Genomic DNA, 72089 nt, shown 5'->3' with positions numbered 1-72089 from the left:
TCTTTTTTCAACACGAGGAGCTACAACGACTACTAGTTTGGATGCAAATCTCAAATCTACCGCTAGAGTATTGGACCATCCGCGGTTTAGCAAACTGGCCTCCAAGATTGGCCAACAATTATACATGAACCAAATGGAAAAACAACGAGGTAATATCATCTTTGCGAGAGTATTGGTGGAGGTTGATATCACCATGGAACCGCCGGCAATTCCTGCTACACTCCCCGACGGCACCAAGGTAGACCTCCCCCTACACTTTGAATCACATTTTAAATTTTGTTTCAGTTGTAGGAGAATGGGTCATTACACTCCTCAATGCAAAGCTTCTGCTGCCCCCAACCTGCCCACTGTGTTGCTCAGCATGTTCAGCAATCACAAATTGATACTGCACCGCATGAGCAAGGAGTGCCCTCCTCTGCTGGCCACCTGCAGCAAACAGCTTCTTCACAGCATATACTAGAGGTGGTGCTCTCTAATGGTCAGCAACAACAAGCAGATCTTGAGCACACCAAGCAGACAATAGCCACAGATCCAATTCCTACACAACCACAAGGGACAGAACAGATTGAACGCCAAACAGAAGCTGAGCCTTGTGAACCTGCCCCTGTGGACACATCTCCAGCATAACCTCATAGTGGCTTGGACACTAGTTTAACACAACAATTGAATGTCTCGAGTGCTCAGATCATTGAGGATGAAGGAGAGGCAGAATGGACGATGTACACAAGAAAGAAAACATCAAAAAAGACAAAGGAGTCACTGCTTTACCTGCACCACCTGGACTCAACAGCCCTATTCAGTAGCTCATCCTTGTGTGGACATCCCCAAAGAATCAGTAACGACATCATGTGTTGGTGGACAACACAAAGCAGGGACTAGCATGCCTCGAGGGCTGGGGAAAACTACTCAGTTCTTAGACATTGTGACTGCAACTAAGGGGAAAAAGAAGATCAACAACACTGGCCGTCTCAGGGGTTATGAAGCTAGGCTCATGGAATATACAAGGCCTCAATAGGGGCCTCAAGCAGAAAGGGGTGGAGACCCTCTTCCACAAGTTTTGGGAGTATTGGAGACGAAACTTACGACTACCGGTTACCATAACTTTCAATCGAAGAATTTCCAGCAACTTCAGCTGGCACAACATAGTATTACGGGGGGCCAGAGTCAGATACTATTGTTATGGGACAACCAAAAGGTTGATCTAGTAATCCAAGAATGGGATGAACAGTTCGTGCACTGCTTGGAGACCTGCAGGATTTCACACAAGCTGTTCGCTATCACTTTTGTCTATGGAAAGTTGTCCTTGATCAGTAGGGAACCGTTATGGGAAAGTTTGTTGCGTCTTACAACTGATATGGTGTTGCCATGATTAGTTTTGGGGGATTTCAACTCTTACTTATCGTCCGAAAACAAGTAAGGAGGGCAACCGGTCACACAATATTGTATTGCAGATTTCTAGAATTTTGTGACCTCCACGGGCATGGAGGATTTAACATATACGGGTTGCCAATTTACTTGGACTAATGATCATATCTGTAGCAAATTGGATTGTGCACTTATCAACAAGGCTTGGTTTGAAGCCGATCTACATAGCTACGCCAAATTCACTCCTCCGGGCTGACTCTCTGACCATTCAACGTGTTTAGTGTCAGTTTTGGATGGTGGCACTCACATTCCCAAACCTTTCAAGTTATTTAATATGTGGGCCAAGCCTACCACATTTGCCGCTCGTTGAAAGCAAATGGTCAGCCTATAAACAGCAATTTCATCTGGCACTGCCCAATACAAGTTCCGGCAAGTTCTCAGCCTCTTAAAACTTGATCTGAAGCAACTCAACACTGCTCATTTCCAGCAGATCTCGGCAAGGGCAGCAGCTGCTCGTCAACAGTTGGAAGACGCACAAGCTGCAGGTTTGGACACCAGTCACATGGCGGATGGCTACAAGCTCTTACAGCAGAATGCAGCCCAGTTAAGCGCAGCAGAACATAGCTTTAACATGCAGCATGCCAAAGTGGGCTATTTCAAACAAGTGGACCGAAACTCAGCCTATTTTCACTCCCTTGTCAAGCGCAACAACCGCCAAAATGAAATCACAGCAGTAGAAAAACTGGATGGGGATCTAACTACATCATTTGAAGAGATGGTGCAGATTTTCAAAATGCATTTCCAAACCCAACTTGGCACAACATCCAGCTGGCAACCTCTCTCACAGCAGCTATTCCAATCTGGCTGGACCATCATTCCAGATCAAATTGAGCAGCTTACCCGCTTACCTACTGCTGAGGAAATCAAGGATGCTTTATTCGACATTGGGGATCAACGGGCACCCGGTTCAGATAGCTATGGGTCATAGTTCTTCAAGCATACATGGAATATAGTAAGCGCAGATTTTATTGCTGCCATCATGGAATTCTTTCACCATGGAAGACTATTTCACCAATGGAATCGTACACTTATAGCCCTCGTCCCCAAGTCCGCCCATGCTAGTAAGGTGATTGATTATTGCCTCATTTCCTATTGTACAGTATTCTATAAAGTTATCTCTAAAATTGGCAGGACGACTTTCTCCCACATCTTAGGCCACCTTCTTCACCCGTCTCAAGCCGCTTTTGTGTAGGTAGACTTATTATTGATAATATTCATTTAGTACAAGAGCTTTTCAGGAAATATGATTGCAAGCGCATCTCACCACACTATATTATGAAGATCGACCTACAAAAAACTTTCAACTCGGTGAATTGGGCATTTCTACATAAGGCTCTCCTTGGATTGAACTTCTCAGTTGGTTTTATTAGATGGATTATGGAGTGTATCACCACTACCTCTTTCTCATTGGCTATCAATGGTGGATCTTTTGGACATTTTGAAAGCTAGGGCGCTATAATAAGGTGACCCACTATCACCCTATCTATCTGGTATATATATTGAGATCTTTGGCAAGCAGCTGCAGCAGCGCACATCCCAGCCGGGTTTTGGCTATCATCCACAGTGTGCTCACCTCAGATTAGCCCACCTGGCGTATATAGATGACCTACTACTTTTTAACAAAGGAGATGCTGCATTCGTTGGGACCCTAACCCCATGCTTGCACTTTGGGGAGAGTGTTAGACTTCAAGTTAATCGCTTGAAGTCAAGCATTTATCTAGCGTAAGTTGATGGCACGACGTGCTAGAGGCTTCTCTCCATCATTGACTTTCTGGACAGCACCATGCCTTTTCGATATCTAGGGATTCCTCTAGTTGCAGCGCGTCTTCGGATATCAAATTTCACCCCTGCTGATCTATCGGATCAACGCCTGGCTACGGAAGACACTGTCTTCGCTGGCAAGGCGCGGACTTATCACATCTGTACTTCAGAGCATTGAGTGTTTTTGGTTATCCATTCTGCCTTTACCTTAGGGTATCATTAATCGCATTTATAATATATGCAAGTCTTTCATGTAGACATCCAAGCATCCTCCTGTATCATAGGCAGATATATGCAGATTGAAAGACAAAGGCAAATTGGGGTTCCGGGACTTGCGAGCCTAAAATCTAGCTCTCTTATCAAAGATCGACATTTGGACATGGCAAGCAGCTAATTTGGATTCCCCTCTAATTAAGAGATTGATACAGATACGAGTTCTCATATTAGCAACTGCCGGATTGCAAAGGTTGCTCGTCGACAACTAGCGGATTGGTTTGTACAAGATGATAGGGTGGCCCAAGCTTACAACTTCTTCAGAGCTTAGTCCTAAGAAAGTGTGGGCTCGGACAGTGTGGAGAGCTTATTTACAACCCAGCCATGCAATCACTTTCTGGATGCTAGCACAAAGTCGGCTCCCCAAGCGATCAACAGGATTATCTGGAGGCAAGCAATGCACTTTTTGTGGTCAAGTGATGGAGACACAGGAGCACTTATTCTTCAAGTGCCCCCTGTCGTGGAGCTATGGCTGAGGATCAAAGATTGGTTTCACATGCGTCAAGAGATATCCACCTACCAACGGGCGATGCAAGTCTTCAAGCGGCATTACCATGAGAGTAGGACTTTGACAAAAGCACAACATCTTGTCTTGTCATCTATGATCCACAATGTATAGAGGACCCATAATCGTAGTTTTTTGGTGAGAGACAGTTAGATATTGAGAGGATATACAGGGGTGTGCAAATCCATACATACAGATCTTTAGGTGTCTATTTAGATCTTATACTTCATCAGACATGAATAGCTCCTAAAATCTCATTTTGTACATTTTGATATATGTCATATAATTTTTACTTAACCAAAAAAGAAAATACAAGTACATGTATATAGGTCCCTATACATCTTCTCAAATTTGGTATTGTGTCAAACGTAAGGGGCTGCCTAAGGCCACGATGTACATCCTTTTTAGTAATTAACATAGTTTACTTATCTAAAAATGTGACATAACATTATCACCATCACCCGTGGCCACCGCCACCACATGCATGGCACGCACACACATGCACACACCAAGTAGTTCTTGCCTAAAAGAGCATAGCTAGTGAACTTACATTGAAGTAGGTTGGTCATCTAATGCCTACATTTTAAAGTCCACATAGCAAGAAGGTATGCTCCAAATACTCTAGTCACCACATTTAGTATATATTTAGTTGATGACTAATTTTGATGAGGCATTAAGATGATCTAGAAGGTTTGATTGAAATCATAACAGGACTCGATCAAAAGCAAGAGTAAAAAGACTAATTGGAATACAAGCAAAATTCATCATTTAAAAGTTTAGGCTTGATTGGATGAAGATGTCAAAGTCAAGGATAATGTTCTAGAGATTTAATTGGGGTTTGGCCAAGTACCTCCCTTAAAGGATTTTCTACTATAATTGGACAACTCAAATATTTCAATCAGGATTTCCTATAAGTTGCACATACCAACCACTTATTGGTTCTCTACTAAATCAGTTGGTGCAGTTTTAGAAATATTAATCTTAGCTAAGATTCAACAACCAACTCTTTTATCACCATTTGTTGGTGAATCTGGATACATGTAAAATTTTTAGAAAAAACAAAGGATATAATAGAAATAAAATCACATTTACCCAACAATTTATGAACAATGGACATAGTTGTAACAGTACTATGATAGAGGAATCACAACATGGGGGTAGTAATGGGTATAGAGGAAATGGTTTCCAGGCATGATAATATGATTCTGTGAATTTGCCATTTAGCAATAATAGAGATGAGGCAACTAAGTCTGACCTCACTTTTGCATTTCAGCTTATAGTAAGGTTCTCTAAAAGAAGATACAAAGCTGTTATTGATTCTTATCTGCAAAAGATCAGACGATTAGCAGAAATTCTTACAAGAGCAGGAAAATCAAAGAAACAGGTTTAGCATAAAAACCTGTGCATGATGAAGGTCCGGCTCAATATGTCTCCGAAACAGAGGGAAAATACTGTCAATCAAGTAGTCCAGAGAACAAGAATCTCCAATATCATGCCTTACTTTAGATAGGAGGCTGAAATGGACACCGCCAACCTAAGGTATTAAGAGTTTATGCAACAGGACTAGTCAAATTGTAAGAGGAAAAACACTAGGAGGAAAGCATTTACCACAGCGACCCTGATATCAAGAAGTGAGCGTAGTGTAGAGTGCAGTGCATAAGCACCATCTACAATTACCTGCGATCACAACAGATAGCAGGAGATTCAATTTTAGCACTAAACAAAACAAGGAAACCCAATTGGTATGACCATCAGACTTACCACACCCGACGAAGAAACCTTCAATTGCCGCAAACCAATTCGCCTTTTTTCTTGAAAATCGAACAAAGGCATCTTAGTATCCTTAGACTTCATCAAATCCTGGACTCCAACATCCAGCATTATTTTCAAATTCAAATCACACCCTCGTTCTAACGGCAGAAAGATGAAACCAAAGCGGATGAGGATAAAAGAATAAAAACCTGTAGGTTGCCGACAAGAGTGTCAAAATCTATCGAGTCCAAGTCATTCCCATCATCATTTCCGTTGCGGTAATTCTCCATGGAGATGACAAGACAGCCAAGAACCGACTCCACCTTTTCTGCCAAGCTACGAGCATCCACAAGATCAAACTCATCAAAAAAAAGTTCAATTTTCCAACCGTACGACACTAATTTGACAGAAACCAGACCAGATCACCTGGTTTTCCCTGATCCGCTGGGGCCACCGATCCCGACGGTGACAATGTGCCCATCCTTCTTATCCCTCAGTTCCTGAATTGCCTTGACAAGAAGATAATAGCCATGATCGAAGGACTGCAAATCCTCCATGATTAGTAATTGAAATTCTCGGGGCGACGAGGAGAAGTGAGGTTTAAAGAAGAGAGATGGCTTACCACGTGGAGAGGGAGGGACTGGAGAATGGAGGAGGAGGAGGGAGTTGGGGAGGGGGGAGAGGCGGAGGAAGAGGAAGAGAAATAATCCCTGCCGCCGCCTTCTAAGACCCGTTGAAGGATCTCGTCTTCCATCGGCGTCGCCAACCGGCGATGAGGAGGTTTCGTGCACCGTGCTACTTCCTGCACCTTAAAAAAACGAATAGAGCATAAATGGGCCGGATCTAATTGTAGTGATCTCAATTCGCCTGGTCCAATATCCGTACTGTGTATGATATTTTTTAAATTTAAAATTTAATTAATTGGTACGAGTTTCACTTTATAATTAAATTATAAATTTTTAAATAAAATGTAATTTAATATATTATATGTTTCATAATTCAATTCAAATAAAAAATTATGATTTTTTAAAATTTAATATTTATATTATAATAATATAAAAATTGTATCTCTAACATCTGTGTAGCAATAATAAAATCATAGGTGTTATAAATACATAGTAATTACAGTTTCATAGCTACTATAAGGTATTTAATTTAGATGGAAAAAAAATAATAATAAAAATATTATTAATATTAAAAAATAATTATGTAAAAGGAAAGATATATTTTTTATAAAAAAATTTAACATATGACGTCACTTTTATAATTCAATAAGAAAAATAAAAAAATATTTTTTTCACTTTTGCCATTATTTAATTCGTTAAACTATAAACTATGACAGTTCAATAAGCAAACTGTGCCGTATGAATCCGGCCTCGTACGGCAAATGAGTTACATGGACAACTCTACAAATGGGGCAGCTGTGCTAGCAAATCCGGCCTCGTATAATTTGTATCCCTTTTAACTTTTTCTCAAGTAATAGAATAGAATGTTCACTGTAGGATTTATGAAAAATAGCATCCAACTATGATTCTCACTCATTCCCTTTTTGTTACTTGTAAAATATGGATTTGTTCTGATATTGCAGGAACTAGAAAACTAAAATTTAAATTCTAGGATTTTTTTACAAAAAATTATGTTTTTGTACACGATCAAATGAATTTTTTAATATTTTTTTCTACTTTTTTTTTCCTTTGTATTCTTCCATAAAAAGCGGGAAGTAAAAGTAAGCTTGGTGTCTTATCTTGCCACTAAGGAAGCATACTGACACTATGGGGTTGGAAAGAGCAAGAGAGCAACATTCTTGACATAGTCTTTGAATGATAGATGCAAAGTAGACTTATCCCCAAGATGAGGTTTCTTTTTCTATCTCATTGGTGTTCGGTGCATCTCTTTTAGCATTTGCTCTTCCTTGCTCGTGCCAATGCAACTCGGGAATGTGGGCAAAAAGGCTACTTGTTCCTTTTCTAAAATTTCCTTCAAAAATTCATTTGAATCAATGCTTATGAGTGCAAACACGCTAGCTTCCCATTGCCGAAATCCAAGATATTCACTTATATTATTATATCTTTATGGGCATAGACAGGCTAACATGACATTTTGATTTCATAGAAGGTGAACATATAGATGAAATAAGCAAAAGAGAAATTAGGCATTGGGTGGCTATTTAATTACTACAAAGTTGTTATTATTCTGGTTGATCAAGAACTCCTTAACACAAATTTGAAGGTGTAAACCTATATTAGAATGTGTTGAATTCCCAACAAAGTTTGATGGTAGAACTTGGCCGTTGATTGTTAATCGTTCTTATTATTACCTACTATAAAGATGCTAGGACAAAATAGTAATTTAATTGTAGCAACGATGTAGATGTTGGGATGTATACTATAAGTCTTGCTTTTTGTATAAACATCTATTTTGCAATAATATTGAAATGAGAATCACCTTGGTCAAAATGTTTGCATTTCTTATGTAATGCAGTTGTCCACTTAATTTATATTGTAGATAACATGGTGTGTGGTGTCACACACAGAAGATCATGTTATCGGTTCCTTATAAATTATAAATAGTAGCTCACAACCAAGATGGATAGGGACAAACCATTGGAGTGGTTGTAGTGTAATTGGTATTAGTTTATCTTGACTATTAAATTACACTAGTACACTTTGTGTGTATTGAGCAGGACCGTTTGAGGTCGTTCGATTTATACTGACTATATAATCGAACTAGACCTCAGTTATTATGGATGTGCATGCTCTTAATCCCGATATAATAACAAGCACATATACTTAGTATGTATTTCTTTAATTCATCAAAGGGTGAGATTTATCTCGTTAAATCAAAAGGCCCGATGAGTTGGGAGATAATGCTATGTATATGGTGTGTTGTTGATTATAGAAGGAAACTGTGTCCTAATATTTAGGCTGATGATGTCCCCTTGAGGAGCTCATAAGGATTATCATGTAAACCCTGCAGGTGGACTTAGTTCCGCATGATAATAAGGTTGAGTGGTACTACTCTTGGATTCAGAAGTTAATTAATTGAGTTGTCAGTAATTCAATTAATTGACGGACATACGATATCTTAAACACAGGGAGATTAATGCACTCATGGTAAGAAGGAGCCCATATTATAATATGGGATTGGTGCGGTAGTTCAATAATAACCCTTTAGTGGTATGAGTTATTATTGATGGACTTGAGTTGGGTGTTCAGGGAGAACACAGGAAGCCCAAGCCCATCAGGAGGCCAAAACCAATTCCTCCTCTAGGTCCCTGCTGTAGCCTCTGGATAAAGCCTCGAATCCACCTAAGAGAATTCTGTAAGAATTTCGGGTAGAAAATTCTGTTAAGAATTTTTCTTGTAGGAAATTCTGTTAAGAATTTTTCTTGTGAAAAATTCTGTTAAGAATTTTTCTTGTGAAAAATTCTGTTAAGAATTTTTCTAAAAAATTCTGTTAAGAAATTCTGTTAAGAATTTCCGTTATGAAATTCTGTTAAGAATTCTATTTCTTCTAAATCGTAAACAAAATTTTGATATGATTTTTTCATAGAAATTTTGTTAAGAAATTTTGTTAAAATAACAAAACTTAATAAAGAAATTTTGTTAAGAAATTAACAAAATTTTATTAAGAGGTTTTGTTAAGAAAATAACAAAATTTAGTTAAGGAAATTTATTAAGAAAACTAACAAAATCTTATCAAGAGATTTTATTAGATTTTTTCTAACTAAATCTGGATAAGAAAAATTTGTTAGATTCTTTCTAAATTTTCTAAGATGACATAGCTATAAAAGGGGAGGTTTGCAAGAGGGAAAAACACACAAAATCTCCCTTTCCCTTGCTAGGGTCGGGCCGGCAACAAGGAGCTTTTCCCTCTCCCCTTTGCTAGGGCCGGCGCCCCCTTTTAGGCTTCCTCCCTTGTTCGCCCAAGCCTCCTCCCCTTCCCCTTTGCTAGGGCCGGCGCACAAGGGGCCTCCCTCCTTGCTAGGGCCGGCGGCCAAGAAGAAGAAGGAAGAAGAAGAGGAAAAGGAAGAAGAAGAGAAGGATTCTTGCTTGCTTGCCATCGGATAGAAGGAAGAAAAGCTTGGTGGTTCATCTTGGAGGATCGTTGCCCACACAACGTCCAAGAAGAGGAGAGGAATACAGCAGAAGATCAAGAGGTCTTCGGGTAAAGTCTCCTACACATCTAAAAGAAGAAAGGTACAATTTATTTTCCGCTGCATAAATTGTTTCTTTCATAAATATGGATCCTGAATACCAACACAAGAGCCCAATGATCTTAATGCATCGATCAAGCACCTAGTTGATCGAATATGAGGGCTGCTTGATAAGATTTCGTTTTTGAAAAATTTTTATCTGGCAAGAATTGAACGGAACGGAATTTCAGGCTCCCATTTATTAATAAAGGTAAGATTTTTTGTTATTATACTTACTTTGTATTTGTGTCAAATAACTAAGTATAATAATGTCCTTGGGTAGCTAGTTCTAATCTATATCATATCGATTATTTGAATCGATAGTGAGATGATATAGAGAACACTACCCTTAATCATTCCTAGTCAAGCATTAATATTCAGGGACGATGTTAATGCGCTGAGACTAGTATGTAGGTCAACTAGATGACTTGATCTCACAAGTCATGGATATGAGATATCGAGTTGACATATGGGTATACATTAGAGAATGTATACTGAATTGATCCGCCATGAGAAAGTTTCATGGATCGTTATATGAGTGTCATAAACTTTCTCATGTGACTATTGGTATGAATAGTCCTTAGACCTGAAGTCACTACAGTTCCCTACATAAGGAGTTATATACTTTGGTATCGTCAAACGTCACCCGTAACAGGGTGGACTATAAAGGCGATCACTGGATATGTAACAAATTATGCAAAGGGATGTGAGTGATGTAGATGAGATCTATCCCTCCCATATAACGAGAGTGATATCTTATGACTTCTTGATAGAGTAGGACCACGAAATGCATGGCCATGCTCAAATGAGTCAATATGAAATGTTGAGCTCATTTGCTTGAGTGAGTCTACTTGGGGATCAAGAAACATAAAGATTGATAAGAGGATGACACGGTCTATGCCTTATTATCAATCTAGATATCGAGGATAGAAGGACATTGTCATACATTATCATAGTCACGGAGGTTATGTCAGATCTCGACATTCTTGTCACTTGGGTAGCAATGATGCATTGCTAGATGCCGCTCATTTCTTATGTTTCTAAAATGAGTTTTAGAAACATTGCCAACATTACAAGAACCTATTGGGTCACACACAAATAACACTCTATTTGAAGATGAGTTCATTTTTAGTTTGACTAAAAGAACAACTAAGCTCATTGGATGACCTAGACTTGAGTTAGACTCAAGTTAGTTGAATTTGAGTTAGACTCAAATTAAACCAAGATGAATTTTGATTCATCATGCAAGATTAATGTGAATTAATCATGCAATAAAAGAGGAAGTTACATGCATGGAAGTTATCATGCATGAGTTGAATTTGAGTTAGACTCAAATTGAATCAACTTGGATTTGATTCATCATACATGATTAATGTTGATTAATCATGCAATGAAGAGAAGGAGGTTACATGCATGAGATCTATCATACTTGATTAATAGGATTAATCATACATTGATAAGGAATTGTTGGGCTTTTCGGGTCGTAAAAACCGCTTTTTGCGTTGCGGAAACCCCGGAAGCCCGGCCACGGATCCGTGCGAAGAATAAAAAAATTTTCTATACATGTTTTACTAGATATATTCTTACATCTACATGTAGAGACGTTACCCTTGAAGGGAAGCCCTTCGCGTATCCCGCTCGTCCTTATGATCGCTGGATCTCTAGGGTGTCAAGTGCACACCCCTCTATTTGTATCCACACGGATAAGGATGAAGAAAAACCTCTTGAGTGTGCTAACACTCTATGAGATTTCGTCCAAGGATGAGGAGAGGGAGAGGAGAAGGAAAAACCACCAAGAAAGAAGAAGGAATCAATTAGATTGAATGAAAATCAATCCTCTCTTAAGTGGAGTGGCCAGCCACATCAATGTAAAAGGGGGGGGGGGGTTACAAAACCTCACTTAATGCCATGAGTGGTAACTGTTAGGATCGGTTGAATAGCTAGAGGGGGGGTGAATAGCGTTTCTCGATTTTTCTTGATCTTTCTCTGCACAGAGATTAGCGGAAGCAAAAATATAAAAGAGAAAGAAAGAGATCAACGCTAACCCGGTTTATTTTACTTGGTATCCACCTCCGCAGAGGTGACTAATCCAAGGATCCACACGCACGCACACACCCGATGCACTATGAATCTTCTCCTTCTCGAAAACCTCGAAGGCGGAGAAACCTTTACAACTCTTCAGATCTCCTCAAATATGATATGAAATATTGTTTTGGAGGAGAGGAAGAAAGCAGAGAATGGAGAACAAACAAGTTCTCAGAAGAAGCACAACAGAATGAAAAATAGCAAAAAAATTGAGTTGTTCTCGTGCAGGCTTCTTTTATAACTCTGCAACATCAGTCGACTGCTGGCAGGGCCAGTCGACTGATGCCTTCAATCGGCAACAAAATCTCGCATTAAAGCGCATTAAATGCTTGCCAATTTTCTGCAACGTTCAAATAACAGTCGACTGTCCAAGACCAGTCGACTGGAAACAGTCGACTAACCATAGCACCAGTCGACTGACCAGTCGACTCCTGTCTTCCTCTGGCTCGACTGATCTTTCTGTGTGCGTCTGATTTATGAGCAGTCGACTGCTGGCAGGGCCAGTCGACTGGTGAAGCTGAAAAATCCCATTTCAGCTTCTCTTGACCTAGACCTCGGCCTTCAAACACCTCCCACAGCCTCATGCCTCCCTGCACTAGCCTGAGATGCTTCCATCAGCTTTGTCATGTCAAGTCTTTGCCAAGACCACCCTTGGACTTCTCCTTGCCAAGACCACCCTTGGACTTTTCCTTGCCAAGACCACCCTTGGACTTCTCCTTGCCAAGACCACCCTTGGACTTCTCCTTTGCCAAGACCACCCTTGGACTTTTCCTTTGCCAAGACCACCCTTGGACTTTTCCTTTGCCAAGACCACCCTTGGACTTTTCCTTTGCCAAGACTACTTTTTCCTTTGCCAAGACTACGCTTGGACTTTCCTGCAAACTTGCATCACACATGTTAGATCAACAAGAATTGCCTAACTTCAAACATAGTTTAGCCAAACATTGAAACTCAATGCACTTGGGGCAACTATTGCACCAACAAGTCAAGTCAAACTTGACCTCCTATCTCTTTAATTTAATGAATCTCTATTCATTAAAAATTGACTCAATGAATCAAATCTAAATTAGACTCATTCAACACTTGAATCAAATTGAGTTCAACTCAATTAGTCTAATTTGGATTACACTTAATCCAATTTGGTTCATCACATGAACCTAATCCTTTTGGTCCATCATATGAACCTAATCTCCATCTAATTGCCCTTTGTGTGTGACCCTATAGGTTCTTGTAACGTTGGCAATGTTTCTAAACCAATTTAGAAATATAAGCAATGAGCGGTATCTAGCAACACATCATTGCTACCCAAGTTACAAGAATGTTGAGATCCAACATCACCATAGTGACTACTAATTGTAACTCTCACAATAGGTGACCATGTCCTTCTATCCTTGATATCAAGATTGATCAATTGAGGCATAGACCGTGTCATCCTCTAATCAATCTATGTCTTGAACTCCAAGTAAACTCACTCTAATAAAGTGTTCATTCTAAACACCAAGGATCATCTTGGAAAGTTCACAGCAAAAGCTGATGAAGGGATACTGGTCGGGTATTCTCTTGTCAGCAAAGCCTATCGAGTCTACAACAAGAAGACTAAAATAGTTGAGGAGTCCTCTGATGTTGCATTTGAAGAAATCCCAAAAGCTATTGATCAATCAGTAGATGTAGAAGGAGTTCAATTTGAGCTTAGGAGATTAGGACTAGATGAAAGTCCAAGTGTTGGGAATGTTGAGATTGACTCTGATGATGGTGAGCCTAGGCTACAAGGAACACAGCCTGACCCTCAGCCTGAGTTTGTGCCTAGTGAAACTATCCAAGAAGCTCTTCCAACACCAAGACAAACTAGGTTAGCCTCTAGTCATCCCCAAGACCAAGTTGTTGGAGATATTCATCATGGGGTTAGAACTAGATCATTCTTTAGGAATGAGGCTAATGAGGTTGCCTTGATCTCTGAAATTGAGCCTAGAGTAGTTGACGAGGCATTGCATGATCCCGATTGGATTATCGCAATGCAAGATGAGTTAGGTCAATTTGAGAGAAGCCAAGTATGAGATTTAGTCCCTAGACCCAAGAAGACCACCATTATTGGAACAAAATGGGTCTTCAAAAATAAATTGAACCATAAGGGAGAAATCATAAGAAATAAGGCACGCTTAGTAGCCAAGGGCTATAGTCAAGTTGAAGGCCTTGATTACGATGAGACTTATGCTCCCGTGGCACGATTGGAGTCCATTCGATTGATGCTTGCATTTGCAGCGCATAGAGGTTTCAAACTCTATCAAATGGATGTGAAATCGGCCTTCTTAAATGGTTTCATTAAAGAAGAGGTCTATGTTGAACAACCACCGGGGTTTGAAAGTTCTGAATTTTCAAACCACGTGTTTAAGCTAAAGAAGGCTCTGTATGGGCTAAAACAAGCACCTCGTGCTTGGTATGAGCGGTTGTCAACATTTTTGATTGAAAAAGGCTTCGTGAGAGGACAAATAGACCCTACACTATTTCTACGTAGAGATGGTGAAAATATTTTTGTAGCCCAAGTATATGTCGATGACATAATTTGTGGTTCAAACAATAAGGGCTATTTGAATGAGTTCATTGAGCACATGGAGAGTGAGTTTGAGATGAGTCTAGTGGGAGAATTGACTTTCTTCCTTGGACTTGAAATCAAACAAACAAGAGAAGGGATTCATGTGCATCAATCCAAATATACTCAAGAGATGCTCAAGAAATTCAAAATGAGCGACTCAAAGGAGGTAACCACTCCCATGGCAACCAATACTCGTTTGGATAATGATGAGAGTGGGAAACCTATAGATTTAACTCAATATCGGAGTATGATAGGGAGTTTGCTATACCTCACAGCTAGTCGACCAGATATATTATTTGCTGTAGGTATGTGCGCTCGATACCAAGTATGTGCCAAGGAATCTCACTTAATTGCAGTTAAGAGAATTTTGAAGATATCTTAAGGGCACCACTAAGGTTGGTCTTTGGTACCCCCGTACCGAATCATTTGATTTGATAGGCTATACCGATTCTGACTATGCTGGGTGCAAGTTGGATCGGAAGAGCACAAGTGGGGGCTGTCAATTTTTAGGATCATCCTTAGTTAGTTGGTCAAGTCGGAAGCAACATTGTGTTGCTCTCTCCACGACCGAAGCGGAGTATATTGCCATGGGAGAGAGTGTATCGCAATTGTTGTGGATGATGCACACTTTAGAGGACTATGGATTGTCTTACAAGGGTGTGTCTAATACAAATCAAAATCCAAACAAAAGCTAATCCTTAACTAGTTAAACTGTATTGACAAGGTTTAATCAAAACACAAATTCAGAAATGGAATTGACAGAAGCAAGGAAATGCAGAAATCAGAAAACGCAAAATTCAGAAATGCAGTAACGAAGCAAAACAACCATAGCCCTTCCCTTCTTCAAATCCTCTCATTTTGGTGTCAAACAAAAGCCAAATCGGATTATATCCTCTTTGAAAATCCCTTGAGAATCTCAGATTAACATCCGGGCTTGACCTGCTCGCGTGCAACCCACTGAAATCGGAGAAAACCCTCCTCTTCAAAACAGCAGACTGGTGCCAACAACTTTTGAGTTGCAGCTGGAAATTCCTCTCCTATTCTTGCTCTGATGGTTGGATGAAGACTGATTTGCGTTCCGCATTCTTCGGAGGACCCCTCTTGTAGCCCACAGAAGCAGCACCGCTCGACACCCGCCGGAACAGAGGAAAACTGCGAAAGACAAGTGTTGTGTGACAACATAAGCACCATAAACCTTACAAAAAATCCAGTCCATCATTCAAGGACCAAACATATTGAAGTGCGACATCACTTCATTAGAGATCATGTGGCTAGGGGAGACATTGTACTCTCACATGTTGAGTCAAAGTCTAACCTAGCGGATATTTTCACTAAACCACTCCCCGAAAATGAATTCAGCTTTTTAAGAAGGGAGTTGGGAATGTGCACTACACCATAGGCCCTCTTAAAAACCCTTCATGGTCATTTTAAATTGTTGGACAACTTGGGGACATCTCACACAAACTATAAGGTTTAACAAAATATTTTTGTATTGCTAGAAATGGGGTGAGATGCTAGGATCAACCAAATTATTCAAAATGTATCATGCATCCCTTGAATAATGAGGTTGACGATATATCAATCAAGTATGGGGAAAACCAATGTATAATTAATGTGCACTTGGTTCCTAGATCATACTTGTACATTCCGGTCAAGGAAACTTGGCTGGAGTCCTGTTGGGACCTATCTACATTGGTAGAATACATTGGTTGATTCTTGTGCTTGTTTCTTGTGTTTGAGCTTCCCACTGTTTGATTTGGCACACAAGAAATAGATTTGGCCTAGGAAGATCAATTGGACCATAGGCTGGTGTGAAAAGGAGTGTAGAAGCTTAACATGAATCAATTTGTTCAGAAAATAAAGGATTACTTGGGAATTTCTGTTTGGAATGTATCACTGATAGTTTCAGTTTCTGATAGTTTTCAGAAACTGAGACAGTTTCAGTTTCAGAACTGAAACTCGGAGTATCAGGGTCGTAGTCGATCACCCGATCGATTAGTAAGTCTTATAATCGATTCTCTGATCGATTACCTATCGATTGCTGGGACGAACAGAATCGATTTTAATCGACTCGGTGATCGATTACTATTGAATATAGTCGATCCGCTGATCGATTACACAACACGGTAATCGATTCTGTGATCGATTACCGTCACATGAAATCGATCTGTTGATCGATTTTCACCGGCCCACGAGCAATAAATCGGGTTGGTGATCGATTCACCCACCGTATTTACTCGTCCTCACTGCCTCAAAACTCTTCTGTTTCAAAACCCTAATCGATCGCCTTCCCCAACCGAGCAAGCCTTCCTGCGTCTCCGTCCGTGCGTCGGTGCTGCTTCTTTCTTTGACAATTTCTCTTCCTGCGGTTCTCTGCTCGCCGCCGGGAAACTAATGGGACCAAAGTAATCACTAAACCTTACTTCATTATCTTTTCCCTTTCGTTTCATTACTGTTATTTTATTTACACTAATCTTGGTTATGGTTGTGTTCCGTCTCCTCCCTGCCGTGGCCTTACCTTTACCTCTGCCCGTGTGTTTCTTTCTTTTGCCCTGTGTTCATGTTCTGTCACCGTAGGAAGAAGTCCAAGGGAAACCCATCCGGTGAGGGCACCTCACGATCCTCACCACTTCCAACCCGACCCACTTCACGTCCTCAACCTCCCACGGACTCTAGATTTCCCAATGCTGCCCTTCAAGAGGCTTTTGCAAAACTTTCCTTTCAACTTATCCCTCCACGTGCAGTGGACAAACAGTTTGTGCATGATTTCTGCTTCCCCATTTATCAGATCATTGAGCACTACCAACTTTCATCTGTAGTTTACTGTGAGCGTGCGATCAATCTTGATCGCCTCGCCGAGTTCTACAACAACCTTCATACCACTGATGGAATTAATTACAAAACTCGAGTTGCAAAAACAAATCTTGATTTCAACTATAGGGTTCTTTCTGACTACCTTGCGTGTCGCCCATCTCAGACTGACTTTGTCTGTTTCCCTGTTTTGCCTGAGGTCCTCCCTCCTCCTTTTGAGCATATCACTATTGATCTGATGCACCAGCAGATTCTTCATCGCCCCCGTCCTGATGGACCGGATGGCAGTATCACTGCCTTTCGTGCCCTCAGGATGACTGCTGCCGATTATGTCCTGTTCAAGATCGTAGTCAACTGTATTTTGCCCATCACTTCTCGTGCATTAGCTGTCATTCGACCTCCTCAGCTGTTCATGGTCTATGCCTTACTACAGCGGCTTGATGTTGACATCGCCGCTAATATCTTTGCTTCTATTATCCATCATACCTCGCCGGTGAACGGCAAAGTGCACATGCCTTACGGCAACATCATCACCGGTTGGTTGGAGTACATGGGCATAAATGTGACTAGGGGCAAAATTGAGAAGATGACAAAGAAGTATTCTAGACTTGGGGTTCGAGCTTTCTCGAAGTCCAAGATTACTGCACGGTACGGGGCGGTGGGATGGGTAGACGGTAGAGCGCCAGGGACGCTTCCACTACAGGCTGCTGCGCCACCTGCTGTGGATGTTGAGGACCCAGCTGTTGATGCGGGAGCAGATGGTGCTGAGGATGAGGATGACCCAGATTACGTGGAGGAGCCAGACTACCGAGCTCAGATCGAGGCGCTGGAGACACGGTTCACCACTGGTCTTTCCGAGCTTGGAGTGCGGATCGACACAGGATTTTCAGAGCTTGGAGCACGGATGGACTCTGGATTCTCAGAGATCCGAGGCCAGGTGACCAGCATGTACGACATGATGCACGCTTGGATGAGCGGTCATCCGCCTCCGCAGCCCTCCTGTAGTGCTCCTACAGCCGACGTTCCTTTACCTCCTACAGCCGACGTTCCTTTACCTGATGTTTCAGCTCCATCTACGGATCCTAGTGGCGACATGATAGAGTTTGATGTTTTCCCTGATTGATGATGCTTTGTCTGTTGACTTATGTGATGCATGTGACTTTGACTCTTTTTACTGTTTCTGACTATGTTGCTATCTACTATGTTGTGTTTGGATATTTTCTGTCTCGCATGATTGTCTTATATGCTTGACGTATTTTGTCATACCTGTGCCATCTCTAGTTTCTATATTTTTGTCCTTATCTTAATGTCTATTTCTCTCTTATGTTGTGTCTATCTCTCATTTTTACTATCTTTTGTCTCATATTGCTGCGTTGAGGGGGAGAGACCCTTGGATTAAGGGGGAGTTGGGTGAGACTTAATAACCAGTCTACACTCTTTTCGGTGTTTGACAAAGGGGGAGAGGATGGTTAGTTAAGTTTAGGAACTACTCTCCAAAGTAATGACCTTAATTATTGTAGGGGGAGGATCTTGATCTCCTTACATATATGACCTTAAGACTTATTCTCCGACCTAAATTTAAATCGTGTTGTCAAACAACAAAAAACTTAAATCGTATTGTCAAACAACAAAAAGAGATTGTTGATGCAGTTTGTCCCGATTGTTGTTTTGATGTTGACACAGATTTAAGTTAGTCGACTGATTTTGCCCTTAGTCGACTGATGTGGTCGATCAGTCGAGTCATCTTACCTTCTGCTTGCTCGGAGTTGATGACAGTCGACTGATGAACACATCCAGTCGAGTCCATCACCTTCAGTCGACTGATGTGAAGCTCAAGTCGAGTCGTTATACCTTCTGATTGCCATCAGTCGACTGGCCTTCAAGGTCAGTCGACTAATCTCCAGAAATGACTCGACTGGAGTTAAATCCAGTCGACTGATGAGGCGTATCAGATGTAATAACTTAGTGCCAGTCGACTGATCTTACCACATCAGTCGACTGTCACTAGTGAAAAATGGAGTTGGAAGGGCTTAGGGAGCTCGTTTTTCTAGGGAGAGGGCTCGGGAGCTCGTTCTCCAGATGGACTAGGTCAGAGAGGGCTCGGGAGCTCGTTCTCCGGGTCAGAGAGGGCTCGGGAGCTCGTTCTCTGGACCAGATGGAGTCGGAGAGGGCTCGGGAGCTCGTTCTCCGGACTAGGTCAGAGAGGGCTCGGTAGCTCGTTCTCTGGACCAGATGGAGTCGGAGAGGGCTCGGGAGCTCGTTCTCTCGGAGCTCGGTCATGAAGTCGGAGAGGGCTCGGTAGCTCGTTCTCTGACTAGGTCAGAGAGGGCTCGGTAGCTCGTTCTCTGTACCAGGACTATCGGAGAAGGCTTGGTAGCTTGTCTCCAGACCGGATCATTGTCAGAGGAGGCTTGAGAGCCTGTTCTCTGAATACATGGTCCATTGTGGTTGGCTCGGGTGAGACACGAGTGGACCAGGTGATCAGATTGTATGAGAATCGAATTCACTTCAGTGTAATCGGTGGGTGGATCGATTAACCAATGGCTAAGATGGTTAGTCGATCACCGGATCGATTACAGAGCATTCTGTGAGAAATTGGATATCCCACAGAACCCATAATAATCGATTGCTTGATCGATTATGAACAAGTGTAATCGATCACTTGATCGATTACAGGGTTTTCTGAGAAAACAGGTTACGACACTTAATCGATCACGTGATCGATTATATGGAGTTTTAATCGATCGTCTGATCGATTAAGTCATGCTAAAATCGATGGTAATCGATTCTATTCTCTCTTAATCAATGTCTTGATCGATTATGGCTAACTTCTGGCACATTTCTGATTTCTGCTCTGATATTTGATTCGCTGTGATTTGTTTGCTGATGAATCTCTGAGTTTGCAGATATTTAAATTCAAATGAAAGAACAGGGAGAGTCAAGGGTTGGCTTTCCATTCTATCAGTTTGTTTGATATCCAATTTCTGGATAAACGGTAATCGGCGACCACTGAACTTACCTGGCAACTGGAGGAGAGGATGACCTCAGTGTGCTGGAGGGCTCAGAGGGGCTCAGATGGTTCAGTAGGTGACGGTTGCATGAGCAGAAGAAAGGACTAGAAAGAAGGGAATGGAGAAGTAGAGAGCAATTCAAAAATTCTGAAACTTTGTGAATCTGTGAATTGTGCACTCTCTACTTGCGTTCATTGCTCTTGCTTGAGTTCTTCGCCTGAGGTGCTGCAAGGTGTTGGTGTTCTTGCTCTCGGGTGAATCTTCGTGATCTTTGGTGTTGTGGTTAAGTTGAGGCAGTTGGTTCTGTAAGTTATTATTCTGTTAACTGCCTCAACCTCCTTTTTATCTCTGTGCTTAATTCATATCTTTGAGATTTGTTGTGGAGAGGTCACTCCACCGAGAAGGAGATATTATTTAGCCGGATTCATCCGGGGTGTGATCTACCGAAGATCAAGGGATCGTCCACCTCACGGACACGCCGAGGAGTAGGGGCAAGTTATCCCCGAACCTCGTACATCCCTGTGTTAGCTCTGTTTTTGTTTTGTTGGTTGTTTTTCTTTCTATTTCCGCTGCGTACTAATCAATTGTAGGAGAAAAATCGATTGTCGAAAAGAGAGGCTATTCACTCCCCCCCCTCTCTAGCCATCTCCCGATTCCTAAAAAACGATCACGGATCGTAAGCCTTGAAGTAGCAGCATGTGGATGTGAACCAAGTCAAAATAAAAGTATCTCAATTTGTTATTTTCCGCTACATTTTCTGTTTCCACATGCTTCTGTACTCTGATTTAAGCACGAATTAATTTAAGAGTGAAAAAGTGATAAAGCGTTATTCACCTCCTCCCCCCTCTAGTGCTTTAACTCGATTCTATAATTTGGTCAATTTAGATTAATGTTGTAATATGGTTATAAACTGCTCCAACATAAAAAATGAAAGCATAGAATAAATGAAGAAAGTTTCAAGGAGCACAAAGGAGTGTTTGTTTATAAAATTTGACTAATACAAAATTATTAAGCAATTTTAATCAAAATTATCCAAAATTAGAAAATGAACCCATAGAATAACAGAGATTTAAGGAGCACAAAGGAGCTCTTATTTGTAAAATTTGGCCACTATATGCACATGTAGCTTTTAGCAACACAACTACCTAAATCTAAAAACTAAGAAGAAAAAAACCTCAATGAGAGCATAGAATGGTCATAAACAACTGTACCTCATATAGAATGGACTCAAAACTTCTTATACATGAATGCTAGACAACACAACACAAATATGAAGAAACAAAAACACAAATACAACTAGAGAAGTAAGTGGAAAAATCTATCAATGATAGGGAAAGAGGAAATGACACTTACAAGAAGATGAAACAACATTTGTAGCTTAACCAAGGATGAAGGATAGAGATATGTTATTTAGGTGGAATAATGGTATTGTTTCAGTGGGATTCACATGAATTTGGATGACGAGTTAGATCGAAAGAGGCTTGGTTGTTTTTTTTTCATGGATAGGTGAATAAGGGGAAATTTTGATAGGAAACACTAAGAGATCTAGAAAGGTCTAGATAATAAATTCCTCTCTTAACTCTAAATTGTATTATTTAATATTTTAATTTTGTACTTAAATGAATTCAGAAAAGATCAATGCCTTGGGGGAAAAAACTCCATGCAATAATTTGGGCTAAAACTACTACATTGGTATTTTGGAGTTTGACAACCTTGAAATATATTGAACTCCAATGGGTTCCTAGGATGCATATATCTCCTCATATTTGAGTGTAAATGTAATTCATATTCATATAGCAACTTTGGCTAAAATTGATATACGAGCACCTTGGAGAAGTTTGGTAGTAATTGAAATAATGAGACTTCAAGCTTCTTCAAACACATTTGTGCACTTAGATTTACAATTAAAAAAAAAATCCATATAATAATTGTTTTTAAAAAAACTTCTACATAGAGGAGGGGCACCTTGGAGGAGTTCAATTATTCTAAAATCATGAGTGGACTCTAGTAGCTCCTTAGAATACATGTCTCCTCAAATTTACGATTTGAGCTAAAAAAAACTCATGTAGTAATTTTTGTAAAAATTGCCACCTTGGCAATTAAGAGGAGTATGGCAATAACTTAAATGGTGAATAGACTTCAAAAGCTTCTTAGAATACATCCATCCACTCAAATTCACTATTTTAGAAAAAAAAAATCTCATATAACAATTTTGGTCAAAGCTAGTATATCGACATTGGAGGAGAACTTCAATGATTATTGGACTACATATATATATATGCTTAAATTCATCATTTGAGCACATCTTGGAGGAGTTTAGCAATACCAAAAGTGTGAGTGGACTTCAAAGGCTCTCTAGATGCATCTATGACTCAGTTTCATCATTTAAGTAAGAAAAAAAAATCCAATGTACTAGTTTTAGCAAACATTGTGCATGAGCACCTTGGAATTTTCCAATTACTAGTTACATCAAAACTTATCAAATAATCTCCAAACAATCAATACAATTGAAATGAATTTAGTATTTTGCAAATAACATCCATATTACTATGATTATATAATATTGTACACCTATAGTGCAAAATAAAACCTCATAAGACAACCTATAAGAACTGATTTTACCCAACTCAAGTGGACCTTAAATACCTTTTTTGGATGTTCTCATTGTCTTGACTAAACGTATGCCTAAACTATGGCATGAAACTACACTTAGGCAAAATTGAGAAAAAAAATTAAGGCATAAATGATCTAAGTAGGTTCAAAGGAGAACAACAAAGGCTTCATCTATGGAGTTTGGGCAGTTTAGGTCTATGTAGTAGTATTATCAAAACTATTAAACTAGGCCGAAATTTTGAATAAGTTCCAAAAAGCCTAACAAAGGATTCATCTATTCAATGTGAATGCATATAGTAGTTTTGTGGATCCAACCTTATCCAAAATTATAAAATGAAAGCATAAAACAACTTTATAAGTTCCAAGAAGTACAATAGAGGGTTTATTTGTGAAGTTTGGATTAATGTAGTAATTTTAAGGAGTATAAAGAGTGTTTATTGGTAAATTTTAACTAGTATACATTTATATAGCAATTTTGGTTAAAATTATTATACGGATCAAAATTGTCTAAAATTAGAAAATGAAATCATAGAATGATGGAATGAATTTTAAGGAGTATTCATTTATGAAATTTAACTGGTATATGCTCATGTAGCTTTTAGCAAAAGAGCTACGTAGTTTTAAAAACTAAAAAAAAACAACCTCGATGAGAGCATAGAATGGTGACAAACAATACAACCCTGTGTGGAATGGACTCAAAACTTATGTTACATAAATGATAGACAACACAACACCAATATATTAAAATAAAGAAGTAGAGAGATGAACAATAGTATAAACCAAGAAGTGAGTGGAGAAGTCTGCCGGTAGATAAAGAGGAAATGGCATCTATAACAAGATGAAACAACATTTATAGACTAGCTTAGGATGAAGGACAGGGATAATAATATTGTTAGGGTGGGATAATAGTATCTCTTTTAGTAGGATTCACATGGATTTGAGCAACGAGTTAGATCGAACGAGGCTAAGCAACGAGTTACATCGAAAGAGGCTTAGTTGGCTTTTTTTTTTTTTGGGGGGGGGGGGGGGGGGGGGGGGGAGGGGGGGGATAAAGTGAAATTTTGACAAGAAACATTGGGCAGGATGAACCTTTGGTGAATTGAAACAAAAAGACACCCTTTTGATTTTATTTTATTTTATTTTTCCGTTTATAGTTTGATACTATGAAATGCGACCGTTGCTAGTTACTCATTCACTAAAAGTAGGCTATTTACTTGTTCAGTAAAAGTTAGATATTGACTAAAGTCTGTGATGCGACATGTTCCTAACTAAATCGACCAAACTGAAATTTGACTTTGATTAGTTCATTTTGAAATCAATGAAAATGAATATCCAGAAATTGTGGAAGGGCATGACTAGTCAGCAACCACCATTTACATATTATCTCATTAAGATTGCTTTAGTCACATATGAATCTTACAAAATTGTTATTAAAGTGTCACTAAGATAGTGTTTTCCAGTGTCATAGAATGTGCATTAAAGTACCACTAAATCGTTATTAATATGAAACCAAACTAAAATAGAGAAATATTAAATTTATGTTCACAACTTCTAGGTGTGATAGGTTTCAAATGAGGTGTTGTGCGATTCATGTGTTAGCTCGGCTAAAGTGCTGTTTCGGCAGTATGCTCTTAGTGTCAGAGAATTTAAATTATATAATAACAATTTGAAAACATTTGAATAACCATTTGATAGTGGTATGAAAGACTGGTTTGTTTAAAAGAAAAAAAAATAATAACAATATAAAACAAATAAATTGTCAGATTCTTGTTCATGTAAGTCGTCACCCTCTCTGATATCATCCGTGGAGTAGTTGCATGTCAGTCAGTCTTGTATGTGGTAACTTATTATCACAAAAGAAAAACATCCTTCTTTTCGGCACAAATAACAATCACCACCAAGTTTACTCAGATATATAAATATTGATTTTTCTACTTTTTTGCTTAACTGGAAAATATACTTGGAGACGTTTTAGAATACATAAGATCAACCATTAGTACATTGGCTCGATCCGTCCTTCAGCAATGAATTAGCATAATTTGTTTACAGGTTAAAATATTGATAATAATTTACAAAGAATTAACGAAAGGAAAAAAAATAATCCAGCACACTGGAGCATTTTAAGCAGGTCAGTGTTAGGCTGACCTCCGAGGAACATGGTGTTTGCACAAGGTTTTATTTGTGTGGCCCTTCAGAGAATTTGCCATTCATCTTCTTGGGTTTGATCGTCAATGAGATTTTCTGAGCAGAAATCATCCGAACTGTTGATATCAGCACCAAGTGCACTACAATCATTGTGCGAAATTGGTTTTGAGTGTGGAAGATTTTGGGCAACAGTGAACAAAGGCGCTCCACCTGATTTATCTGCAAGCTGAGTGGCACGGGAACAAAAGTCTTCAAAATCTCCTGTAGAATGAAAAAAAAAGTGAAATAATGATAAATTTGGCATTGATGAAAGAGATTTTAGAAAATCATCTTCAAGGAAGATAAATTTAACCTTTATCTCTGCAGTAAAAACCAATGGCTAATGATGGGTCAATCATGTCTAGTGACAGGTGACGCACAGTGCTGAAATCAATGTAATTCGATAAGCTAAGGAATTATACATGCAGTAATTTTTTTAAAAAGAAATCTGCTTAAGAGGATAAAAGTTTCACGTATGTGGGAAATTCATGTGGGTTTAAAAACATACCTGCAGTGATAGGAAGAGCAATCACTTTCCAAATCATCCTTCTTGATATCAACAGCCTATTATAGATAATTATTTAGCATGGCTCAGAGAATTGAATAGGAGCATAACATAGATGGAACAATGAGTGCAAGAAAAAGGGTGAAAACTAGAAGATCAACTGCATTTTTGTCAGAAGCCATCTCAAAGAACATGCAGGTAAATAGGGAGTTATACCCAGATCAATTATATCTCTTTAGACAACAAGTTCAAAATTTCATGAATAAGATCAACTATGGAGATGGAAGAACATGTGTCTTTGCTAAGGTTCTTATGGTTTCAAAATCCTGCTTGGGGATGATTATTTTGAGTGAACTGCACTCCTTATATTGCATCATAATTCCACGTGCACCAAGTTCCAAATTTGCAATAGTATTCTAACAAGTTCAAACTTTTGCAATAAAGCCTTTATATCAGGTCAGTCAGTAAAGAAGGCACTGTAATTCAATTTTTAGCTTGTTAATCAATACTTTTGGTTTGGTTAAACCCTTTGCGGCCTTGCCAATGCTTAGTTCAAGCATGCCCATGTGGCAAGAACTTGAATCACTGTTGGATCATCACCGAGGTGTGTTAAAGTTAAATTAGATTAAGTTCAAGTGAAACAAACCCAACTAATAACAAAAATAGGATGACTAGGCAAGACTAAATCAAAAAAATGGAAACAAAGAAACTCTTGTCAATTGAACATGTTGAAGGATACTTTGGTCTTAGAGTATCATGTGTATTTGCTAGGTAAGGTAGTGCTAGTGCTCTCTACCTTAATTCTTTTAGTATACTCACATGGCAATCTCAACATTCATCACCTCTATTGCATTAAACTTTTCAAATATCTTTCAACCAAAATGCCCTACATTCAGAACCACAATGCATATAACCTACCATTACTGAACAACACTATCTAGGAGGCACACGCACAAATCTCATAAGTTCCTCCCAATTTCAATCATCCATTTCTTATTTTCAGAACAATATTTCCACCAATATGTCCTTGATAGTAGGTCTGAAATAGGTAAATTCCTAAAAAAAATAATCAAGGAAATATTTAAACCTGAAGGCATGACATGTAGAATAGAAGACATTGAAATCTCATGGGAATTTAACAGCGGGCACCACTGAACAAAGAGTTAAACATTTCACTTAAAACTTTAAAGAAAAGATGATCAAAACAATTTATATATTTTGCTATTCTTCTTTGCTTTAAAATTTATAGCATGGTTTCATCACAAATCATATCTGAAGTTATTTGCTCTTTATAAAATAATGAAAATGGTGAAGAATAATAAGAATTACAAGTTAATAAATGTCTTTCCTGATCACAATGTATAACTATGCAGCTAAATTCCTAATTTAAAAAAAATGGATTCCCGAATTTAACTAGCAAAAATTGTCTATTATACTTACCAAAAAGGTGTGAAATGTTAGGGGAATAAATATACAATGCAAATCTTGAACTTCAATATGTATATCACCATCATTATCAATCATGTTACTCCCAACTATCTGAAGTTGAACTATGTCACATGACTAATAATATCTAAAAATCTCTTAATCACTTTTATGATTATGTAAAATATAGCTTTATTTTTCTAACCACTTCGAATTATGTACATTTCCATCTTAATCCATGTTAATAAGATCATTCCACCAGAACTAACTTAAGCAAACATGTCAGCAAAAATCAGAAGGTGTAGAAATCAGACAAACTATTCTTAAAGCAGGATCTACTATTTACTAACAAATAACAAGTGAACATAAGATAGATTTTTGACCTATAACATCACTTTCATCTACCATCTTCATTGAAAACAATGGAAGTGCAAAATAATTCTATCTCCATAACAATAAAAAAATAAAACTGTTGATGGGTCAACAAATTTAATACCGTTTGAACTTCATGAGGATCCAAGTACAATGCCTTCTCATCCTGTACACCAACAATGTACGTGGAAGTTCCAGGTTTACCACCTAAAATGCCTAGGCTTTGTGGAAATGTAAATGTTTCCCGTAACAAAGGAATATATCTGCAAGAATAGGGCATACATTAAGGGCATTTAGAAGAAAATCAATATCCCATGATGTACGATGCCACTGCACGCACATGAACACCCTAACCACAACTAATGAAGAAAAATGAAGTTTGTATAATTCATCAAAAATCAAATAATCTAATGGAAGCACAGGTTTTTTATTTTATTTTATTTTTTTTGACTATGAGCTATTATAAGAGAAAGCGACCAAAGGTGCTTTTAGTTTTCCTATTAAAATAAAACATTGTGATTGCCGCCTTGGGCTTGCATAGTTCAAAACCAAAACAGGTCAATTTTCCTGCTGGTCTCCCTTCTGGAAATCAGGTTATTAAAATGACAAACATATCAAACTCAGACATACTACTGAAGTATACTTCCAGAATTCTCTCAACATGGGAAACAGTAGAAACAAGTTTCATATATCACATCTCTAATTAAACAAAGATGTGTTACAAATTAGAATTGAGATAAGTGTCACCCCTTAAGCTTAATAGGAAAATAGTTCTGCATTTTAAAACTTGAGGAACCTAGCTGACCTTCACAGACAGACAAATTTGAAAAGAAAGTTAATACACTATGGGAAATCCATGTGACTCTTCATTCAGAACTCTAGCTTCAAAGACAACAATTTGATAATTTCCAAGTATTTCGTGAACAGATTGGAGATACATTGAACCAAGGTTTAAAGTTTTGAGTTTTGCCAAAGTTTCATTCTGTGATTGAAATCATACGACTTTGGTATTGTTTCCTTTCAGTAACTTTTTCTTTTTCGAATATATGACAGATATGGAATTTTATCATATTTAAAATTTCACATTTTAAATCTTAGATGACAAAATAAGTCGAACCGAATTAACAATTCAAATTTTGGAGGTGAAGTTAAAGCCAAGTTGGGTTTGAAGGAAATCCATCATGTTAGAACAGTGATTAGAGCCATTTGGGTTAAAATTGAAATTGATTTCAAATTTGATTTGGCCAGTTTAGAAATGAACCAAATTTATATAAAGGACATCTAAATTTAATCACACCAGTTTGAATTAGTAGAATTTTTGACAATTAAAAGTTGCATAATTCTACTCTTTCTCTCTCCTAATGTGATTTTCTCTCTCGTCAATCACCCAACCACCTTCTCTCTCAATCTCTCTTCTATTCCTCTTTGTGCGACTGCCACCCATATCGCCCTTGCGTGCCCTAACCCCACCCAACTAACCACCTATCTTCCTGAAGTAGACCTCTCTTTCTTTTTCTCACCCTCTCCTTGTCGATCTCTTTCTTCCTTCTCCTCTTGTCTATAGTCACCTACCCCTACCATAGAGAGATGTCAATGTTGTTCATCCCTCCTTTTTTTCCTTTCTTTTTTTTCTCTCATTTCTCATTCCCTACACCTGCCGGCCGCCCTACTTACTGGCCACCAAACGGCACACCCTACTATCGCCGCCATGACCAACCTCTACTGATCATGAGAATACTGTGAACAAGAAATTTCAACAATTTCGAGTGGCATGGCTTGGCACCACAAATCTTGCATTGAACTATACAAATAGATTTTAGAAACTTGCATAAAAAATCATTTTCAACATAAAAAATTGGCTTATAGTGATTTGACATCTGTTTTTCTCTTCATCATCATTCCTTATCTAAGAGATGCTCATGGTTAAACTATGTATGAAGGATTCTAAGTCCAGTATAATACCAATTTGATAAATGATTGAGACAGGGCGTATAAATGAATCTAACAATTTCACTTCAATACAATTCAAACTACATTACCGAGCCAATAAATTCTGGTTGATATGTAGGTATGCACCAAGCAACATAAGCAGTTAATCATCCCTCCTATTTTTGTTTTTTTTCTCTCCTTTCTCGTTCCCTACACCTGCCGCCCTACTTACCGGCCACCACTGCACACCCTAGTATCGCTGCCATGACCAACCTCTACTGATCACAAGAATACTATGAACAAGAAATTTCAACAGTTTCGAGTGGCATGGCTTGGCACCACAAATCTTGCATTGAACTATACAAATAGCTTTTAGAAACTTGCATAAAAAATCATTTTCAACAGAAAATTGGCTTATAGTGATTTGACATCTGTTTTTCTCTTCATTATCATGCCTTATGTAAGAGATGCTCATGGTTAAATTATGTATGAAGGGTTCTAAGTCCAGTATAATACCAATTTGATAAATGATTGAGACAGGGCATATAAATGTATCTAACAATTTCACTTCAATATAATTCAAACTACATTACCAAGCCAATAAATTCTGGTTGATATGTAGGTATGCACCAAGCAGTATAAGCAGTTAATCAGACCCACAGATGATCGAAGTATTTGTTTATTAGGTCTCTTTGACAAACCAAACCTTAAAATCATGCATTTTTAGAACAATGCCAATTTTCGTGCCATTTCATGAGAAAGATTGCCACATTTAACTTGCCTGGGGTTGATTTTTTCCAGTCCAAGAACCAAAGGCACCAAAAAGAGTATAGGTGCCCAGTCTAGTTGCTCCTTGCTAAAATCATGACAAAGTCTAGATACAACCTCAATGCAGATAACAGGAGCTCCACCTTGTTCCCCATCTTTATCACCTGAAACAACATATAGAACCATAGGCAAGCTTTGTTTATGTTCATCTTGCTCTCTGTTAGCATGAGCAATGGTTTCCCAAGTTCGACACATAGCATAAGGACCCAACCATGATCCTGCAGCCAAACCAAAATCCTTCCCAGCTTTAAGAAGATTGTGTATTGAAAAGGTACATAAGCTCGAGTCGCCAAAAAGACGTAGAATTTCGATATACTGAAAATCGTATGGCTGCAAACCAACATTCAGACACAATGTTCACTAGACCTTTTTTCAATAATTACCAAACATCAAAGTGAATCACATGGATAACTAGTATGAATCATCACCTTTTGTGAGGATTTCCGCCAAGATCTCCCCATATAGTGAAGAATCAATGCCTGTTGGCAATTTTAAGTACACGTCACTAATAGCTTCATCTGCACAAGTATGAGCTAGAAGGAAAGAGCTGAATAAGATAATTACCTGAGCAACAAGCATCTGGCTACTTCTGATCATACACCCCCAGTTGACATCACATGTGAATTTTGAGTCGCCGATAGGTTTGAAACCTGTAGAAGATGTGGGTCAAAAATATGACACTCATGGCCATGACGGCTTCAGTAAACTAACCTTTCCGGTAAGTGATCCATATTCTTGATGAGAAATCTTCTAGAAAAGATGTAAAACTATTGCCCGGGTCAGGATTATGTGACTCCTCGAATGACAGATTGTAGCACTTCCCAAGAAACCATATTTCACTGGTTGAGCTCAAAGTGACAGCACTGCTTGATCCTAATACAAGATCTTGGAGCCTCCTCATTGAACCACTACTAATAATGTTCTTTACAGCTGTTGTCCAGCCATAACTACTAGATTTGCTAGGGTTGTTTTCTACTGAAAATGAGCTGGGGTTTCTTTCAAAAAGTGAGAAATTGGATGTGAAAAAACTTGAAAATAAAGAAACCTTTGCTGACGTATCAGGTAGATTCTTATGTTCTGAATTAGATGTAGTTTCTTTATCTACTGATTCATCTAAATTTTGCTGAAGGAATTTTGAATCCACAACTGCCTCAGGCAAGTCCTTCATTACCTAGATAAGTATATAGCAAATGTTATGTAAAAGGAGTTCTCCACAGTAGGATATAATAGAAATGCATTCCACTTACAGTAAACACTGCCAATTGCATTACAATAGACAGCAAGCAAACCACGCTTGAATAACATAGAAACAAAATATACTTCAATAAGAAAAGCAATTTCCGAATATTTTATCAGAATTAAAACCTAATTAGAGGAACTATATGATGGCAGGAATAATATGATAAGCATTGAGTTAACAAAACATATGCATACAATAAACATCAAAATTTAACAAAACTGCCTAAGCAAGCTTGTTCAATTGTGTTGATTCATTATAAAATTAAATATTGAACATCCCAGCTTCTTGAAATTGGCTAGCGTATTAAGGTGTAGATTACCAAAGATAAGCACAACTTACAAAGAATAAACAAGGGCTGATCCATACTTTCAACTGACAGCTGATGAAGAAAATTGAGGAAATCCAATTGAGATGCAAATATACAAACAAGATTTTCTAAGTGCTAAGCATTTGATGAAAGATAACGTTAAAGGAAAAAAATGGAAAAAAAAGTAAAGAGATGTAATTACATAATACTCAAATTTAAATATTTGAGTGATGTGGAGAAGTTATTCATCCAGAAAGGAGTAGCATAAGACAATGAAAAACAGAAAGCAACATTGATATTTTAAAAAACAATTTAAACAAGGAAGAAGATAGAGCAATAAGAAAGTACACTAACACACTACAGGAAGTAGTAACATAGGGACACTATATCATTTGGTGTGTGCAACAACAAGAGACGAGACAAACAAATACCAAATGAGATAGTAATTATCCATTGTGATGCATCATCATTTATTCAGGAAGTAGTGATGGTTATAGCAGTAAATCATTTGGTTTAAGAACAAGAGACAAACAAATGCAAAATGAGATAGAGCTAGCGGCATTGATTGACAATTGGGAATATAGACAATCACCCATCATGGTAGACCTTACCTTGAGGATATGCCCAATAAGCAATCGAAAGTCAAAAGTGCCCCATTTTTAGACCATTTTGAGGAAAGAGGGAAAAGAGTATGCTAAGAGAATGTTGTCTTTTCTTCATTCAAGCAAACCAATGTCTTCATTGTTAGCTTACAAGCATAAAAGGTGCCAAGCTATGCAAGTAGGTGTCAGCGAAATATACCATTTTGCCTACACGCGAAATGATCTTGGCACTGACGATATGCGATGGAACCAATATTGTAAATGGCGGTAGGCGATGGCGGGACGGTTAGTGATTGCCTACCGCCTCAGCTGCTTAGGCGATGCCTAGGTGGTTTTTTTTTTTACTATTTTTTATACATAATATTATAAATAGTCATTATTCTTTATGTAATATACATATAATTAAATGATGTTTATGCATAAATAAGTTTCATACAATAACAATTTATATAAGGTACAAATAAATATATAGATGCAACTAACAAGATAATTAATAAACATTCATCACCATATTAATTCTAAAAAGTAATATCATTACTTTTACCAAAAGCCTAAGTTTAAAATTTAAAGTTTCAATCCAACATAGCAACAAGCCAACAAGGACTAGATTAAACATAACTAATCTTCTAAATCATCTACACATGTACCATCAACTACATTCATAATCCTCTAATCATCAGACTCAAAATCAACATCTTCATTCTCCTCCTCCGATATATCTAAATCCTCTTCAAGTTTTCCTTGCACTCCTTGGTTGTAGCACTTCATCTGCTCCTAAGACTTCCACCACCATTCTCCAAGTAAGTCCCGAACCCATCTCGATCTCATCTTCATCACCATCATCAACAAGCCAATCTTGAACTTCACTAGCTTCAGAGGATAAAAGCAAATCTCCACCCATTTCTTATGGGTGACTTGGTGGGTTGGTGGAGATATTTATGTTTTAGAAGGGATAGAAAATATATTAATATATTTGGGTTTTTTAAATTGTGTTGAATTTGACCGTCTCACCTATTGACTTGACCACCTCACCCACTGTCTCACCCGCTGCCTCGCCTCATCTTTGACCGCCTAAAGCACCATCTAAGGCAAAGGCAGTGCTAGTGATGCTCGCCTCCTGCCTCCCACCTAGGAGCCACTTAGGCGGCCGCCTCGGCCGCCATTTAAAACACTGGATAGAACAACAAAAAGAAAGGATCAATTAAAGTGAGAAGCGAGGATAGGGGAGAAGAAGAAGAGACAAAAAAGAGAGGGAGAGAAGAGAAGAGAGGAGTACCAGGCAGACGACAATAGGTGATAGCCGCTAGCAATGATAGTAGCTAGACGGTGCAACATAGGTGGGCGCGTTGAGATGAGAAAAAGAGAAAAAAATACTTATGATTTAAAAATAATTCCTAACTTTTTAAATAATACTATAACCTAATTAGATATCAGCAAATCAACCCATCCTATATATAAATTTAGTTCAATTTTAAATTGATTTAATAAACTCAAATTGAGCCCAGTTTGAATTTATTGGATTGTAATTACTTCTTTTTTTGTAATCCAGGTGTTTGGATTTCTCCCGACTAATCCTAAAGGTAAATGATCTTCCCTATGGTTCGCCTATATAGTAAATTCGGAGTACAACTTATGCACACTCAAAGGTCGACCTCCAAAATAATCTCTATTGGGATTTGAACTCAAGACCTCATATGTTCCCTTTCTCTTATTCGCCCTCTGAATGCTTGACTACTACATCACACCTGTGGGGTTGTAATTACTATGTTTGCTCAATAGACTATCTCCTAAAATATAAAATATTAGTTTGATTTATCTTAATTAGTTATTTAAAAGTTTTTTAAAAATCATTCAAAATAAAAATATAATAAAATTTAAAATTAAACTTCAACAAAGATTTTTTTAGTGTTATGACATTTAACATGTGTAATATAACACTTTAATTAAATAAAATTTTACTTTATTAAGTTACAAAAAATATTTATTCAAATGAAATATAATTACAACAACAACAAATTTAAATCCGAAAATTTTAATTTTGATTAAGTCAAATGAGTCAAATTTCATATTCTTATTTTTTAGAAATTGTATACTTGTAAAAAAAAAAAGACAATCGGTGCACGAAGCTCCCGCCAATGCGAGTCTTGGAGAAGGGTCTATCGTATGCACAACTTTACCCTTCTCTTTACCCTTCTTTGCAAGAAGTTACTTCCGAAACTTAAACCCGTGACCTTTACGTCACACGAGAACAAATTTTATACTTGTAAAATTAAATAAATTTAATTATAAATTTTAAAATTTAACAATATGTTACATTTAAAATTTAGAAAATCTTATATCTCTTAATTTTTCATCTACTTTAATAATTATAGTTAAAAAAACAAGAATTTGAATATTTCACTTCATCAAAAAGTTTTATTTAGGCTTTATCAAATAAAAAAAAGAATATTTAATATCAAATTTCTTATCAATTGCTCACAAATAAATTTCAAACACAATTATATAAAAATTTACATCCTTACAATTGAAAGTCTCGTGTCTTGAAACTCAAATATAGCAAAATTTGGTAGCAAAATATGTTAAAATAATTAATTATAATAAAAGTTAATTATTTTTATTATTAAATTAAATAAATATCAAAACTTTATCAACATGCATGATACGGTACCAAAATTATATCATTATGATCAATGACTAAAACTTAAATATAGCTTGAAATTTTAAACCTTGAAGCTCCCTACAAAAATGAACACAATGATGGAATTTTTTCAAAATAAAAATTGCTTTTGAGAGAGTTTAGAAAGAAGAAAAAGAAAACTCTTGGAGATCTTGGATTCTTGTAGGGAACTTTATTCTCACATCTAAACTTAGAAGAAACCTAAGGCAATTAAATTTAGATTCTTAATAATGCTATATTTTGACAAAAAGGTGGACTTAGTAGGGGCACCATATGTAAAGTGGGGCACCATATGCAAAGTGGAACATATGTAATGCACATGACAATTTTGGGTGAAGTACAATAAATATGTGCCATTAAATGCACTACAATGAATAAATGTGCAACCATGCACAAATGTAGATGAGCTGCAACATCCATGTGGCACACATAACAAAGAAGGCTTATAGGTGAAGCCTATGAACTACTAGTCTTTTGAAGACGGTTCGCACAAAAGGAAAGACCCAATGCTAATATAAAGCTTGGATGAAAAGGAAACTTCCATACCTGCTTAAAAAGTTTATGGATGTAGGTCAATAGTTAGACTATTGACCCTAAAAGAACTTAGCTCGGTAAAACCAATATAGGTATTTCTTGTAAACGCACAAGATAATAAGATAGTGAGGCTTAATGATTTAATAAAAGTTACTAGAATTGTTAAATCAATACCAACTTAGAAGAGAATATCAACCTCTTTTGAATCTATGGAATATATTGGAAATCAATCTTCTTCCTGAAGACTTGAAGAAATTCTGCAAATTAGGAGAAGCAAATGTCCCAGAATACACACAACATTCAGAATGAAATTTTATATGTTCTTAGTAGCAGGATTTTGTGAAGAGATTATTTCACATATTTCAATTTTTGTTGGATCTTCAGATGCACCTATTTGGAAGGAAGCAATTAATAGTGAGACATTCAATCATGGCCAACAAGACATGAGTCCTTATTAACCTATCACTGGGGAGCAAATCAATTGGTTACAAGTGGGTATTCAATTGAAAAAAAAAGGTGGATGGAAATGCTGAAACATAGTGTTAAATTGATAGGTATGGTTTACACACAGAAAGAAGATGCTAAGTTCTTTGATACTTATGTTCCAGAAGCTGGAAGCCTAAAACTGCTTCAATTATAATTTTGTTGGCATTAGCTTCCATCAACAAGATTGAGATCCACAAAATGGATGTGAAAACCATGTAATTCTAATGATGATTTAGAAGAAGAAGTTAAATGGATGAGTCAAAGGGATTTGTAGTGTCCAACTAGTAAGATCTCTTTATGGTCTTAAGCAAGCTTCTAAACAATAGCAGGAGAAGCTTAAAAAGATTGTTTTATCATATAGATTTATCATAAATCAATCTGGTAATATGTTTATAATACAATTTGGGATATCATTGTTTTTGTGTGATAGATACTTATTTTTGGTACTATCAAGATAAAATTAATGAAACTAAATCTCTATTGCCTAGTAACTCTGACATGAAAGATAAATGAGAAACTAATGTTGTATTTGACAATAAGAACAACAACAACCAAGTCTCCCACTAGGTGTGGTCGGCGTATTTGACATTAAGAACATAAGAAAAAATAGTAACCTTTTGTTGATTCAATGTACACTTCGGTTAGTCGTCAATGGATCTGGTATGAAAACCACTTAACTGTGATAAGGTGGTATGTCAAGAAGAATATGCCAAGGTCATTAGTGCTTGATGTTTGTCATGACGTGTATCAAATTAGATATCATATTTGTGATAGTGAAGCTTAATGGATATACTAGAAATCCCAACAATACACATCCAAATGTTAACAAAACAAATAACTAAAGGGAACAACATAGTATATAGTAGGTTTCTGACGGGAAGGGTTACTCAATTGCAAGTTGGGTAACCAATCTAGAGGATTACTCATGCACTAGTTGGAGGATTTTCAATCTTGATGGGAGAGCTTTTTCTAGGGGCTCTAAGAAGCAAACATGTTTTACAAATTCAACCATAGCATCAAATTTTGTGAAATTGTCAAGCACAAGAAAGGAAGAAAAATGGCTAAGGGATTTACTAGTGGAAATTCCAATGTAGCCTAAGCACATGCCTCTAATATGACTTTCATAAAAGTCAAGCTGCAATGGCTAGGGCATATAGCAAAGTCCATGCATATTAGGTAAATACATAACTATGTAAGGCCACAATTTAGACAGTCTACTAATATATAGGCTTGCAAGAAAAAGGTCCAAAGAACCCGCAGTGGGATGGGCCTAAAGCTCAATAATAGAATTTTCAAATGAAGGAACTTCAACTTGATTCATGAAAACTAGTGCAATGAGTGGTAATAAATCTAATGAACATTTGCATGCATCAAATAATTATTATCCATGGAAAAAAGTGTTCAGATTCTTATAGGATAAAAAGAGGATGAGTTATTAATTATAATAAATTAACAACCAAATGTCAAATACTAGTATCTATGCGGATACCTGGGTAGCATTTCGAACAACTAATTTGGAGGACCAATCTTTGTGCAAGTTATCTCTAGTTACCTAGTTACACAAATGAAATAGCTAATTCAAGGCTTGTTCACTATGCAATTTCATCATAACTTCGTGAGGACTTGCAAAAACATAGATTCAAGTAGCAAGATGTATGCTACGTGAAGGACAAAGAAGCTCACCAAATGTCTAAAACCATGTTTTCAAATTTCTTTATTTCTAAAATGGTTGGAGATTGTTGGAATTTTTGAAATATAAAAATGTTTTCAAAAAACATAAAGAAGAAGACAAAGAAAGAATTTCCATGGGGAAGTTTAGTCGTACATCTAGAAGTTCAAGGGAGATTGAGTTATTTATTTACATTTGTTAATAAAGTTATATCTTAGTAAAAAAGTAGACCTAGTAAAAGGCACCATGTGCACATAATAGAGTCATGTGCAATGCACATGAATAATGCAACGCACCAAATCGCATATGCATTATTGCAAGCTCGCGTACATTAGGTGTGACGTGGCATTCACATGGCACAAGTGGACACACACGACAAACAAGGCTTGTGTGGTGCACATGCAGCGCAAGGTGGTGTATTTTGCACTTCAAATGTACACATCGTTGCAAGTTGTCTCACGTATATTGGGTTTATTGTGAAATTTTCCCCCACCTCATCTGTCAGGGGTGATAGTTGTTTGCTAACCGGCCAAGCGCATCAACAGGTCCAATTTTGGCTCAAGTGGTTCAAACAATTGACCCAACAAGTCTAGGTGGCCCAGTGCTTTAAGATGGTGTGAACTAGAGCATCCAAGAAATACAATACCTAAGATAAACCCAGATGGGAGCAGTCTAAGAGACATTACCAACCAAAGGGTGTGTATTTATCGGAAGTGGGTTGGGAAGAATCACTAGCAAAAAGTCTCTTCTCTCCCTCCATGTGACATTCCTCTTGCTCTCAGCAAATGGAGCATCATCCATTGGATTTGAACACTTTGATGGGCAAATACCTACAACCTTGTCTCCAATAGAGCGGGTTATAGGCTCTTTCTTAAGTGTGTAAGTCAGAGAAAAGTGGACAATCTTGTTGATTGCTAGAATAAATTTTCCCGGGTGCATAGAAGTGGTAAAGCCTTAAAGAAAGCAATTAGGCGCTCCATGATCATTGATTGTAACAAGCCAACAAGTTACCTTCCCAAACCACCCGCCAACAAAAAATTTACATCTTCTGATTGTATCCAACAACCAGTAGCAGTTTACTTTTCATCCAAAGAAATATATTAACACAAAATAGAAGTCGAACATCATTTATTCATCACAACCGTACAGTCGAAGAAAGTTTTATCTCCTAATTTAACGTAAGAGGCAAAGAAGCAGAATATAATATCCCTCATCAGTACGAAAGTAACACCCTCGTAATTAATTAGCATGCTCAATCGTGCGCATCAATCCAAATGCCCAAATAGCAAGGTGATTGCTTGCTGATCAAACAGATCAGAACCACCACTTTGCCTCGAAACAGATCGCAAAACTAACACTACATGAATCAATCGACCAAATCACAAAACTCAAAATACTCCCGATCAAACATTCGCAGGTTCACCAAATCCATCGAGAACAAGCGATCAGAACCTGGAAGGACGAGATTCGGGAACAGAATCAGCCATAGCAAGGGAGTTACCTGAAAGCAAGCAGGATCAGGACGCCTGATCTGGCATCGATTGCCGAGGCGAATCGAAGAGATTCTCGTCCTCGAAGGTATCTCTAATTTAGGGCTGCTTAAACCGCGAGATTGTATTATGGCCTGGTTTGAGTAGGCGAACGGTATTTTTAGATCCACACCGGTTGAGTTTTCAATTATTTACAAGCAAAGGGCGCTCGGCAATAGGGGTATTTATCCGATTTCCATAAACAGTTGGACCAATCCAAATTCTAAATTTTAATTTACTAAGCCAGCCGTTCGATTACGATTTAAACTTATCCAAACCATTAAATTTAAAATGAATCATATAATTGAGATGTTTATAATATTTATATATATAAAATGAGGCAAATGATCTACTGTATATCATGTTGCACATTTTATGTGCATCTATTATGAAATATATATTTTTAATTTTTTTATTTAAGATTTATGATTCAAATTAAAAGAAATGATTTTTAAAAATATATATTTTATATTATATATTCACAGCATATGTGACATATTAGTAACATCTGTTGAGAATGATTATTGTAATAAATCAATTTCTTAAATAAATAAAATTAATATTTAAAACCATTAGTGTGATGGAAGAAACCATCATATTTTTATAGACTAACTAATTAATACAGCAAGATCCATTTCATAATAGGTTTTATCAAACATCATTATCAACTCATATATATATTAGGATTTTCTTCTGCAATTCTGCTCCATCATAACTCAGGATTTTTTTTCTGTAGAAGAAGAGGATTTTCATTAATACCATTTCAAGATTTTACAACTGTTCAGATTAACTTAAACACATTGAGCATCGTAACATCTTGAGGTGTAAAAAAACTCATAGCAGATTCTTTGCAACAAGTATTAATTAATCAACTTTAAACACTACTTGTTCAGCATTGTTGCTCTAATCGTACTTTTGAAAAGGGTCACTGTTTGATTGAAATCCAACGTATCCAACACATCGTTTAGTTTGCAGTTCTTTTCTAATTCAATCAATTGGATGTAATGGGTTAGAGATCCAAAACTCAAAATAGAGAAACATACAAAATTATATTAGGGTTAACACAAACAATCTGATAATTCTCATAATAATTCTCAAATCCCCTCCCCTCTACCTTCCCACAACCTTATAATCACGCATACTCTAAAACATGTTAACATAATTGCCACAAAGATATAACTAACTCTAAAATATAAATTGCATACTATATATTAATTCTATTCAGGTCCCTTTGTGTTTTGTCCCCCCTTGAATATATAAACTATGTTTTAAACTTGTTTCCCTCGTGATCCAGCATGTTTCCCTCATGATCCAGCACCTGGTCCACATCTAGAACTTGGTTCCTATCATTACCACTTATTACAACTCTAGCCTTGTCCTCAAGGCTAAAAAAAGGAAATCGAGTTCTAAGAGTAAATCATCCTCCCACGTTGTGTCAATCATGCTCTTGCCCTTTAATTTGATTAGCCATTGACGAATTACTTCACCATTATGAACAATGTTTCTACTAGCAATCACATATGCTAGTTCCACATTATCTTCTAGTGCTACCTCCAATCCATTGGGTAGATTTGTTTGCACATTATACTCACCAAGAGCTTTCTAAATAATACATGAAAGATAGGATGGACTCGAGAATGAGGTGGAAGTTTAAGATTATATGCAACATCTCCATATTTTGCAACAACCTGGAAAGGTCCATAATATCTTACTATCAATTTTTGATTAATGCGCATAGAAATCGTGTGATGCCTGTGGGCCTTAATTTAAGGAACACTCATTCTCCTATTGCAAATTACAATGACTTCCTCTTTTTATCAGCATATCTCTTCATATGTTCTTGTGCCCTACAGAAATTATATTTAAGTTGAAGGAGAACTTCATCCCTGTCAAATAACTCCCTTGCCACTGTCTCAACTTTAGTTTTATTTGCTAAGAAATAAGTTAAAGTAGAAGGCCTTCGACCATAAACTACTTCAAAAAGAGTTTTACTAATAGATATATGAAAAGAATAATTATACCAAAATTTTGAGTTGTTCAAAAGCAAAACTACATAAATATCCCTCCAAACATCTATTCAAGAATTCAATTTGTCCATCTATTTCAAGATAGTAGGAAGAGCTCATCTTAAGCATAGTGCCCTGTAGTTGAAAAATTTATATCCAAAAGTGATTGATGAACAATGTGTTAGTACCCTAGTGGAGTTTTAATGTATAGTCAAATAAGTTTGAAATTAGGTCCGTGTTATGTTTGATGTGTATGTCTAAGTATATAGGATAACACATGTATTCCAGATGATGAACCTTGACAGAAGATGTAAGCGAGTGAGAAGTATAACACGGGAAAGGAGTCGACGGGCTTATGCATCCGAGATACGAGAGTTGCGAAAGAGTACTCCGGCGGAGTGAGAATGACGCACGAGAGTGAGATAGAAGGGCTCAGTGCATTCGAAGGACGAGAAGCCGGAAGGAAGACTACGTATGACCACCACGATAGAATGAAGAAGAAAATGGTCAACCTCCATTCCAAGCGCCTAGAGCTGCAGGTGCATGGAGTCTAGGTGCCTAGATCGGTTTTAGGTGCCTGGATGCCCATTTCAGGTCAACGCGAGTCGTTGTCGAACGGATTAGAGCGATGTCCACACCGATAGGTTCTAAGCGCTTAGATCTTTTCTAGGCACCCGAAAGGCCTAGAGTCGTTAGCGGACTGTTGCTAAGTGGATGGAGTTTGGACAAGTACAAGCGCCTGAAAGGCTTCCAAGCGCCCAGAAGTGTCACATTATCACAATGGTCAGATCAAGGTGAAGGCTATACATAGACTGAAGCTCGAAAAAGAAAAAAATAACACATTCAAATTCACTTTATTTCAGTCTTTATAGTTATTATACTCAACTGCTGTAAGGGCTTCTTCGCCTCCGACTTGTGTTCGAAGATGGAGATCTTAGTGAAGCTTTTTATAGTCTTGGACTAGCAACCTCTTGGTTGCAAACCAAGTAAATCTGTGCCTCTTCATTTTATGTTTAAGTTAATTTCTAAGTAATGTGTGTGTCCTTGCTAGTCAGTTAGCAAAAGAAATAGATTGATTATTTTTGTAGGTCGCTATTCACTCCTCCCTTCTAGAAATCCAAACTGCTTTTGTTGTACCAACAATTGGTATCAGAGCCCTGACCGCCAAAAGGACTCACCACTAACTATGCAACAATAAAGAGGGGATCAAGCAATGGCCAGATCAAACATCCACCCATCGAAGTTCGAGAGTGAATTCACAATCTGAAAAAAATAAAGATATTTTTTAAAACAAATTTGAAATTATGATTTGCATTATACATGGTTTCGAAGTGCTCAGGAATGAGGATGGAGAAGAAATAGATGAACTACGATGGACCAAGAAACAACAAGATGAATTCATGGCAAATTGTAAAGCTAAATTCAGTTTACTAAGTGTGTTACCAGTGTAGGAGCTCAATTAGATCGGTACTTATAACTCCTCCAAAGATCTCTAGGAAAAGTTTTTAGAACTTCATGAAGGTATCTCAGAAATCAAGCTAGCCATAATAGATTTGTTCAGAAATCAACTAAGCAACCTAAAGTTAGATAAAGGGGAAAACAGTGGCTCAACTACATGCACGACTTAAGGAGATATTAACGAATCTCCAAAATTTAGATAAAAGAGTATCAAATCGAGACACTCTGAGGTATGCATTGAATGCTTTTCCACGGACCCCAAAATGGATATCTATAGTAGATTCTTACTATATTTCAAAGAATCTAGACGTAAGTAGTTTAGAAGATTTATTTTCTACTTTGACATTACACGAATCTAGATGTGCATGTTTGAAAGAAACAGGAATATCAAACTGCAACATTGCCCTACAAGTAAAAAGGAGTGAGTCAAACTCGGACACATCCTTGGACGAAGATAAAGAAGCCTACCTAGTAAGAAAAATGAAAAAATTATTTTCTAATAGATTTGCTAAGAAATAGGCATTAAGATTACTATGAAAAAAGGAGAAAAGAAGAGTAAAATGCTTCAACTATGATGAGGAAGGTCACATCAAGGACAATTGTCCCAAGACAAGAAAAGGCACAAAGAAAAAGGTAAGGACAAGAAGTCTACACAAAACAAATACAAGAATATGAAGGCAACGTGGGATAACACTTTAGAAGATTCCGAGTCAGAACAAATAGCGAGGTTTGCAATGATGGCAACCTACGAAGAAGAAGAGATTACCTCATCTGATGAGAGTAGTAGTGCATGGGGAACCTCAACAGACGAATCAGAAATGATAAGTGAGGTATGTAACATACCCTCCGATCAATTATATAATACAATTAAAATGCTATCTAGGTCATTATGTAAAGTAAAGAATAAATGTATGGAATTAAAATGAACCAATCTCGAGCTAGAAAATTAGCTAATACATGCCCTAAAGAAGAAATTAAAAATTTGACAAATGAAAATTTAAGGCTAATGGACCAGGTAGATTCCCTAAAATCATCATTAGAAAAAGTTTCACATGATTTAGATAATTTAAACAAAAGAACAAAAGGTGAAAGAAAAGACTTAGAATTTAGAGGATCAATATATAATTATAAAAATTTCAAGGGTCAAATTAGAAAAGTACCAAAATTATTTATTCTAAAAAAATATTTGATAATTCCAATAGATTTAATTTTATTTTGATTTTTAAAATCTATTTTAACTACCTAAAAATTTTATAGGATAATCAACCAAGAAAAAAGATTTTTTATGTAATTGACTCGATATGCAAAAATAATCTTTCAGTATATTCTATATGAAATTTTTAGGGAACTTATTCTTCTGTGAAAATATGACAAGTTCTTTATCATCATCTAAAATTTTAAACATTTTAATATTTTTTAATAATTATTAAAAGAAAAATATATTTTTTAAAATTAGAAAATTAATTCAAATATATTTTAGATGAAAATTAATTTTTCATGATTGAAGTTATTGTGCTCTATTTCTAGAAAAAATTTTAAAATTTTCTATGATCCAAATAATTATTATCAAAAATATAGATTTAAGTTTTTTTACTGTTGTCAAAAAGGAACAAAAATAGAAATTAAGCATAAATACAGGGGAGTCAGAATATTTTAACTGCTTAACTTATTTGCATTATGCTAGCCTTATTTTAGTAATTTATCCTAATTTCAAACTTAGTTTGACTAATATAAAAAAGGAAAGATTGTTAGTACCCTAATGAAATTTTGATGTGTGGTCAAATAAGTCAGAAATTAGATCTATGTTATGTTTGATGCATGAGTCTAAGTGTACAAGATAACACACATGTTCTAGATAGCGAACCTTGGTAGAAGACGAAGTAAGTGAGAAGAATGACATGGGAAAGGAGTCGACAGGTTCGGTGCATCCGAGGTATGAGGAGTTGTGGAAGAGCACTCTAGCGGAGTGAGAATGCCATACAGGAGCGAGTCGACATGGCTCAATGCATCCAAGGGACTAGAAGTCGGAAGGAATACTATGCATAGTGACGACCATGATAGAACGAAGGAGGAGCTGGAAGCAAGAGGGAAAAACAGAGGTGACCATTCCATGCGCCTGGAGTCTAGGCGCCTAGAGTCTAGTCACTTGAAGTCCAGGCGCCTGGATGCTCATTCCAGGTTGGCACAAGCTGTTGTCGAACAAATCAGGGCAATGCCCACATTGATAGGTTCCAAGCACTCGGATCTCTTCCAAGTGTCCGAAAGGCCTAAAGTCGTTAGCGAATCATTGCCAAGTGGATGACGATGAGTCAAGATGCTCGGAAGGCTTCTAGGTTAACATAACGATTAGATCAAAATAAAGTCTATAAATAGATTAAAATTTGAAGAAGAAAAGAACAACACACATTCGAATTCACTTTATTTTAATCTTTATAGTTCTTATACTCAATTGTTATAAGGGACTTCTTGTTAGTAGTAGCCCTAGAGCCAATTATGTGATGATTGACTAGGACTTTTTGTATCATATTCTATTATTAATAAAGGCAAAGTTTTTTGTTATTATACTTATTTTGTATTTGTGTCAAATAACTAAGTATAATAATGTCCTTGGGTAGCTTAGTTCTAATCTACATCATATCGATTGTTTGAATCAATAGTGAGATGATGTAGAGAATACTACTCTTAATCATTCCTAGTCAAGCATTAATATTTAGGAACGATGTTAATGCGTTGAAACTAACATATAGGTCAGCTGGATGACTTGATTTCATAAGTCATGGATATGGGATATCGAGTTGACACATGGGTATACATTAGAGAATGTATACTGAATTGATCCGCCATGAGAAAGTTTCATAGATCGTTATATAAGTGTCATAAAGTACTTTCTCATATGACTATTGGTATGAATAGTCCTTAGACATGAAGTCACTACGGTTCCCTACATAAGGAGTTATGTGTTAGTACTGTTGCTTTTGCTAGAGGGGTGAATAACAACTTTTCGATCTTGCCTACAATATTGTTAGCGGAAGCACAAGACAAACACAAAAATAAGATCAAAACAATGAAAGCAATGTTAACCCCTTGATTTACTTGGTATCCACCTCCTCGAGATGACTAATCCAAGGATCCACATACATCACCAAAACTTTTTACTATGAACTTTCTCCTTCTCAAAGCAACTTTGAAGGTGGAGAAATCTTAACACTTGATCTCTTCCTCTTACAGATGTATAGAGAAGTTTGGAGGAAGAATTTGAGAGATTGATAGAGCTTGAATATCTTACAAAGATGAAAAGTGAAAAACACTTCTTGCGTCTCTAAGCTTGAATCCGTCTTTTTATATTTTTACGATACCAGTCAATTGTCTCAGGACCAGTCGACTGGTGGGCTCCAACAGCTACTGTAGATTGCATTATTTCTCCAGCTGTCAGCCCCAACGTTTAAATACCAGTCAACTAGGACTTACCCAGTCTGTAAAATACTGAAAATTAAGGGGTTAATTAGTAATTAGAGGTTGGATTAATTAAGGATTGAGTTTATAGGTTAATAATGTAGCCTAATTTAACCAATCCCTAAAGCCCAATTTAAAGCAACCCAATTAAGCTAATTGGGTCAGCCATAGGCCTAAATAACTCAGCCATTTAGTTAATTAAATGAGCTCAATTTATAGCTCAATTAAATCTATTTCAATAGCCAATTAAAGCTATTTAAGATATAGGGTTAAATGATTCAGATTGGGTTAAACCCGTTAACCAGTTGGGAATCCATTTAGCCGTTGTTCTTCCTCTTCATTACGAGATCGCGATCTGCTCGTTAAGCCGAAGTTGCAACTCCTCTTCCTTAACTAAGCTATCGCGATTGCCTTCCCCTCGATCCGTCGGATGCCGCCCTTCCCTCTTCTTTCCCTGTTGCGATCTTTCATCGCCACATCGCCTCCATTAGCATCGAAGCTGAAGACTAATCTAAGTGGAGCCGAAGCCTGGCCGATTCTACTGCCTTCCGTTCGCGTCGCCGTCCCTTCTCCTCATCGGAAGCAAGTCGCTGCTGGCCTAACCACCGCCAAGATCAGCCGAATCGGATCTGGATTTCTACCATCATTTCTTCCTCCTCTGTTCCGGTGGCCACTTGACAGCCTATCGCCGCCGTCCATGAGTTGAATTAGGCCACAATCGGTAAGTGCTCTTGATTTAGTTCAGGTTTAATAACAAGAATGATGAATTTTGTTGGGATTTTATTCGGATTTTGGTTTTGAATTGCTTGAGCTCACTGAATATTGGGAAGCAAATCGATCAGTGGGATTTCAACAGCAAAGGATTTTAAGCGGAGCTTTACTTTTGGTTAGTTAATTGGATGGTTGTTGAATTAGTTGGGTTAAGTTAATTGGGATAAATTTAAACTTTGTTGTAAATTTAATAGAATATCGTATTTAGTGTTGTCATATCTATAATTTTAGGATTTTGACTTGTTGATCCTGAGATACACGGAGTCTTGGGATTTTCTGGGGTTCTGTTGTCGACGGTCATCTGATTCAGGTGGGTACCCTGTACTTGGTCAATACAGATTTTTCTTTCAGTGCATGATCTATTGCTGTTGTTATCTACCCTATTGATACTTCTGCTACTTGTGCTATTTATCTAGTTGATACCTGTTGATATTCGTTGCTTGATACTTGCCAGTTGACCTTTAACATAATCTGATATTATTCTGTTGATACCCCTGTTACCTATGCTAGTTACCTAGTTGATACCTTATACCGTTCGTTGCTTGATACATGCTGGTTGACCTCTGATTGATCTATCCATTGATAGTACAGTCTCAACTTTTGTATTGTTGACCTATGATGATCCATCTTGATTCCTGTTGATTATGCTAATTTGTTGTAGCTATTATATGTTGGATGATCATCATAACATCTACATGTTAGTAGTAGTAGTGTTGACGACCCATTGGTTGTAGTTGTTGTTGGCACTCCCCTGACACCGTGTTGAGGTGGCACATGGGTGAGAGCAATTGTTGCGCCATAGTTGGGTGCGACCAGGACTGGCTATATTGCCCTCCTGAGAGACACTGCCCGCTCCCCATTTGATTAGGGTGTTTAGTTGTTGGAGCATCTGTGCAGTATGTCCTGTTTGACACCTCATTTCACTACACTGGGTGAGTGATTGAGGATGACGAGTGCAGACAATGACCATGCATGTTGCCTATGATGTGTGCTGCATGTTTGCATGCATTTGCTATTATGATTATTATTATATTGCATTGTTATTTACAACATATTTGTGTATGACTGTTGCACTTGATTGATATATACCTGCTGCATTGTATGACATGTCATGCACTACTTGATCTTGCATGTTCCTATATCTGGTTACAGTATTGATCTTTTCTTATGTATCACTTATAGAGACTGTATATCTTCTGCTATTTCTGTTTACATTATTCCTGCTGATATATCTTTACATGCACTTCTATCTTGTACCCACTGAGTATCTGATGCTCACTACCCAGACCCTGGGGTTGCCTTGTTTTCTCCCCAGGTAGCAGATAGGTTTCACTTGGAGCTTAGAGATGTTGCCTGGTCGTATCCATCTCACAGCAGAGGAGGTTTATGTAGTGGTTTGTATGGTTTCTAGTTGTATTCGTTATGGATTTTTATTCGTTATTCGTGGACATGGACTGTATTCGTGGTTTTTGGATTTGTACTCGTGGTTGTGTGTTTTGTCGGACTTGTTATGTTTCTGCTATGAAGTTTTCTATATTGTTGCTGCGTAACTCTTGTGATATTGTGTGGACTTGTCAATTTTACGTTTTATTTTAGTTGCATGTGTTAGTTTAGTTGTTGTGGCCGTGTAGGTCTTATATCTTATCTGTTATGTATCTGTGTTGTGTGTGGTTGGATGTGTAGTCCATATTATGGTCGTGTTGGCCTTTTTGTACACATGTATTCAGGGAATTATCATAGTTATAGAGGAGATGCTGTCGAAATTTTTTGGACGGTCATCTCTTTTATGGTTGTCAGCATTTTGACGTGACAATTTAGTGGTATCAGAGCAAGTTAGGTTCATTCGGATTTGCCATTGCATTTGTGTCTATTTTTTTGTTGTCTGATTTATCATCAGATTTATCGTTGTATTTATAGTCTTCAGGAGTTATCATTATATCTGTAGGTTTATCTGATACAATTGTTTGGTATCAGAGCATATTAGACTAAACATTTAGTTTTAGGGTTTAGGTTTAGTTTATTTTAGAATTTGTCATCGTATCGGTTTTATCAAGTTTTGGTTAATCGATCCACGTTGTGAGATGGACAGACAGCGGCAAGAATTCTCCAAGCAGTTGTAAGTAAAACTTCTAGTGCATTTATTACTATTTCTAGAAATTTATAGGAGTTATATACATACCAGGTGATATTATGGCCCTTGGAAATCGAGGACAAGGTTAATCACTGAGACGACCCGTTACACCTGTAGAGCCGGAGGTTTCCGAGCATGTTGGGGACAGTCCAGAGATACCCTTGACAGATCCGGTACCGGCTATAGCTAATAAGACTGTGGATCTGAGCCGCATACATTGCTGGCAACAGTCCGTTAAGGATCGATTGACATTATTCCATGGGGGACCTGACCCATGGCTTGCTCTGCTCTTGGTTGGAGAGTCTGACTGATACATTTGTGTATATCTCTTGCACAGAGGCAGATAAAGTTTTAGTTAGCAGTATACCACCTTTGCGATCAGGCTGTCACGTGGTGGGAGACTCTGAAGACTGTACTCGGAGAGCGGGATTTATCTTGGTCATCCTTCCGAGAGGCCTTTAAGAGGTTGTATTTTTTAGGGCGTTCTGTCAGAACGACGTCAAGAGTTTCTGAGCCTTAAGCAGGGCGACCGCTCAGTTACTGACTATCATATGGAGTTTTCTAGACTTGCTGAGTTCTGCCCACATTTGGTAGCCCAGGACAGTGATCGCATGTTTCGATTCACTCAGGGACTAGCTGCATACATTCGTTAGAGGATGTCTAGTTTTTTGATTAGCACGTACAGAGAGGCGTTGGATTGGGCTTTGTTTATGGAGATGACTCCGCAACAGGTGGATCGTGAGCGAGATGCAGAAAAGTCGAAGGGTCTGAGTTCACAGCTATCTGGTCAGAAAAGGCCAGCTCAGGGATCTAGGACACGGTATTCTTCCAGATGACAGAAAGGGAAATGACCTGCGGAATCTTCGAGTGGATTTCAGCGGAAGAAGGATAAGGATAAGAAATGTCATCGGTGTGGATCGCATAGCCATCTGGTGGCCGATTGTCCATTGGATCACTCTATCTGTTACTTCTGCAAACTTCCCGATCATATGGCCAGAGAGTGTACTCTGAAGGCTCAGCTGAAGCCTACTAACGTTGCATCTTCTGGAGGACGTTCTACATAGCAGCGATCGCAGAGGACACAGAGGACCAGAGTCCCTCAACAGCAGCATCTCAGCCACAGACATATCCATTACAGGGGAGGGACCATGCAGCTATACCGATTGCATTTTAGTACCCCATCGGTTTAGAGACGCAAATTCCTGCACAGCATTATCTGTCAGCAGTGTCTCAGCCATACATGTTACCAGCAGCTCCTCAGCTAGAGATTTGTTATGCGGTGATGCAGATGCAGCAGCAGCCACAAGCAGCACCGACTTCTTAACATTATATTCAGTAGACGACATCTGTACCCCAGAGTCAGTTCCAGCTAGAGCGGAGGCAGACCACATCTCATTCAACTACTCAGCCTGCTAGCATGGAGGTTGGTCGGGTCTATGCCATTACTCGAGAGGAGGCACAGCGGGTCGACGGATCGGTCATTCGGGGTATGGTTTCAGTTTATGCTATAAATGCTGATACCTTGATAGATATGAGTAGTTTACATTCATTCATGTCTAGATTATTTTTAGGAAAATTAGAGAATTCCTATGATTAGATCCTGTAGTATGGCAGTCTCTTTACCTTCTGGTGTAAGTGTGGACAACAAATCGGGAGATTAGGGGATGTATGTTGGATTTCGAACGGTCATACCCTTATGGTGAATCTTCAGGTGCTGGATATGATGGAGTTTGATATCATTCTTGGTATGGACTGGTTAGCCACTATCATGCTACGATGAATTGTTGAGCTGGAGTGGTTACCTTCCGACCAACGGATCAAATCGCATGGGAATTCGTGGGTACTAGGAGTGATGAAATATCCATTATTTCGACAATGCAAGCATAGTAAAGGTTAGACGGAGGTGCCGAGGTTATTTACTGTTTCTGAAGCAAATAGAGAAAGATAGTGGTTCTCGTTCATTCGATGTATGTATCGTTCGGGAGCATCAGGATGTGTTTCTGGATAAACTTCCTGGCTTGCCACCTAAGAGGCAGGTCCAGTTTACCATTGAGGTAATTTCAGGCACAGTAGCAGTGTCTAAGGCTCCGTATCAAATGGCTCTAAAGGAGTTAGAGGAACTGAAGATCCAGCTACAAGAGTTATTAGACCGGGGTTTTATTCATCCTAGTGTATCACCGTGGGGTGCCCCAGTCCTATTTGTGACGAAGAAGGACGGATCTAGCGAATTAGGGTTCCTCTCTTGCTCCGTCGCCGCATTGACCTCGCCCAACTTGTCGCTGTCGATCTCTGCTTCTGTCCTCAACACCCTGGCCCCGCCGCTTCCGTTCACCCTCCCATAGGGCACGACGTCGCTTCTCCTCTCCCCGCTCCTAATAGTTGTCGCTCCCACCGCGACTTGGTGGCCCTCCGGTTGCTGCTCGCCTAGTCGGACCCTGCCTGGCGTGGAGGACCTCGACGAGATCGGGATTTTCAACACCAACGTTGTTGCCCGCAGTGGCTTCCTTGTCCTCGATGGCTCCTTGCTCATGATCGACGTCATTTCGGTGCCCGTGTCACGGAGGCAGATCGATCGAACCGCCACCGCCACCGCTGCATCCTCCACCGTCGGCTTGCTGGCCCCCCAGTAGTCGTTCTTCTTTGTCTCCCCTTCCTCTTGTGCGGAGATCTATGTCGTCCCCATCGGCGCTGCTGTAGGAGTCCCTCCCTCTCTGGGACAAAGACGTTAGTAGCCTACGATCGCCCGCATTGGAGTTCCGTGGCTTGCTCGCTGCTTGCTTGTGCTCACCTCCGGAGAGCCCGACCAACCACTTCTGCGCGTCATCCCACTTGGAGGGCGTCAGCTTGGTGCGGGATCCCAAGGTTTTGTGCCGACGGAGTGGCTTGTTGCCATTTTGCAACTCGAAGTTGCTAGCGTTGGTGCCAAAGTTATGATCCTGAGTTGATTCATAGTGGTAGCTCCCCTTGCCGTCTACAGGCCTCATCTTCTCCAAAGTCTAAGCCAGTGTGATCAACAGATCATTCACTGCTCGATTTCTATGGAAGCTACTGAAATCTTGAGCACCCTTAAGATTTTCAACTTTTAGATTCTCTCTAACACCATAAAATCCTTGAAGCACATCTGAGTAGTAATGGGCTTTATCAACTCTCTGCACTTTGATCTCTACTTTTTATGCCTCACTCATCAGGTATGAGCAAAAGAACTTCCAATGTAGATGCCTTTTGACTGCTCGAGCATTCTTTACAAGAAGAACAAAAAACCTTGTTGAGGATTCTCTAAGAAAGATAATTTCTTGCTCAATCAATCCAAACCTATGGTAGCTCAATTTTCGGAAGGGAGTAGAGTTTTTCTAATTTTGATAACAGCTGCAGCTCAAAATCTCATTGCACTGGACTCAGCTCAAAAAAATTATAGTAGTCAAGGCATTGTCTCAGTCTCTTTATTGTGACTTCTGGTCCCCCATTTCACTGGTATTACTAAACTATAAGCAGAGAAGGTAAGTGTTCAGAATTAAGCTTCTTAAATATTGATTTTCTTATTTTTCTTCACTAATCGATGCATATTTATTGGTGGCCATGTTCAATAGAATATTTCCTTGGTACCATTGAACTCATTGCATATTTTTTTCTTCACAATTATATGCAAATTCTAGTCTTTGGATACTTCTCTAATCCGATTATTGAAACTGTTATTAACTTTTAGTCAAATCTTGATACTTATGGGTTATTAAATAGGAGGACAATGCTTACAATTAGCAATTTATGATTAAGTTTACATCATATTTTATCCCATTTATGTTTTGTATTCCAGATATCCAAACTCCTGCCCACCCAATTATTTTTGAAGGTGAATGATTTTCTCTTAGTTCGCCTACTGAATAAATCCTAAAGTGTTCACGTTGAACATCATCGACAGCTGACCTCCACAATTAACCTGTCGTTATAAAAAATTATGCTCCACTTGAGTACTAGAGCCATGGTCCGTATGCACGGTTGCTCTATTAGTAAGGGACATCCCGTCTCATTTGAGTAATTATATTTCGTATTATATATATTTATTTATTTATTACAGAATTCCTATTTTCAGTTTTTTCAGTAATTGTTGCCTTCAGTTTCTATTAATCACAAACATTGCCTAACTTAAGCTGATTCAGCCAAACATTAAAATCTAAATCACTTGGGACAAAATTGCCCCAACAGATAGAGGTTGTTACTAGTTAGGAGCTGCCCAAGTCTGTTCAGGAGGTTCACATTTTTCTAGGTTTGGCTAGTTATTATCAGAGATTCGTGGAGGATTTCTCTCGTATCGCTACACCGTTGACCCATCTGACTAAGAAGGGGGCGAAGTTTGTTTGGTCAAAGTCTTGTGAGATTAACTTCTAAGAGCTGAAGCAGGGATTAGTGAGTTCCCCGATCCTGATGATTCCTTCTGGTAGTGATGGATTCATATTGTATACTGATGTCTTATCCTAGGGATTGGGTGCAGTATTGATGCAGCGTGATCGGGTGGTTAACGCTTCTCATCAGCTGAAGGACCACGAGAATAACTACCTTGTTCACAATTTAGAGCTTGTCGTTATTATCTTCGCTCTAAAGATTTGGCGACACTATCTCTACGGAGTCACTTTCAAGATCTTCATTGATCATAAGAGTTTGAAGTACCTGTTCATGCAGAAAAAGTTGAACCTCAGATAGAGACATTGGATAGAGTATCGGAAGGATTATGATTGCACTATTGGCTATCATGCAAGGAAAGCTAATGTGGTCGCAGATGCGCTTAGCTGAAAATCTCGTGGGATTCTGGCTAGTTAGTTGGTGACCGTTACTGATCTTATCCGACAGTTTTCTGAGTTGGGACTGGTGAAGCATAGTCAGACTCAGTAGGGTGTTCTGGTTTCGATAGTTGCTCAGTCAGCTTTAGTGGAGAAGATTAAGTTAGCACAGGCTAGCGACTAGCATATCCAGTTTATCTGCAGCAGGATAGATTTCGGACAGCAGTCAGAGTTCTCTTGTGATACAGATGAGATACTTCAATTTTGAGGATGACTTTGTGTGTTCTAGAGTAGCATTTGGTGAAGGAGGAGTTATTATAGGAAGCACACCATTCTAGATTTGTGATACATCCGGGTGGTACTCATATGTATCGGGACCTGAAGCGCTCCTATTGGTGGAATGGTATGAAGTCAGATATCGCAGAGTTTGTTGCGAGGTGTTTCAGCAGGATTACTTAGGAGATATTGGTGCCTGAATAGAAGCGAGAACATATTATCATGGTATTTTCGCACTGTAGTGGGGGAGAATATAAAATATCAAAAATTATAGAGGGGTTATTTGTAAATAAATTTATCCTAATTATTGGATTTTATGGAAGGATTAAGGAAGTCGTTCAAGAGGGTAATTAAACTAACCCTAAAGCCAATTAAGTTTAAACCTAATTTAATTGATAATGGATTAGGGTTATTGGATGAGGTTATTGGTTAATGGCTTAATGGATTTTTGGGTTGTTGGATCTTGACCCATTAAGAAACCTGAAATCTAGCTACTGTACAAATCTCAATCGTGAGTTCTTATCAGGTTCTTCCCCGATCGCGCGGCTCGGTAGCTCCTCTTCTCCCCGACGCAAGAGCAATTACGCTGTGCCGACGCCAAGGTGAGTTGCCGGCGACCTGACCTCACGATTTGGCATGTGATTTCCTTCCTCGATTGCGATTCTTCATCGCTGTATCAGCTCCATGGGCATTAACGCTGAAGGTCTTTGATAGAGGCGGACAGCGATTTGGATTGGAGGAGGAATTAAAGCCTAGCTTGATTTAGGGCATGACTAGATTGAGCGTAGGTTCCTCTTCTTGAAATCCAAGGGGTTTTGGGTGTTTGAATCTTGAATTAGATGGTTGTGTATAGTTTGATTTGGAGCTCAACTGGTGGAGGATTGGTGGCGGCTAGTTTGAGTAGGGCTAAGGTTGTTAGGGCGAGGCTTTGGTTCTATCTGAGGTAAGATTTCTTGAAGCCGATTCTTCTAGTTGCTTTGCTTTGATGTTGAATCTTGGAGTGGTTCTTTGAGGCGGATCTGTTCTTAAAGATTGGATCGATTGTTGGTAGTTGAATCAATGGAGCAAGGATTTGGACTAGATCTGCGGTACCTTTGGTTAATTCTTGTTTGGTGATGGTTCTTGAGTTTATTTGTCTTAAATCTGATGTTGCTATGTGTGAATTTGGTTGGATGCGTGGATGATGATTCTTGGATGATTAATGTTAAATTTAGGGTTGATCAGTGTTAATTGAATTTAATTAGGTGATATGGTTGCTGTTAATTAATTAAGATTCAGTTGTTGGGTTTGATATGTTGAATCCCGTTGTAAAACAAAGGGATGGTTGAGTTGATTTAAGTTAGGTTAAATCTGACTAAAGCTAAACATGGATGAAAAGGCTAAGTTGAATCCGATTAAATTTAGTTGATCAGTTAATGGGATGACTCGGTTAGTTGATTGTTGGGTTTGATTGGTTGCATCGAGTTGTAAACCAAAGGGATGGTGGAGTTGATTAGTTTAATTGGAGTGTTGTTGAATTAATTAGGTTAGTTAGGTTAATTAGGTTAGGCTAAATCTGATTTAAACTAAGTATAGGAATGTTGTTTATTCCTTTTGCAGGACCCTGATTTGTTTGGATCCTGCTATACACGGAGTTTATATTTTCTGGGGATTCTGTTGTCGACGGTTGTCTGATTCAGGTGGGTACCCTGTACTTGGTTACTACAAATTTTCTTTTAGTGCATGTTTTATTATTATTGTTATCTATCCTGTTGATACTTCTACTATTTGTGCTACTTATCTAGTTGACACCTTTTGATATTCGTTGCTTGATACTTGCCAGTTGACCTTTGACATGATCTGATATTATCCTGTTGATACTCTTGTTACCTATGTTAGTTATCTAATTGATACCTTGTACTGTTAGTTGCTTGATACATGTTGGTTGACCTCTGATTGATCTATCCACTGATAGTACAGTCTCAACTTTTGTATCATTGATCTATGATGACTCATCTTGATTTTGTTTATTATGTTGATTGGTTGTAGCTATTATATGTTGGGATGATCATCATAACATCTACATGCTAGTAGTAGTTGTTGTTGACAGCATGTTGGTTGTAGTTGTTGTTGGCACTCACCTGACACCGTGTTGTGGTGGCACATGGGTGAGAGCATTAGTTGCACCATTGTTGGGTGCGACCATGACTGACTATATTGCCCTCCTAATACACTGCCCGCTCCCCACCAGATTAGGGTGGTTAGTTGTTGGAGCCTGTGCAGTATGTCCTGTTTAGCGCCTTAGTTCACTGCCCTGGGGGGTGACTGGGGGTGGCGAGTGCAGACAGTGACCATGCATGTTGCCTGTGATGTGTGTTGCATATCTGCATGCATTTGCTATTATGATTATTATTATACTGCATTGTTGTTTACAGCATGTTTGTGTGTGACTGTTGCACTTGATTGATATATGGCTGTTACATTGTATGACATGACATGCATTATTTAATTTAGTATGATTCCTATTACCTTGATACTTGTTACTTGCTGATTCCTGTTACCTGTTGATTATTATTTACCTTTTCTATATATATTCATTTTGGAGACTGTATACTCTTGTTATTCCTGCTGATATATCTTTACATGCACTTCTATCCTGTATTCCACTGAGTATCTAATACTCACTACCCAGACCTTGGGGTTGCTTTGTTTTCTCCCCAGGTATCAGATAGGACATTACATGGAGCTTGGAGATTTGCCCGACTGTATCCATCTCACAGCAGGAGAATTCGTATGGTTTGTGTTGTATGGATTTCCTATTGTATTTGGTATGGTTGTATATAGATTTTAGATACTTGTGGATTCGCACTAATGTTGGTGCTTGAGTAGATGTGTTTCTCATTGTGTTTTTCTGCTGCATGGACTTTACATTTCGTATGGAACTTCATATATACGATTTTGGTTTTCTCGTGGTGAGTTGTTATAGCATGTATGTGTTAGTTTATTAGTTTCTAGCCGTGTGGGCCTTATTCTTAGAGTTTGGTATTTGTGCATCTGTGATGTATGTGTGGGGGACTTGTAGTCCTTATTGTGGTCATTGTTACATGTTGGCCTTTTGTATACATGTATTCAGGGAAATTGTCATAGTTACAGGGGAGAAATGTCTGTTTGCTTCGAAATTTTTCTAACATTCTCTGACGGGCAGAAATGAGAGATAATCCATCATTCTGAGTACCAACAAATTCCTAAGCGGGTTGACGTAACCACTCTAGACACTGTAGCATGTATGTTAGACTGAATAACCCGCCATGAGAAAGTATCATGGATCGTTATATGAGTGTTATATACTTTCTCATGTGGCTATTAGTATGATTATTAGTCCTTCGACCTGAAGTCACCATGGTTCCCTACATAAGGAGTTACTTACTTTGGCTTCGTCAAACGTCACCCGTAACTGGGTGGACTATAAAGGCGATTACTGGGTATGTAACAAATTATGCGGAGGGATGTGAGTGATGTAGATGAGATCTATCCCTCTCATATGACGGGAGTGATATCATAGTTCTTGATAGAGTGAGACCACTAAGTGCATGGTCATGCCCAAATGAGTCAACATGTGATGTTGAGCTCGTTTGATTGCAGTGAGTCTACTTGGAGTTCAAGACATAGATTGATTAGAGGATGACACAGTCTATGCCTCGGTTTAATCAATCATGATATCAAGGATAGAAGGACATTTGTCACATATTGTGAAGAGTCACAATTAGTAGTCACAATGGTGATGTTGGATCTCAACATTCTTGTAACTTGGGTAGTAGTGATGTGTTGCTAGATACCGCTCACTACTTATGTTTCTAAATCGGTTTAGAAATATTGCCAACGTTACAAGAACCTATAGGGTCACACACAAAGGACAATTAGGTGGAGATTAGGTTCATATGATGAACCAAGAGGATTAGATTCATGTGATGAATCAAGTTGGGTTAAGTGTAATCCAAACTAGACTAGTAGAGTTGATTTGATCAACCTTGGAGATAAGAAGTCAAGTTTGACTTGACTTGAGAAGGAAGACTTTATGGTCAAGTTTGACTTGACTTGAGGGTCAAGTTTGACTTGACTTTGTGCCACATCATTATCAAGTTTGACTTGACTTTATGCCATGTCATCATCCATGTTGACTTGACTTATGCCACCTCATGGTCAATGCTTGACTTGACCAATTGACTTTGAGTTGAGGTGGCATAAGTGGTGGCCAATGATGATGCTCCACATCATCAAGTGTTGCCACCTCATGGAGGTTACAAAGGAGGTTTGTAACTCATGGAAATTGATGGCATTTAATTGGGATTAAATGGTCTTGATGTGACATGCCACAAGAGGGAGAAAAAGTGTGGGATTCATTCAACGTGAAGGGCTTCTCTTCTCCTCTCTCCCTTGAGTTTTCTCCCTCTCCTTCTCCTCTCCTCCATTGCCAAAACCTTCTTGAGTGCTAGCACACTTGTGGTTTCGGTTCTCCACCATTTGTCCGTGTGGATACCAATAGAGGAGCGGCACTTGACGCTCTAGATTCGGCGAAAGGTTTTGGACGAGCGGGATACGCGAAGGGCACGCATCAAGGGTAAAAACTCTAAACATGTAGATCTAGAGTAGATCTAAGTAGAAAGCAAATTTATGATTTTCGCACGGATCCAGTGATATGCTCTTCGGGGTTTTCCGCAACGCAAAAAGGTGGTTTTTGCGGCAGATCTAACCATAGGAATTCTCTCAATTTTTCTCAAAAATAATCTAGATATAAATGAATAGGAACTACCAATATCAATTAAAGTATCAGCATATATAGAATAAACTGAAATCATACCCCGCATGATCGATCCATCGGCTCGCTGCGCCCCCTCTCGAGTGATAGCATAAACACGACCAACCTCTATATTGAACGGTTGTGTAACTACTTGAGAGATAGAAGGTCTCCACTCCATCGAAATCTGACTCCAAGGTGCTGATGTCCGATGTTGGGGCTACTGAGCAAGTAACATGTATAACTGAGGCACCGTTGATAGATAATGTTGTGAAGGGTAATGAGTCTCTGAACCAGTGGGGCACTGAACTACTGTCGGTATGCCTGCATAGTCCCTTCCCTGTAGCAGATATACCTATGGCTGAGGTGTCAGGGATCACTGCTACTGAGGGGCTCTGGTCCTCTGTGCTGTTCTCTGCAATCGCTGCTATATAAAATATCCTCCAAAAGATGCAGTATCAGTAGACTCTAGCTAAGCCTTCAGAGTACACTCTCTGGCCATATGGCCGGGAAGTTTGCAGAAGTAACAGATAGGGTAATCCAATGGACAATCGATCATCAGATGACTATGCGATCCGCACCGGTTACACTTCCTATCCTTATCCTTCTGGCTCGGCTGTGAGGTATTACGAAACTTCCCTCCTGACGACTGCCCAATCTTTTGTCTCTTCTGACCAGTCATTTGAGAGTCCTAATTCTTCATCTTACCGCAAGCACTCTGCTTCTCAATCTCCTTCTCTCGAGCCACCTGCTGATGGTTAACTCGATAAAAAGTGTTCGATCTAAAGCCTCTCTGTAAGAGTTGATAGAAGATCCAGACATCCTGCCTTGTATATATGCAGAAAGTCCCTGCATAAACTGAAACATCCAATCTTCATCCCGTACCACCAGATGTGGACAAAACTCCGTGAGTTTAGTGAACTCGGCATTATATTCCATAACTGATCGTTCTCCCTGCTTCAGGCTCAAGAACTCCTAGCGGCGTGCCATACAGAAGGTTGCCGGGAAAAACTATCTCACGATTGCTTCTCTGAATGATATCCAAGTCACCTCCTGCTCTCCAATTACAGTCTTCTGTGTCTTCCACCATGTGACAGTCTGATCTCGAAGATGATATGTAGCTAAGTCAACCTTCTTGGCATCCGTACAAGACATGTACTCAAAAGTATTAGTAAGATTCTCCAACCATGATCGAGCCATCCACAAGTCAGATCCCCCGTGAAATAAAGTGAATCGATCTTTGGCCGACTTGACCAACGTTAATATACGACTTCTATCCACTGGAATAGATGTAGGCATAGTCAGAGAAATCTCCTGAGGCCAAGAACTCTGCTCTCCAGTAGGAATATTATGGGTCTGATCCTGTCTATCCCTCTCCTCCTCGACAATATCCGGCTCTACAGACCTAACAGATCGCCTTGGTGGTCGACCTCGTCCTCGATTTACAGGGGCCATAAGATACAGATAGTATCTGATATAACAACCAGTATAAATTACCTAACAAATACAGGAATACACCATAAATACTTACTGATTATAGCCTAGAGATCTTTTGCCATGCCAATCCAATCTCACAACCTGGATCGAGTAAACCAAAACCCGATAAACCCGATATGACGACAAATCCAAAAGAAACTAACCTCGAATCTCAAAACCGCTCTAATACCAATATAATTGGTATCATCCCTGAATGAACCTAGCAACCTAAAACTCTGATACCAATAAAATTATCATGTCTTGGGAGACGACCGACCAAAAAATTTAGGCAACATCTCTCCTGTAACAATTCAATTTCCCTAAATACATTTAACATGAAGGCCCTACACGGTCATTCAACAATACAATACATGTATTTAAACTACTAAACCACATGAATAAAGGCCCACACGGTCACAAACCAGTCCAACACATGTATTTAATATAACAGCCCACACGGCCGTAAACCACATACGAATAAATCGAAATGCATAACAACAATGCAAAATATAAACCACAAGTCTACGATAACAAAAATTACACAAGCGGAAATATATCAACAACGAAAATCCATATACGGATACGAACACAAGATCGAATCACAAATACGAACATAAACTCCAAAACTCCTGCAGCAGAATTATAGAACAACTAAGACCATATGAACACGAACAGAAATCCAAAACACAAATCAAACATAGTCCAAATCGGTCTCCTCCTACTATGAGATTGCATAACTGGCAGATCTCCTCTGACATCAAATGTAATCTCTTATCTACTACTTGGAGAGACAGAAAAATCTGAGGGTCTGGGTGGTGAGTATAAAAAACTCAGTGGATAATCAGATAGAATAGTACATAATCAAAAGTATACATTCTAGAACAAAGGTATACAAAGGAACAATAATAATCAACCAGTGATCAGTAGTGAACTACAATAAAGTAATATTAGTAATAGTCCTACTGGTATTATATAGTCTATAATGGATTGTAGGGATCTATATGCGCCCAAAACCAATTTTAGCCGCATAAACACAACGAAAAAAGGGATCCCTCTAAAAGATCCATGTGAAAACCATACTCATTTATAGATTTATCTACTGAAATCCAGATTACCTTCGGAGCGTGCCCTTCGCAATCCCAACATCAACCTTTTTGCTTTCAAAGATTAGTGGATCTCAGAGCGATCAGTGTTTTCGCGCCTCCACGGTATCCACACGAACACCAAGATGGGGAAGAACAAGACTGCGGTGCTAGCCACAAAATCAAGTTCGGCTAAGGTGGTAGAAGCAAGAGGGAATCGAGAGAGCTTCGAAAACTCATGGTCACTCCCACTAAGAAGGGAAGAAAAGCCTAATTAATCCCATCATTAATCCCATTAATGACCATCATTAATCCCATTAATGATGGCGGTTTTCATTCCATACAATTAAACCTTACTTATCCCCTCTTAAGTGATCATGCAAACCCCCTTTTAATGGATCCAAATTTGACTTGAGTCCTACTCAAGTCTCACTCAATCCTACTTGACTCGAGTCCAACTCGAGTCCAACTCGAGTCTTGTTCATTGCGAATTGACTTGATTGACACTAAGGGCTGACACTAACATGGATCTCATAAATGCAGTAATCCGTATGAATGACAATGTCATACAGATGCATCAACCAAGTATACATCTCATATTCAAATGCAGTATACATACGGTTCAGTACATATATATCAATCACACAATACAGCATATGCATGATGCAACTGGCTACACTAGCTCCAGTACTCACATATATATGATACTAAGGGTGTCCGACATCCAACTGTCATAAATTCAGCCCTATAACAAAGTAGCCTGGTGACAAAATAGTAGGTAGTCATTTATAGCTACGTACATCCTATGGTCAATGTTTGTCCTCTAATACTCGTCCCTAAGTATCACTCTCATACTCTCTCAGTACCACCCCTCTACGATGACGAGGACACAAGACATTAACTCGGCTGCATACAGGTCATACAACCACCATCACTGTGATGGAAATAGGAAAATCCTAACCACCTATTCTATAACATGCCACTACAGGCCAACTATCAATGACGATTGACCCACAACATTGGGATTATAATCGTCATTGTATCATGATGTGATGATCAAACAACAATAACCAACATCTACTATGCTAAATCAACATGCATAGATAATATAATCTCTACTAATCACAAGTATCATAGCCAGAGATTCTCAATAGCAATTCACATAGATAACAAGGGTCATACAAGCAACAGTATAGAGGTTCATAAGATTAATCGAATTTAGGACAAGCACGGAATAATCAAGAGTGTAACTAATGTATCCAATCAACAACAAACAGGAGTACAGTTAAGGTATCTAACCAACAACAATAGAAAGATAACATGCACTAGGAAAGAATTTACTCTGTATTAACCAAATACAGGGATTACTGGTTGGGATCGGTGCATTCGCTAGAGGGGGTGAATAGCATTTTTCGATCTTTCTCTGCGAGATTGTTAGCGGAAGTAAAATAATAATGATAAAATACAAAGATCAAATGCTAACCCGGTTATTTACTTGGTATCCACCTCAACGAGATGACTAATCTAAGGATCCACACACGTAGTGGACGATTCCACTATGAAACAACCTCCTTCTCAAAGCACGCTTCGAAGGTGGAGAAACCTTTACAACAGAGTTCCTTCCTCGTACAAGATTTGTAGTGAAGTTTAGGAGGAAGAGAAAGAGTTTCTACAATGTCAGAGAGCTGTCAGGAAGATGAAAGAATCAAGTATTTTTCTCTGCAACGTTGACCACTCTTTTTATAAAATTCCACACCAGTCGACTGCTCCTAGGGCCAGTCGACTGATGGACTTCAATGACTATTTAATACGTATTTAATTTGTCAGCTGTCGCCCAACGGTAGTCTATCAGTCGACTACTCCAACACTAGTCGACTGGTACCAGTCAACTGTACCTCTTGACTGATCTTTCTGTTTGACCCTAGTCAACTAGAATTCAAACTTCAGTCGACTGATACTTCTGAACTTGGCTGTGTGTTCTTCGGATCAACCCTAATCGACTGCTGGCAGTGTCAGTCGACTGACCAAACAGAAAACTCCCTTTTTCAGCTTCTTCTTCATCCCTTAGCCTTGACATAAGTCTTCAAACGCCTTCCACAAGCCTCGTGCACTTCCTTGCACTAGCTTAAGACGTTTCACTCAACTTTATCGTGCTAAGTCTTCTCTTGCCAAGAGGCCTCACCTCCGGGACTTCGTCCTTTGCCAAGAGGCCGCGCCTCCGGGACTTCACCAAATGCCAAGACTCCATTCCTGGACTTTCCTGTGAACCCAAGTCACACATGTTAGATCACAAACATTGCCTAACTTAAATTGATTCAGCCAAACATTAAAATCCAAATCACTTGGGGCAAAATTGCCCCAACAATCTCCCCCTTTTTGATGTTTGACAAAAATCATTTAAGTTAGGTCTTTAATACAACATGTATAATATCACAATAAGTACTTTCAATAATCATGCTCTAATCAGAGTTAATCAAGCATTAATGAGCAACATAAATACTAAGCATGAATGAATAACCATGAATAATCATGAAAGCCTAACTTTACCATTTCATTCTCCCCCTTATTTGTTGGTGCAATCTTTGCCCCAAGTGCATTGAGTTTCAATGTTTGGCTAAACTATGTTTGAAGTTAGGCAATACTTGTGATCTAACATGTGTGATGCAAGTTTGCAGGAAAGTCCAAGCGTAGTCTTGGCAAAGAAAAGTCCAAGTGGGTAGTCTTGGTAAAGCAAAAGTCCAAGTGGGTAGTCTTGGCAAAGGAAAAGTCCAAGTGGGAAGTTGATAAACCTAAATTAGATGTCACGAGTAGGGTTGTAAATTAGAATTTATAGATTTTATCGAAAACCCACGAGAAATTCAAATAAATGAAGTATAGGGGCCTCGAGTCGTATTTTTTCCAAGGACTAGTAGAAAATCGCCCAATTTGAGCTTTCGTGTCGTTCTTTTTGAGTTTTCAATGAAAATGGGGTTTTGGTGTTTTCAAATCAAAATACAAATCAAAGGTATTAAAACATGGATGAATTAATGACACTTGTGAATGAAGCTAAATTATCCTTCACCTAGGAATGCAATGCAAGAATTTAGGACTTTAACAACTAGACTAAAACAAGAAATGAGTTTAACGAAACTAATCTAGCTTAAGAAAAATCAAAACAAGATGCAATCAAAGAAAACTAAATAACTAGATTGAACTACAAGCAATCAAAGAAAACTAATCAAAGGAAACTAAGGTTAACGTTGGCACGGGATAATGGATTTGGCACGGAACAGTAGCGAAAAATTTCAGTTTTGAATGCTGGCATGACCCTTAGTAATGGAACCTAGATTGATGAACTTGAGAAAATGCGTTTTTATACCTAGTGAGGTTAACCATTTTGTGTGATGCACTTTTTTTCTTCCCCATTTTCGGTTCAATTTTCATGCTCTCTTGGACATGGGTATTTTTAAATGTTATTAATGTTCCTTTGCCCGAGACGGTCAATGATTTAAGTGTGGGGAGGAGGTTTGAAATTTTGAAGAAAAAAAATTTTTTGAGAAGAAAAGTGAGAAGTGTGCCAAAAGTTGGAGGTTTTGTGCCAATTTTGATTAAAAGCAATGTGAAAAAGGGAATTTCAAGTAGGGCACGTGAAATGTTCATTTTTATGATGTTATGATGATGTTTGCGATGAATATATGATGATGTAAATTTCTCTCAAGGAAATTGAAAGACCAAGTGCAAAATTGTTAAAGCAAGGTTCAAAATGAGTTGTTTTAATCTCTCATTGTTCTCTTTGTTTTGAAATGCTGAATTGAGATGGAATTAGATTATATCAGAATGCACTTAGTATGGTTTGCAATGTAATGGAGCTGAGGAGTTATTTGGAGGATCTCCTATTGATGGGAAAATCAAGTGTTACAATATTGTGCCAATAGGGGATGGCATGTGCCAATTTCGATTTTAAAGCCTCATGTGGATCGGTTTCAATGGAAATTGACTGAGTTGCATTTTGAGGAAGCATATCAGCACAGTCATAGCCACATTAGGAAGACGCTTACCTCACCTCGATCCATTCCATTGCCGGTGTGGATCTTACTGTTGAATCGTCTACAACCACCGGGATGGATTGTTTTCCGAGAGATTCCCACCCCTGCGTGGATGCTTTTACTGAATCGTCTACAACCGCCAGCCGTAAGATATCACTCCCGTTATATGGGAGGGATAGATGTCATCTACATCACTTACATCCCTCCGCATAATTTGTTATATACCCAATGATCGCCTTTATGGTCCACCCTGTTACGGGTGACGTTTGACGATACCAAAGGACATAACTCCTTATGTAGGGAATCGTAGTGACTTCAGGTTTAAGGACTATTCATACCAATATTCACATGAGAAAATTTATGACACTCATATAATAATCCATGAAACTTTCTCATGGCGGGTCAATTCAGTATACATTCTCTAATGTATATCCATGTGTCAACTCGATATCTCATATCCATGACTTGTGAGATCAAGTCATCTAGCTAACCCACATGCTAGCCTCAATGCATTAACATCGTCCCTAAATATCAATGCTTGATTAAGAATGATTAAGAGTAGTGTTCTCTATATCATCTCACTATCGATTCAAACAATCGATATGATATATATTAGAACTAGCTACTCAAGGATAATATTATACTTAGTTATTTGACACAAATACAAAGTAAGTATAATAATAAAAAAACTTACCTATATTAATAATATAATATGATACAAAAGGTTTTTAGTTAATCATCACATAATTGGCTATAGGGCTACTACTAACAATACTATCACGAAATTTTTTTATAAAAATATATTTGAAAATTTGAAATTGATATAAGTAAGAAAACATTTAAAAATCTTGATTAATTATGAATTTACTAAATCATATTTTGAAATTCATGTTTCAAAACAGTAACTAAGGGTATATACTAGTACTTTAAAACATAGATTTTAAATTTATGATTTAGGAGCTAAATGTTCATTAATTGAAACATGTGTCTTCCTCATAATTTATTAAAAAGTTAATTTCAAAATTCCTCATTGATTCATTAATATACCTTAAAACATTACTAATTGATATGGTGGGTCTTTGTTGGTTTGACATGGTAAAAGGGATCAATAACTGATCCGAACTGGCATCCGACCTAGCAGGTCAACGGTCAATGGTCAACTGTCAAACCATATCTTAACTGACCCAGTAACGCCTCGGATGGCCCCATTACAATAACCTTTGACCCGGATAGTCTCCTTCGGCCTGACCCATCAGTCAACTTGGCAACTCAGTTTCGGCCACCTGTTCAGCCAGCTCAACCACACAGCTCAGCCATATGCTCCTACAACTCGGCCGCTCAGTTATGCATCTCAACTATTCGGCCCCGTGCTCAGTTAGCTCGGCCACTCAGTCTCGACCACCTGTTCAGTCAGCTTAGCCACACAGCTCAACCACATACTCTTATAGTTCGGTTGCTCAGTTATGCATTTCGACCATTCGACCCCATGCTTAGTCAGCTCGGCCACTCAGTCTCAGCCACTTGTTCAGTCAGCTCAACCACATAGCTCGGTCATATGCTTCGATAGCTCGGTCGCTCAGTTATACAACTCGGCTACTCATTCTTAAACAGCCGACCCATCTACTTGGCTTGGGTTCAGTCTCTCTTTCAGCCACATTTGGTACTAGGAGACAACCAAGCGTGTGAACTCTACCAAAAGGATAAGGACGGTTACTAGGTTTCCAAACCTGGTCCCTTAGATCCTTGCGCACTTGTACCAACAACGGTCAGATGAGAATAATCAGCTCTACCAAGCTGTTGGATGGTTAGATATCGTCAGAGATGATGCCCTTAATGGCGTATCACCAGCTCATTTGACAGTGGATCATAGAATTTGCTTCCTAAAACGTTGCATAATCCGCTCCTCTGATAGAGGAAATGTTCCTTTCTGCTACTATATAAGCCCCCGCAGGTATGAAGAAGATCTCTCTTGAATTCTCTACACTTTACATACTGCTTCTTTTCCATTCTTCATCATCACTCCATGCTGACTTGAGCGTCGGAGTGACATGCCAGGAATTCTCGGTGCCTCACTGACCCCTTTGCTCAGCTCTTTCTTTTCAGGTTCCTTCTCTCGCGGGACTAGCAAAGGTTGAGGTGGTATATCCTTGACTAGTGGCTTGATTGTCTGCGGCATCCAGCCGGAACACTAACCATGAAGTCATCTTATACATCTCACTTATGTCTAAGTTCCTTAATATAAAAATAATGTTCATCCTATCATTTGATGTTATATGTAAGAATTAAGGTATTTCTATTGCTAACTGATTATGCAATTCTACCCAAAATAAACTCCAAAATGCCAAGTGAACCATTTAAGTGAATTTTTGAGTTAAGTTTAGCATTGTTTACTTTACTAAATCCTTCTAATGAATGAGAAGGGGTTTCTATTCCTAAAACAAGATTGGTGCAATCGGGTTGATTAAATATTCTATTGGGACTCATTCCTCACAAATGACCTTAGTTTTGGCATGTCTTCGAGCTAAATGGCAAAGATAGGATTTTTCTATCATGTTCAAAGACTATGTGCCAATAGTAAATTTTTCAAAGGATAATTTTAAAGTGTCAATTTGACTCTTCACGAATTCATTTTCTACCTCTAGTTCATTTATCCTATTGTCATACAAATCATCACAAGGACTAATACAACTATTCTTAGCTTCAAAAGTGGTCATTTCCTTTTTATTTTTTAAAAATGTTTTCACATTTATCTGGTAACTTGTTTAAGGAATTTACAAGATCTACTAATTCAGCTTCATAAGAGGAAGAAATTTCCTCACTTACTAAATTGCTTGAGACATAACTATTTGCTTTCCCTTGATTTGGCATCACCTTTCCTTCTTTAAAGGATGAAGATACTCCATTGTTAATTTCTATGAATATTGCACTTGTTCTATTAGTGACCACCCTTCATCTTAGGATGATGAAGAGCTCCACACTCTATCATCAATAATTGGGATTGCTAAAAGTGTTTGATGGTTGACTCTATTGGTGCAATTGGTCCGGTGTGACCTTAAGTTTTAATGTTTAGACAAGTTAGGTTTTTTCTTGTGTATTTAATGTGTATGTTTGTGCATGGACTTGTAGGAACACATTGTTGGTGCAGGGAGCACCAGATAATTAAACCTATATTTTGATCATAGCAAAGGGTTCAAGTTAAGGTTATGTGGTGAACTAACAAGCTAAAGTGAGTGTGCAGGGAGCACAGGAAAAGTCCTAGTTGAGGTTGGGAAAGGAAGTCCTAGTCTGAGGACCGGGCAAGGAAGTCCTAGTCAAGAAGACATGACAGATTAAAGCACCAGGCAAGAAATCTAGACGGATCAGTAGACCAGACGTCTAGCAGATCGATGGGTTAGCGAGAATCGGACATAGAAAGAAAGTATTAGGGGCCGAGGATCAGATGCTGAGCAAAAGTCCAACCAAGTCTGAAGGATCAGATGGTTGGCAGAAGGTAAATTCTCCTGAGAGGAGTAAGTGAGGGCGCACTCCCTTGAAGAGAACAGTAGGCGTCGGTCTGACCTAAGATTTCACTAGAAACTTAAAAGTCATGACCAGACAGTTGCAAAACTGTTAAATTTCCTATAAAATATATTGTACTAATTCTGTGATGCAAGTGTAGGGAATCCTATGCGACAAAAAATAAAATTCACAATGAAAATAAGATCCCAATGAGCGATCCATGTGAAAGAAAACTTGTACGAAGTTCGATTTGTTTATCTAATAGATCTATACTTTTGAAGTGTGCCCTTCGCTTATCCCGTTCATCCTCGGTTCGCCGGATCTCTTACACATTCACGTATCTGTGCCTCTATGTGTATCCACACGAACACGATCTCAAGCTTTGAAGAAGAATTACCTTTGTGGTGCTAGCCACACAAGGAGATTCAGCCAAAATAAGGAGGAGGAAAAAAAGGGGTGTTCGACCAAGAGAGAGAAGATATCTCAAAAAATGTCCTTGTGCACTTTTAAAAAATGCAAGAAAAATCTTTTATATTCATCTCATGAATATGAAAGATTTTTGTTTCTTTAACTTCCCCACATTAAAGTCAATTAAAACTCAAATAGAGCACATGTTTCTCATGTTAGCTCTGTTAGATTTGAGAGGTGTTCTAAGGCAATTACTTTACAGTTATACTATGTATTGGATAAATAGCAATTCATTATTTGAGTACACATTTTTTATGTGTTTGATTGGATTTTAAACTCAAATACTGAATGCCCGCAATACAATTCATAGCATGAGAGAATTTATGATTGGATCACAACTAGTGATATCTCTACATGTGCAATTATGAATGTATTAAAATTATCCCTAGTCGAGGAATTGATAGCACGAACATCATCAATTTTGTTGAGACTAGCATGTTTAAACTTCTTAGTTAGCCAAGCAGCTTTTCTCGCTGGCTGGAGAGATTCTATACATATATCAATGAAGATCTCAGTGCAGCTTAAGTGCGAGTTTCCTTTGACTTACGATATTCAAGTCACCTTGGTCATGGAGGCTTATACTTTGACATCTTAAGCAAACATCTCCGGGGAGGTGTGGACCCGAGATGATTGGGTATAAGTCAAAGTATCCGAAGGTGTTTAAATAGTCCACAGAGGATTCACTGCTCCTTGAAAAAGGAGATGTATATCCTGTGGCCGCTTGTCAGGATTGTTACTAAAAGTTTTTGACCAAAGCATTACATGTCAAGAATATGATACTCTTGGGCACATGTACAAGAAACTTGAATCTACAGGACAAGAAAGCAGTTTGGGCTAGGTATGACGTAGTCAGCCTAGTGGGGACCAACACATATAGACCATGTCCTGAACCAAGCGAATATAAGACAGTGAAAGGAACAAGGTACGTCTCAGTGTAGCAGCTGAAGGTTTTATAAGTGTCCGCGAGTCAATCGTTGATTTTTTTGATTAATTGGGGGTCATGATAATGGTTAATTACGGATGACCAACATAGTCGGGAACCTATTGGTCACACATATTATAAGTTCTCTAAATGACTTAAAATAAGTTTGAGAATTATATTCTCATAACAAGAGAAATAAAGTATGGTTGGATTAGATAAAGGACAAAATGATAGAATTCATCTTATGAAAATAAAATAAATGAAATTGATTTCGTTCAAATCAGAGATCGTTTGATTATTGAACCAAACGATTCAGTTTTAAACCAAATTGAATCAATTTAGTTTGGTTCATGATAGAAGAGGTTTTGGCAGAATGGAAGAGATGAGAAGCTTCATCTTATGAAGACGAAATGAATAAAATTAGTTTGGGTTAAATCAGGTGTCGTTTGGTTATTGAACCAAGTGAACCAAGAATAAACTCGGTTCACTACAATGAACATGGGCTGAACCCGATTTAGCCTAGGTTAATTTCTTCTCCGGTTCAGCCTAAAAACCATAACTGGTTTTCAAAGCACTGTAGCTCCTCGTTATAATGTGAATTGCGTGATGGTGGCCCTGTTCATCATCTTCCTCCTTGCGCCGTGCCACCTCTCTCCTCAGCTCATCGTCCGCTGGAAAGGGAGACGCTGAAAACCCCAGCCGCGCGAGAGGGACCTCTGTCCCTACCGCCTGAGGAAGAGGCGAAACCCTAGCCCCTTGTCGGCACTGCTCCTTTGCTTGCCGCCGGATTCGACTTCTTCCACGTGTGAACCGTCAGTGGCCGCCTCCTCTCTGATCCTGTCATCCGACTGAGGAAGCTAAAACCCTAGCCCCTTGCCGATGTCGCTCCTTTGCCTGTCGCCGCCTTCTTCGGTGGTGAATGAATGGAATCAGCCAGAGAAGAACTACGCGTGATAGCTGCCGGGCGCATCCTCTGTTTTCTCTGTTCCAACCTTTGCTTTCCATTCGTTGAATTGAGGGTTTATTGCTGGATTGAATTCCTCTGGTCTGTGGAGGACTTGTCACCGAAGTTGCTGTCTACTATCCTCGGAGATGCTACTAGAAGGGCAGTCCCTTGTTGCTAGAGTTGGTTTTTCATGGGTGATGATTTGTGAAATCATTGTCGGAATAAACAACCATATTGTTGCTAGGAGTTTTGCCGTTAGGATGTTGTCATTCATCCTCGGTCGTTTGATGACTATCTATAATCCTCTCAGAAGTTTGTGAAGCTTCCAGAGAATTATTCCATCATCACCGAAAAAAGTTTTCGATCGTTTATATTTATCAGCGGTCAATGGTTGACTATCGAAAACTACATTGGGAATATGATTTCTAGTGATAATTACAAAGTCCCAGAAATGGTCGCGACACGTTATTACATGTTTTTGAAATAAGGCTTTGCTCTCAAATCGATCATTATTGATCATCGACTATTACCGAAAATGATGACGTGACTTGTGGTTTCGAAAGCCGTCCAGACGAGAGCTTGGCATGGATCCCCAGTAGAGGTGGGACTTCGACAAGGACCGCTCAATTGATTCTAACAATGTCATCAATAAGGTACACGTTGAATAATTTATTATTTCAAAATTTTTAATTTCCTGTCATGCCTTGTACTCTGTTATATCCT

General features: G+C 38.5%; 2 protein-coding genes and 1 pseudogene across 2 annotated transcripts in view; all 3 read right to left on the bottom strand.

Moving 5' to 3' along the window:
- The window catches only part of LOC141842762 (uncharacterized), a gene marked incomplete at its 3' end in the record, with an annotated part of 17083 nt that extends 10606 nt beyond the window's left edge, over positions 1-6477 (bottom strand). The window contains 7 exon segments of the mRNA XM_074730780.1: positions 5220-5288; positions 5364-5498; positions 5573-5641; positions 5726-5824; positions 5926-6052; positions 6143-6258; positions 6339-6477. Coding sequence (XP_074586881.1) covers positions 5220-5288; positions 5364-5498; positions 5573-5641; positions 5726-5824; positions 5926-6052; positions 6143-6258; positions 6339-6470 — 747 coding nt within the window.
- An 18521-nt stretch (positions 6478-24998) lies between these two features.
- Positions 24999-39395, bottom strand: LOC141843307 (cysteine protease ATG4B-like). Its single transcript, XM_074731377.1, has 9 exons — positions 39281-39395; positions 30976-31435; positions 30829-30914; positions 30693-30743; positions 30218-30594; positions 27632-27770; positions 25714-25769; positions 25519-25589; positions 24999-25427 (listed from the first exon to the last, which is right to left on the bottom strand). The coding sequence occupies exons 2-9, from the start codon at positions 31430-31432 to the stop codon at positions 25213-25215; spliced, it is 1452 nt and encodes a 483-aa protein (XP_074587478.1). The 5' UTR covers positions 31433-31435; positions 39281-39395; the 3' UTR covers positions 24999-25212.
- Positions 39396-51288: 11893 nt separating this feature from the next.
- LOC141833776 (uncharacterized) lies at positions 51289-52111 on the bottom strand (annotated as a pseudogene).
- Between the last annotated feature and the right edge of the window lie 19978 nt (positions 52112-72089).

The sequence above is a fragment of the Curcuma longa genome, chromosome 1 (genome assembly GCF_044706935.1).
Source record: "Curcuma longa cultivar G26 ecotype Majalengka, Jawa Barat chromosome 1, ITB_CL_G26_1.1, whole genome shotgun sequence".
Taxonomy (NCBI): domain Eukaryota; kingdom Viridiplantae; phylum Streptophyta; class Magnoliopsida; order Zingiberales; family Zingiberaceae; genus Curcuma; species Curcuma longa.
The sequence above is the reverse complement of the archived record's forward strand: the minus strand, read 5'-3'. Positions and strand labels throughout refer to the sequence as shown.

Excerpts from the sequence above, each read along its gene's own strand:
- LOC141843307 (XM_074731377.1), bottom strand. The coding sequence starts at position 31,432 with ATGAAGGACTTGCCTGAGGCAGTTGTGGATTCAAAATTCCTTCAGCAA. Across the intron at positions 30,744-30,828 it reads GCCAGATGCTTGTTGCTCAG|GCATTGATTCTTCACTATAT; the intron begins GTAATTATCTTA and ends AATTGCCAACAG. Across the intron at positions 25,590-25,713 it reads TGCTCTTCCTATCACTGCAG|CACTGTGCGTCACCTGTCAC; the intron begins GTATGTTTTTAA and ends CATTGATTTCAG.